General features: G+C 34.2%; 1 protein-coding gene and 2 pseudogenes across 3 annotated transcripts; all 3 read left to right on the top strand.

Annotated features, from left to right (window-relative positions):
* Positions 1-1,342: 1,342 nt before the first annotated feature.
* On the top strand, positions 1,343-11,922 carry LOC143554209 (cytochrome P450 Tp4149-like). Its single transcript, XM_077044030.1, has 4 exons — positions 1,343-1,801; position 3,343; positions 4,719-5,167; positions 10,965-11,922. Exons 1-4 carry the CDS (start codon positions 1,343-1,345, stop codon positions 11,571-11,573), a joined length of 1,518 nt encoding a protein of 505 aa, XP_076900145.1. The 3' UTR covers positions 11,574-11,922.
* Positions 11,923-22,195: 10,273 nt separating this feature from the next.
* LOC143554187 (cytochrome P450 Tp4149-like) lies at positions 22,196-24,833 on the top strand (annotated as a pseudogene). Its single transcript, XR_013138950.1, has 2 exons — positions 22,196-23,160; positions 24,097-24,833. The product of XR_013138950.1 is annotated as a cytochrome P450 Tp4149-like (transcript).
* An 11,958-nt stretch (positions 24,834-36,791) lies between these two features.
* LOC143554207 (cytochrome P450 Tp4149-like) lies at positions 36,792-46,138 on the top strand (annotated as a pseudogene). Its single transcript, XR_013138960.1, has 2 exons — positions 36,792-37,702; positions 45,337-46,138. The product of XR_013138960.1 is annotated as a cytochrome P450 Tp4149-like (transcript).
* Positions 46,139-51,631: the final 5,493 nt, after the last annotated feature.

The following is a 51,631-nucleotide window of genomic DNA, read 5'->3' as shown; positions in this document are numbered from 1 at the left end:
TTTCCATATGGAGTTTTTATATAGAATGATAAAATAATGTGTTTTAATTCACATAGTGATTTGTTGTTGTAATAAGCAGCAAAGAGCAAGCAATTCTTGTTCTAGTATGCAGTGTTGAATGAAACGGTTATGGAATTTAGAATAAGAAACTCTAATTGGAAGTCGGGGAAGATGAAGTGTTGTAGGTGGGTATTATATAACTCATATTAATATTTTGTAATGATACCAAAGAGTAGCCTAGTTCACGTGGTAGTGTTTGTCTTTGTTGAACCGGAGGTCTTGGGTTTGAATCCCAGCCTTCATATTATTTCTAAAATGAATTAAAGGCTTAGGGGTAAAAAGGTAATTTCAATATTTTTAATGGGTCAAAGGATGGTCAGCTAACCGGGGGGGGGGGGGGGGGGGTGGACTTAGCCACCTATAAACTATGAGAGCTCAATGCATGAGATTTCAGAATTGGACCCGCAATGGTCTCCTGACCATAAAACACAGGGAGGCAATCATAATTTTTACTCCATGTATTTAAACTTTGACCTACTTTATAAAGAAATTATGATATAGTACGTGTAATACATATGTGTTTAAAAATGCAACAAACAAATTAAATTAAATAATATACATAATAAAATACCTTATGTCTTCATAAGATATAAATAATGATAAATAAAATTTTATAATTCATAAATATCTAAAAACCTCATTTAACACAATATTTAAAGTTATATTTGTAACTTTGTTAGCAATTAAATATATTAAATAGGTAGATTATAATTAAATAGCTTATAATTAGGTGTAAATTATAATTTTGGAAATTGTTTAGGTGGAATCCTATGTGGATAGCTTAGTTAAAAGTCATGTGAAAACCATGTTTTGTTTTAGTCCATCCGTCCATCTTTAAGTGTTATGGTTTGTAAACACAAAGTTCATTTTAGATTAAATGATTACCTTTTTTTCTTACCAAATAATAATGCACTTGGAAATAGGGTCCACAATATTGTTTATTGATGTTAGTTATGTGTGTTTAAGGATCAACTTAAAAATTGGCTAATAAATTTTAAAAATAAACATTTGTAATGAGAAACAAAAAAAATATAAATTCTTTTAATGAAACAAAGGTAATATAATAGTTAGATTAACAAATAAGATTCCTTTCAAAGCCTAGTGCATGTGCAATAAAGTATGTGCATCAGCTCGCACTATTCAAAAGCAAATAATTTTATAGTCTCGCTAACCAACTCAATTATCAAGCATAGAATCTTATAATGTTAGTCCACCACTATATATATTGCGCATGAGTCATTAGTGCACAACAAGTAAACAAATTTGCTAGCTAGTAAAAATCATGGAAATCTTTTCATCCTCAAAAACTCTTCTCGTTTCTTTGTTTTCATGCATCATTTTACTGATTTTTATTTGTGGCAAATGGATTTCGTTTGATTCCAAGAATAGGAAAATCATACCACCATCACCGCGAAAACTTCCAATAATTGGAAACTTCCACCAACTAGGCTCAATCCCAAATCGCAAACTCCAGATACTATCCCAAAAATATGGTCCCCTCATGCTACTTCACCTTGGTAGCATCCCAACACTTGTAGTATCCTCTGCTGAAGCAGCCCAAGAGATCTTAACTACCCATGATCTCTCATTTGGTAGTCGACCGAGCTTAATTATTCCCAACATACTACTCTATGGCTCTAAAGATGTAGCATTTTCTCCTTATGGGGAATACTGGAGGCAGTTGAAGAGTGTCATGGTGCTCAAGCTTCTAAATAATACACGAGTTAAGTCGTACCAACAAGTGATAGATGATAGATGATAATGGTCAAGAGAATAATTGGTTCGATGTCCTGCTCCTCTTCTATTCATCCCATATATAATAATTACAATAATCTCCTAAATATAGCTAGTGTATCAATATTAAAAGATAATTACAAGGAAATTATTGACCAAATATAATATAAATATAATAGGTCTATTACTCCCCCGCAGTTGAAGCTGGAGGAGTTCGGATGCTGAGACTGGAGCGGAAATCTTCAAAGAGTGTACGCGGTAAACCCTTGGTGAAAATGTCAGCAATCTGATACGAAGTGGGGACATGTACTTGACCCTTCTGAACTTGTTCGCGAACAAAGTGAATATCGAGCTCAACGTGTTTGGTTCGTTGATGTTGAACAGGTTCCCGGATAAGTAGACGGCGCTAACATTATCATAATAAACCAATGTAGCTTGGGAAAGAGGACGATTTAGTTCCAAAAGAAGATTGCGTAGCCAACATATTTCAGCAACCACGTTCGCAACCCCGCGATATTCGGCTTCGGCACTGGAGCGAGATATAGTTGGTTGCCGTTTTGAAGACCAAGAGATCAAATTATTATCATAATAGACACAATAGCCAGAGGTGGAACGACGAGTGTCTGGGCAACCGGCCCAATCAGCATCAGTGTAGGCTAGAAGGGACGGATTTATCATTTTTCCCAATGTTAAGCCATATTCCACCGTCCCCGCTACATACCGAAGAATGCGTTTAAGTGCATCTCAATGAGTAGTCATAGGTGCATGCATATGCATGCAAATCTGCTGAACTGCATAACTAATGTCCGGTCTAGTGAATGTGAGATACTGAAGCGCCCCAGCCATGCTACGGTATAAGGTTGGGTCAGTAAACGGCGTACCACTTGAGGCACTTAATTTTCCGTTCGTGTCGACCTGGGTAGTCGCAGGTTTGCAGGAATCCATTCCGGCCTTTTAATAATGTCTCGAGCATAGGTAGCCTGAGATAAGAACATGTTATCACCTATACGTTTAACTGAAATACCTAGAAAGAAGCTCAACGACCCTAAGTCTTTCATGGCGAATTCGGTGGCAAGGTAGGACATGAGATGTTGACGAAGAGCATCAGATGAAGTTGTGAGTAGGATGTCGTCAACATATAGTAGGAGGTATGCCGAGTCATTGCCCTTATTTAAAATAAATAGAGAAGTATCACACCGACTTTGTCGAAAACCCAACCGTAAAACATAATCAGTAAACCGTTGATACCAAGCACGCGGCGCTTGTTTTAGCCCATATAAGGATTTTTTTAAGTAAACAAACATGATTTGGGTAATCCTTGTGCCGAAACCCCATCGGTTGATACATGTAAACGGTTTCGTTTAATTTCCCATGCAAAAAGGCATTCGTAACATCCAATTGATGAACCGGCCAAGACCGTGATAAGGCAATTGATAACACCGTACGAATCGTTGCCGGTTTGACAACTGGGCTAAAAGTCTCCCCACAATCAATGCCAACCTGTTGAGAGCGACCGTCACAAACTAACCGAGCCTTATATCACTCGAGGGTGCCATCCGAATTAAACTTATGCTTGAAAAGCCACATGCTACGTATAATATTCATCTGAGGATGGCGTGGGACAAGTTCCCAAGTCTCATTTTTAATAAGAGCATTAAACTCGTCGGTCATGGCGTTATGCCATTCTGGGATGGACAAAGCAAAGGCAGGATTTTTTGGGATAGGAACGATGGTACTAGCATTAAGGTTGAAAATTTTCTTGGGTTTGACAATGCCGTCCATTCCACGTGTACGCATGGAGCGGGTTGGTGGCGGAGGTGGGGTTGGATCTGGTTGTTGATGTAGTGAGTTGACTAGTTTGAATGTTGGTTAATGTATTAGAAGTAATTGGAGATGTTGGTTGGTAGGCCGAAGTGGTTGGGGATTGAGTTGAATGTGAGTGAGGGGTAGGAGAATGGTTTGGGGTGGATGACGTCGTAGATAAATGAGGGGTGTGAGGTTGGGATGTTGTGGATTGGGGCGTATAGGGTGATGGTGTGGGAGAGGGTTTGTGGGATGATTTAGGATTTGGGTCAATTTGGGCCCATAGGTGAGGGTGAGGAGTTGAGAGGAACTCGTAGTTTGGTGTAGGTTGAGGTGGGTTGGCATACGGAAATATTGTCTCGTCAAAGACGACATGGCGGGAGATCATTATTTGGTTAGTTTTGAGGTCTAAACATTTGTAACCTCGATGTTGTGTTGGGTATCCAAGAAAGATGCAAGGTGAAGAGCGGTACAAAGGAAAAAAAGAAGCAGCCACCGATTTAGGAACAAACCAAGAGAATGAGTAAAAAAATAACCTAACCCAAACGAAAATTCATCAGTCAAAATCTGACATGAAAGATAGAATAATTATTTTGAAAACAACCAAGAAAAAAACAATCTCAAAATCGCATCTTTGTATCATTAGAAAAGAATAGCAGAAGCTCAAACAAATTCTAAATTTTGTGACGAAAGTCAAAATGTGATGTCATCAAGCAAAAATATAGCATCATCAAAAAAATATGTGTCGGCAGTAAACATGGCTATATCCACCGCCATACAATAAATCTGATGACAAAAGTAAGGATTGAAAATAGGTAGCGGAAGGTGATGGTGTCGAGGATAATAAAGCTTTATTCAAAGGATAATAGAAGAAAAAAAATGAAACGAAATTGAAAACGAAGGTGGGACAGGGCGGCGGCGATGGCGGCGCGCCGCCCTGTCTAGGTTTTGAACGTTTGTTGTGGAGCAACGGAGAAGGTACCCAAAATCTAAGGCTCTGATACCATGTAAGAGGGTAAAAGATTCATTGATTTCCATTCAATATAGGGTTACAATATATAGAGATAAACCGGCCCGTGGGCTCAGTACTAAACCCTAATACTATATTGTCCAATAACAAGTGAGAGAACACGAGATAGGTCATATGATTTCACTGCTTGGAGAAAGTATACGTCGCGGGACACTTGTTGATATGGACTCGCTGTTTGTTTCACTAACAAATAACATAATTGGCATGGTTGCTCTCGTAAGAAAATTTGACGGAGCAAAGCACCCAGATCTAATAAAAAGGTTCGTGGATATGTTATCTGTCTTTAGTATTGGAAATTATGTTCCATGGTTATCATGGGTAGATCGAATCTCTGGGTCAGTTGGAAGAGCAGAAAAATTAGCTGAAGAATTTGATGAGTTTCTTGAAGGGGTTATTGAAGAACATGTGAACATGAAAAAAGAGAATGGTGCTAAAAGTGAGGAAGCTGCAGAAGACTTTTTTGACATTTTACTAGCTCTGCAAAAAGATAACACAACCGGCCTTATTCTTCACAGAAATACCATTAAAGCTCTCATATTGGTATGATTTCTTCATCTTTCGTATATTATAAGTATAACATTTTGAAATGAAATCACAATTGGTGAGAATACTGGACCAACCTAAGGGCATCCCCAAACAAAAACTACAAAAATAAATAAATAACATATCATAAATAATTACTAACATTTCAATTTATCATAAAATTACAAATACCATTTTTTTTTTGCCATACTTCAATTCAAGGTGCAAATTATGACAAAAAAATGCCACTCCCATATTATCAATTTGTAACAAGATGGATGTTTAGCATTCTCATAAAGTAGCTTTGGATTTTGAAGTGCTAAACCAATGCTTAAAGTATATCAGTAACACTATCACGTGGGTGACTCGTTTTTTGTAGAGTGCACATGTAAAAAAAGAGATTTAGTTTAATTATTTATGTTATTAAATTTACATTATAAATGCACATAATAAAATATACTTATATTATGTAGAGATTCTTGTCATACATAAATTTGTAATTATTTGTTTAACTTATTAATTTAACAAAATGATATAACATTTTGTGTTAGCCATCTGCATATTGAATTTATTAATCTGGCAAAAATTTTCATGCGAATCTTTTAACAAATAAATTTCGATTCATATTAAGAGGTACAAGAAGTAAAGGTGAATGTTTAATAATGCCAGAACTACTATTGTTCCGCCTCTTATCAGTCTCCATCTAATCAACCTATTCAATATCATACTAGATTTGGATTTAGAAGCAGACATAATAGGGTTTTGAAATGAAAGTTTATATGTAGGTGCTAATGTCAATGTTAAATAAAAATGGAGAAACTAAAGGTTTAATTTTTTAATTTGGAGTTAAATGACACGTGACAATTTGAGGGATTAGAAAGTTGCCACATAGTATTAAACTAGTGTTATGCCCACGCGTTGCGGTGTGGCGTAATATCGTGCCAAATAGCATCAATGCTACATCACTGCCAATTACCACTAACACTGGAGAAAACCTCATATATAAAAGAAATGAAAGGAAAAAAAATAAAACCATGAAAAAAGTAGACGTAAAAATGTTGAACCACGTATACACGAAAGGTAAACAAAGAAAACAGTAACCAAGTCGATCTAGGACCCGCGCATTGTTATAGGGCAATTAAATGGGAAAAAAATAACCATAAAAACATTGAACCATACACGCGAGTTGCGAAGTTTTAATTACAAAATTATACGAACATGTAAAGCGAAAAAATTTGTAAAAGATAAAAAAAGTATAGGGAACAAAATTTGAAAAATAGTAAAAAGTGTTGGGGGTTAAATTGTAAAAGTATTAAGGTTAAGAGTAAAAAAAAAATAAAGATAAAAAGAAAAGTGGAAACATAAAAAAAAATATGCATCTAAACTTAATGTACAAAATAAAAGGCTTAATGTACAACTAATGATAGACAAGAACATATGACATTAGATGGTTTTTGTTTATTAGTAAAGTAAAATTTTCTTTTTTCTTCGCGCACAACCACTTACAATCAATATTAAAGATTTACAAAGGATTAATAGTATTTCTTCAAATTTACCCTTAAGCAACATCATGTCCCGTCTTCTCCACTTACAACTACATTTTTAAAAACTTGTTCACACTTACATAATTTAAATGATAGATTGATAATGCTCTAGAATATCCCTTTTTATTAGTTAATTAAACAATTGGATAATTTCCTCACGAAATTCATCCATTGGATCAAACTAAAGTATAATTCTTTTTCTTTGTTTAATTGAATTATATTTTTATTCCTGAGCTTTGATAATGCTCACTAGGGTATAGCCCGTGTTACATACAGGTGGAAAAATATATCAACAAATCATATAAATGTAGACAGCATATTCAACCAACACAAATATGTTCCAAGCAAGATGATATTTTTCGGCTGGCAAAAGTAATAATCTAATTATTAATCTTATAATAGGTTATAAGAGATAAATAGGAAACTTTAAAAAATTTAACCAGCAAATTACCAAGATTATTGTGCAAATCTCGCAAATATTATAAAAATATGTTGCTATCAAAAACTCTTCATCAAGAGCTGACAACAACTTCAATGGAATTGGTCTGCGAATGTTCAAATCATTACCATTTAGCAATCCAAACATACTACAAATGACAAATATTGCTATTAAATAAAAGTAACATATTCAAAAAACTAATGAAAATATATATCAAGAAAAAACATACAGTAATTGTTAACATCATTACTTTATTTAAAATTAATTTCATTATATAGTTCTTTTTTTTCAATTGTATACAGTAATCTTGATATTTATGCGTAATTAAAAATTATTCAAATTTAAATTAAATGATAATTGCATAATTTGAAATTAAAAGTACAACTCTAATACAATTAATATGTTATAAACAAAATTGATTCATATATATGTTAAAAACAATTATAAAAGTTTAAATAAACGTACATATCTACCTATACTATGAGTTGGACAACAAAACATTGTCACTTATTATAATTTACATATATAATAAGCAAGTAAAACATAAAAGTAACATTTATAAATTTATCTAACAAAACAACGTAATTGGTATATATTCATTCATTCTTACGTTTATATATACATTATTGGTTATAAACTTGGTATTAAACTCTTTTCTGTTTGATTAATTTTTTGCTATCATATGGAGCTAATATTCATATATATATTTATCAAATAATTGTATTTGTAATACAAAGAAAGTGTTATGGTCAAAGACGTCATAACTAATAAATTAATTAGTGGTCAACATATATCACAAACACTTAAATTCAAACTATTTACATATATAAAAAGTATAAATTGTATTGAAGTTGGCAAAATATAATATCATTAATTATGATTATATCATTTTGGTCAAATGATAGTTAGTTATCACAATATTTGAAATCATTCTAAAAATACATAAATTTTTGTAACAATATTATTAGTGTAATTAAAATAAATTTGAGATTAAATAATTAAATTTGACTTCCATAATCACTCGGGTCTTTTGGAAAGCGTTAGTAATTTAATTGACTTCTAAATTAAGTAATTTAATTTGACTTCCACAATTAAGTAAATGGAAATCAAATTATAAATTAATTAATTACCTTAAATATCTTTAAACAAAAATCAAATGTCACAAATTGAATTAAAGGTAATTAATTTGCAATGATTTACGTGAACTAAAATGTTGGTTATTACATTTTTAATTTAATAATGGTTACCATATCAAGAAACTAACCAAATAAAAATTAATACTTAATAAACGATTATATTAATAAAATACATTTAATATTAATCAGAAATAATATATAGCTAATATAAAATTGTAAAACACCAAAGGAACTTAACTTAATACAAGAAACTTTTGAAGATAGTTTTAAATAAATTTGACCAATAATGAAAATCATAGAAATGTGAAAATACGTGAAAATCATGAAAACTTTATTATTGTATTTATGTAATTAAAATCATGGAAATACATTGAATATATAAAAATAATGTAAATGCTTATTTGCAATAAATTATTATATTGCAAATCTTGTAATTAAAATCATGGAAATTTTATAACTTATTTATTGGGTTTTCCATATATAACGTAATTGGTTATATATAGAAAGTATAATGTATCTTACAATATAATAACAGAATAATATTTTAAGTCAAAGATATTGAAATATAAAAAATGGTAAGGTGTAAATGTTATTATTTCTTTCAAAATAAGATATAACAACTAATTAGAAAATGTAATAAATTAATAATAACAAAATTACTAAAACTATAATAATTATTGTAAATTATAGAGATTATCATTAATAAATAGATAAATATAAGATACAAATAAATTTTTCTTTAATACATCGGTTCTGATTAAAATATATTAAATGGACAAAACCAACAACTATATATGATTGATTATATAAAAATCAAATAAATTACATGAATTGTGAAAAATACATAAATACACGAATAATAACAAAAATATGCATTAATATTAAACAAAAAATAAGATATCTTATAAAAGAATCTTCAACCCATGGAATTAGCTATATCAAGTTGGGAACATAACCTGAAATGAGAAATTAAATATTAATATTTGTTTTACAAATAATAAATTTTAACCATGGTAATGTTACATGTTATGAAATGTTTGACTAGTAATTCATAAAATTCAACTTTAATTTAAATTTGGAAGTTTATAAATTTTAAATTACATCGTTTTAGAAATAATAAATTTTAGTGATGGTAATTTTAGACATTATGAATGTTGTTTAATCAGCCATTTAAAAAGTTCAACTTAAAATTAAATTCAACTTTAATGTTTAACTAGACAATTTAAAAATGTTTGACCAGCTTAAACGTTTGACCAGCAATTAAAAATAAAAAAATCAACTTTAATTTAAATTTGGAAATATAAACTTTTTAAATCAAATCGTTTTAGAAAATAATAAATTGTACTGATGGTAAGTTTAGACCGTTATGGATTATTGACCAACCATTTACAAATTTCAACTTTAACTTAAATTTGGAATTTAAAATTCAAAATTGTAATCATTTTAGAAATAAAAATAATTAGTCATGGTAATGCTACATGTTATGGAATGTTAAACCACTGATTTACAAAATGTTCTAATTGATAATATGAATATTTGAATCGTGTTACTGAAAAGACGAAATATGGAAAATCTCCATCGTATCTTCGATTTTGATATAGAACTTAAAGAGATTATAATAAAATCATATAATATTAATATAAATACAAACAAAAACGGAAAACAAAAACAATTGTAATTGAAATAAGGAATAATATGATAATCGGACATTAGAGTAGCAAATAAAACTTTACCGAAAAACCATAATAACATAAAAATATCAATTCAATATTGGATTTGGATATACAACCTAAAGAGATTATTACAAAATCATATAACAATTAAAATAAATATAAAACCTTATCGGAAAACTTTACGGGAAAAAGATATAACCTTGCCGGAAAATCATATAACATTGTTGGCCATTAGAGTATAATATATAACCTTACCGGGAAAACGATTAATCCCGATCTACATTACCGGAATATAGAAGATGGTGGAGTTAGTAAGCCGAGAGAGAGAGAGAGAGAGAGAGAGATTAAAATGATTAGGCTTGGAAAATCTTAAGGTTTAAATATAGTGTAGAGATGATTTGGCAATAATAGGAAATGTGACGTGGCAGCATAATAGACAATATGATAATGAAAACTTGGTGAGTTGGATGCATTGATGAATAGGCTAGTAGAAGAACACGTGGAGCATTGGTTTTGCTTTAATAAATTAGTAAGATTGGTAATTATAGAGGTAGGGTAATCGATAACACAAAGGGCATTTTAATTCATCAAATAAACGGGCTATAAATAGCCATACACATCACAACATTGTTGTGGAAATAATAAACATTAAAAAGAAAAAAAACGAAACTTAATCCTAAAGAATCGGTACTAGAGATGACCATTCTCCAACCCAAGTGCAGTATAACTTGCACATCCAAGGAATCCGGTCACCACAATACTTCTGCTGTTCTGTTCTATATCTGCATGACCTGTAACCGACTTGACCCATACTCGACCTGAACCGAATTAACTCAACATAAATCCAAAGGACATGCCGTAATAATACATTTAAATATGCAATAAGTTTAAAAATCACTTATTATTCAAGCATCGATTTCTAAATTATAGAAGAAACATGAGATTTATAACCACACGTAATATAATCTTGAAACTTCATATCGTTTTTGTGTAGTTTTATATGATAAAGATTGCGCTTTGTAGTATGCGTTTGTAGCTGGAACTGATACTATCCAAACAAGTCTACAGTGGGTAATGAGTGAGCTAATAAAAAATCCAATAGTAATGGAAAAGCTCCAACAAGAAGTAACGGAAATAGCACGTGGAAGACCAACGATTTGCGAGGAGGATTTGGAAAAAATGCCTTATCTGAAGGCTGTCCTAAAAGAGTCGATGCGACTGCACACTCCAGCCCCACTTCTTATTCCTCATAAAGCAATGCAAGATGTTAAAGTAATGGGGTATGACATTGCAGCCGGTACACAAGTGCTTATCAATGCTTGGGCAATAGCAAGAGATCCTGCCTCGTGGGAAGAACCAAATGAGTTTAGGCCCGAGAGGTTCTTGGTAAATCCCATTAACTACCAAGGGTCGCACTTTGGATGGCTTCCGTTCGGTGGTGGCCGAAGATCATGCCCTGGCGTTCAATTTAGTGTATGTCTTATGGAGCTTGCATTAGCAAATATCGTTTACAAGTTTGATATGTCGTTGCCAAATGGTATAAAAAATGAGGATTTGGACATGAGTGACGCATGTGGTATTGCAATGCATAGGAACTCCCCTCTATTGGTTTGGGTGACTCATCGGTCCTAGTGCGTGGTTTCTCTTACCATGTAAGCTTCCGTAATCTTGAACTTGCGAATTGTGATATGTTATCGACGCTTGGATCATATATTATGACTTTCATTTTATCCTTCGATCTTTTTGTCGCAACAAAAAATTTTATTATTACGACGATGCCAATGCTTATGTCAGTTGAAGTAGCACTTCTGGCATTATTTTGAAGGAAAAAAATTGAACAAAAACACATTTATGGCCGGGGAATATAGGTTATTGTTTGAATATAGTGTTGTAGTCATACATAAAGTTAATTGAACATGGTCATGTTTAGTATATAGGGGCAGCGTTGGTGGTCTAATAAGTATTAACAAATTACAATAAAGTTGATCAATGGTACGCAATGTATTTTTCTATATTATGTGTTGCAGAATATATTACAAGGCAGCCATGTTACATATAAGAGAGTAATAAAAAAGGAAAGGACACAAAGGTGAAACTACAAAATCAATACAATCTCCTACCAAATAATAAGGGGTTAAAAAAATCTAAATCCTAATACGCATCCGAAAATCCGAATTCGAATCCGAATTATCAGAAAATTTGGATATCCGAATCTTGGATAGTCGAAATTTGGGATTCGGATTTGAATTCGAATAGTGGTTTATTTCGTTTTTCCGAATTATCTAATATATATTTTTAATTATTAAATAATAAATACTATTTATAAATTATGGTTAATTTTAGGATATTTTGGATAATTTTTCGGATATTTCGCATAACTTTCGGAATTACGGCTAATTTTCGGATATCAGAAATATTTTTACAAAAATTATTCTTTAAAACTTTCTATAAGTAGTTTTTTTTTTCAAAATTCGGATATTTGTTTGCATATCCAAATCGAAATGTTTATATATCTGAAGTTCCGATATCCAAACTCTGGATATCCGGTTTTAAACACCCCTACCAAATATTCAACCTTCGAAATGTAGAATGACAGCTTGTGACACCTATGCCCCCCTTAAGCAAAAACGGGCGCAATAACTTGGAGCTTGGACCATAGAGTGTCAAATAGAGAAGAATACAAACTTTTGGTCAATCTATATCTATCAGCTAAGATGTAGGGGAAACATGTTTGATAGAGAGTCCATGCTAAAACCATATGTATGAATAAATGAAGTGTAGATTAATCTCGACGTGTGTCGTACGCTGGAAAAAAACTGAATTGACGGATAAGTGTCTGACACCAACGACGTTATCACACCAAAGAGTAGATGGCATGTGATTAGCATTAGAATTGATGCCACACATCTGTATATGTGAAGTTTAAATTTATCATGATGATTACTATGGGAATTTATGGTAATAAACAGGTATTGCCACCTGCATTTTCTATTGTTGAAAATGAGTCATGGGTTGGAGTTGATTTCTTTCTCATGCTAAAAAACATGTGGTGAGAGTTGTTGGAATTGGGTTCACTTTTTATTATTAAAATAAAAGAATATAATGAAAATCTTAATGCATATTGGAAAATTATAGTATCATATCGTATACACAAGACGAATAAATATGATTAAATATAGCTTACTTGGATGTAGATTGATTCAAAACGTTTTCTTCATGTTTGTTCTTGACTACAACATTAAACAAACTAAATCCGTTGGTGTTGGTTGAATATTTGTCTTCAACAAGGGTCCTTAAAACAGACTTCGCGACTCTTTTTAGATGAATGCGTCTGCCTCCTAGGGTAAAACAATAGGAACTTGAGGTGTACTTTCTTAGATTGATCTTGCACCCAAGAAAGTATTGGGCTTGATGGAGTTCTTGAGTTTGATAAGCACTGTCATGGCTATTTGCCAAGAGATATTCATTTCCTCCACATCATCAGAATGGATTTGATCCAACTCAGCAACTACAACTGGTTGAACCAGATCTCTAGCGAGAAAAACATTATAGCAGTTCATGAAACCTGCCATTAAAGCAATGTTTTCTTGAGTCTCCTTTGAAATAGCATGAACTTGAGTGGGAGACTGACTGGAGGTCCCAACAGTTGACTGAGACTTAGTTGCTAGAGCAGGTTGTTGAATGAACACATGAGTAGGCTGTGGTGGTGGCTGAGTAAACTGACCTTGAGAGGACCTAAACATTGAAAAGTTGTTCTGAGCCTGCTGTGGCTGAGCATATTGACCTTGAGATGATTTGAACAAGGAAAAGTTGTTTTGTAATATCAGAGAATTATTAGAAGCAACACTGTAGCCAACTGCATTATAGAAGTTAGCATGGTTTATAATACGTTGCTTATCATCCATGTCACAGGACTTAATGATAGCCATCACCTCTGACAAAGTTAATCTGGCTAGATCATTTGCCTTTTTGATCACTGCAACATTCATGTCCCAACTTTGTGGCAATGAGTTGACCAACTTGTTATTTGTTTAATTAGAAATCAGATTGATATTTGCAGATCTCATTTAAGTGACCAACGTAACAAATCTTTGAAGCTGTGTTTCCAAAGACTCTCCTAGAACATGATTGAACATATTAAAATTTTGCCACAACAGATCCTGTCGACTCCTTCTCATATCCTCGTTTCCCTCATACACCTCAATAAGGGCTTCCCATAACGCTTTAGCAGACTATAGTTCTCTGAATCCTTGAGCAATTTCAGGTGAAAGTGCCATTGTTAGAGCAGCAAGAGCCTTCTCATCCTCTTCAATCTTTTTAAAATCCGCGTTGCAATACATTTCGACGGGCTTTACAACTACTTCATCACTATTTTCTCTCTGATAAGTGATAGGTTGAGGACCCCTACCAATGCTTCTCCAAATCTTTGCATCATTCATCTTCACATACCTCTAGAACCTGAACTTCCACTTAGCAAACCCCACGTGAGACAGTAGACGGGGTACACGAGTAGCAGTTCCGATGATGGAATCCAACTCTTGATGCAAAGCAGCATTTTATGAGGTGTTACTTAATTGGTCCATTCTAAACTAAAGTCCAAATAAACAGTCCAATAGTTCAATTATAAACTATAAGTCCAATTATTTAAGGCCCAAAGTAACTAGGCCCAAACTCAAACTAAGTCCCGAAAACCCAAGAGCAGAGAACCTAACAGTTGGACCCAAGAACCCTTAAGTTGAGCCAAAAACCCTGTATTTGACCGAGAACACTTGAGCAGAGAACACAGAAGCCGGGAACACACCAAAAAACCCGAGAACCCTGTATCTTGGCCGGAAACGAATAATAATTGCTGAGAACAATTGAGTATGGCCGAGATCAAACAAATTATGCCAAGAACCCTTGTTTACTGCCCGAGAACAATGAATAGTTGCCGAGAAACACCGAGTTTTTCCTGAGAACGATCATGTGATGCCGAGAACAATAGAAAATTGACATGGTAAACAAATCAAATCCTAAGAATTCAGGGATTTGAATTTAAACCAAAGATCAAGTGAATTTTATCCCAAAAATAGCTCCAACTACCCGATGAACAAGATGAATACACGAATCTTGATTTCCAGAAAGTTTTCAAATAGCATCAATCAAGAACACGATCTTGAATCAAGTGATATCACCAACACCGAGCCTAGAATAAGTCTATAGGCTTTGATACCAATTGTAAGTCCCAAGGCAGGGTCTTTAAGTGTGGTATCACTTAAACCCGTTGTTAGGCGGAAACTAACAACAAATTGACTGAAGGCAAAGATGAACAAAAGCAAATCAACACACAAATGATTTAACACGCTATATTAAACGTCGGATGCTTAAGCCCCCTCCCCCCAACAAATAACAATAAGATATGAATGACAAACTATCTCTCTCACCGTTCTATAATGATCGACCCCCACAAAAGACCTAGTTACAAGGTACGTATAATGTACCAAACACCCTAAGCCCAAACCCGTACAAAAAACCACCGAAATCTCTTGATTTCGGTATTATAAGTTAGCCCAAAACCAAGCGCGGCCAGATAAAGTATAAACCATTAAGTGTAGCCCAATAGTTTTCATTGTGTATATTCAAACTTCAAATCCATAAGAATAAAATGTTCAGCATAAAAAACAAATAAAAAAGCAAATTTAAAAGGTCTTCATTCATCTTTTAGATATACATCAGGAACCGTCGGCTAATCAGCATAAGAGTTTAAAGAATCCATATTTTCCGAATTTTCTACAAAAAAAAAATAAAAAAAATAGAGAGTTTAACGAACTCTGCTTCATCTTACCAACAATATAGTGATTTCCATTTGCACTGATGCTAAAATGTATGAATACTAAATGAAGCAAAAATTGTCAAAACAGTTCATATGGCTTTTATTTTTGTACATGACCATCAAAATACAAAGTATTGATTGCTGCACATGTAAGATTATATACTAGGTTAGTGTCTATGCTTCAGACGGATAGAAAATATAATAAAAATTAAAAAAACTATTATATGTAATACGTAAATTCAATTCTTTCATATAATAATTTTTATTTATGACTTTTTTAGTTTTTAATATATTATGAACTACAATTTTTTGGGTTGAAAACCAAATCTTAGTGTTTGATTTATTTAAAATAAAACATTCATACCGATATTGTTATATTAAATATTGTGTATATAAAAATGATATTTATAACAAAATGTTGTCATAGATTTAAAAACTAAATTTACAAAGACTAAGGTTTTGTTGTAAAAGAAAAATAAATAAATATAAACTATATTTTAAAATAAAAAGAGAAACGACAAACAATCTTAAATGGTTGCCTTAAAGAGATATGAGAAGACAATGTGATATTGTGAATTATATAAATGTTAACAATTAAATATAATTTTGGTTTTATACTTGAAGAGAAATCACATTTATATATGTTAAATCAAGAAATCAAACACAATTACCAATTTAGTGGAGTTAATAAGCATATTTGGTTTGAAACTTGAAACATATGGTCTTAGGTTCGAAACACGTATCAGACATTAGTGAGTGTATATTAAAGGTTTTTGCTTAAACATTTTAAAAATCAACGAGAACAAAGTATTAGTGAGTGTATATTAAAGGTTTTTGCTTAAACATTTTAAAAATCAACGAGAACAAAGTATAGCCAAAAACATATTTTTATAAGCAAGTTTTAAGTTTAATACTGCAACTTTTTTATTTTGACACATTAGATATAAGAAAATGAATCCGTTTATAAGAAAATGTGTCAAAATTACCTTTAAAGCATAAATATTAGTAGAAATGTGATTCATTGTTTGCTCAAGCTGGCATCATTCACTTAAATTTTATATGTTCATTTGTTTGCGTATATTATCTTGTATTTTCATCTGAATTACCTACAGTATGCATAAAATCATAATAAACACATTTCAAATTAATTATTGCTAAAAGATATAAGGATTAACATGGTTTAATATCCCCTAAGTGTATTTTTATGCTTACCAATTTACGTTTCAGAAAATTAGAATACTACTGAAATATACTGATAATAAAGTTTTTTAATCATAATAAAGTAAACAAAAATGTTGATGGATCAACTCAGATGACCCATGTCAAACCAAGCCCGTTGACTATATACCAAACACAAATCACCAAAATGGCCAATTTAACTTGTCGGTTGGACAGCACAGATCATTATGATATACTATTATACTGATAAAAAAGTTTTTATAATCATAATCAACGCATTACCAATTTTTAAAAAATGGACAAAACTGTTTGTGGATCAACCTTAACAACCCAATTCAAATTAAACTTGTTCACTTTTTACCAAACCCATATCACCAAAATATGGTCATTTTAACTTATTGGTTGGACAAAATAGTTTTGTTTTCTGTTACAAAAATATCATTTGAATTTACTTTTTTTTTTAGTTTAGATATTGTTTCAATCAACAAAAATTCCACATGGCACACGCTAATGTGTCGGTGCAATGGATTCTGACATGATGTAACAGATTCCATATCACAAAAGAGTGGATCTGTTGTGGTGTTGGAAATACGTCGCACCAACATTTAAACTTTGGCACACCAATTTATGACATGGTGCAACAGATTTCCATCTTGCGCAAAAGACTGGATCGAGTATGTCTGATAGAAATATGTTGCGTCAAGTGACACTTATCAAACAATGATTAATTGAAAATTTTAAAAAGTCAAGACTATTTTGTCAAACTAATTGGTTAAGATGGTCATTTTGGGATTTTCCCTTTTGCTAAACCTAAAGCTAAGCCAACATAATATAAACCACTGTTGCAGACAAACAAAAAGCGAGTAATATGAATCCATATTATAAATACTTACATGGACCTTATCAAACAAATGTAATGTTCCGACCCATTTATGTTGAACAATGCCTCCACTTTTGTTTCCAATAACTTTAATGGTTTCAAGATCTTATAGTGCAAACTTCAGATCAATTTCCTTAGTTTCTGGAAGCTGTCAATTATCGAAGCTAAAATACGATTTTAAAAATATTATAAATTAAAAGAATAATATTGCTTTCCGTACGAATGCCATGTTAGATGTGTTAGTAAGAGTCAGATCTGATTGGGTTGGTTTGCAAGAAACTTTTGTGCATATTGAACAAATGGTTAGTGCATTAATATAATTTAAAATACCAAGTTACTTTAATAGTAGTCAAGTATATTTAAATTAAATAAGTGTGGAGGTTGTAAACTTTTAATCAGTACCGACACACATTAGGCAACTATCAATTCGTTCGACTCATTTGACCTATCTGAAGTATATTTCCTTTATAGCTAAACTTCTTATTTTGACTAAGCTGACCAATTGTGCATTTGTGCTCACCAAGTCACCATTTACCATAAAACCCTTGAAAACAATTTGACCTATGAACAATTGCAATGGCATGAAATTAACTACTTTAATCCAATCAGACCAATACAAATTCTAGAGATGCTGGCAATCAAACACAATCAAAATGATTTTTGAAGATCAACCCTTCAACCAATGAATTTGGTTTGAAATCTCGTCAGATGCGACGAGTTTGAGAAGGACATATTGAAAATATGAAATAAAGTGCTTTTGTTGATTTTTCTATCTGAGGAGTTTGAGGACATAGTGAAGATATATGAAATGAAATGGAAACATTTGTTGATTTTATCCCCTAAAAAATGGACATTTTGAGAAATTTTTCAAAATATAAATTAAATCTCTCTTGAGGGTCATGTTATCCTACAAAATGGAACAAAAATGAGAAGAGTGCGAATGATTTGTAGCTACAAAAAAACCCCTAGAAAAATAACAAAAAAATTCATAACTCAAGATTTAATAAAAAACGAAAAAAGTAATAACACAAAAATGCTTCCTCATTCTTCCTCGTTTTCAAAAAAAAAAAATTGTTGAGGAAAAAAATGTATTGTGTTTTTTTATTTATCATTGTGTTTTTGGTTATTTTCGTCATTGATTGTATATTTTTCCCTTAACATTCTGTTTTTTTTCTTTATATATTATGTTATATTACTCAACTTTGTATTTTGTTATATTCGGCATTGTGTTACGTTTTGCAATCTGTTGTGTTTTTTTATTTATCATTGTGTTTTTTGTTTATTTTTCATCATTGTGTGTTTTTTCAAGGCATTGTGTCTTTTTGGCGTTATTTTTTTTATTTATTTTTGTGTGGAACGAGAATGACAGGGGAACCATTTTAGGTTTATTTTTATTTTTTCGTTACTTATTTATATTTTAAATTATGATTTTTTTATTATCTTTTTTGAATTTATTTTTAGAGGCTTTTTTGTGACAAATTCTTATCACGCTTCTCATTTTTGTGTCTATTTATATTTAATCTTTCCCCCTCTCCTAAATCTCCAAATGATCTCTCTTGTTTTCTTCTAATTATTTTTTGTCCCGAACCATAACTGTAACAGTAAATAATAAAACGTTAATATTTAATAGAGTGTTTTCATCGATGAAAATAAACTCACGACTATGATCCCAATGATAACAACAAAAAAACTCATAACGTGTGTCATGGACAAAGACAAATGAAATGAATAACAAATCTAGATAATTCATAGTCTCAATAATACAATGATGTAATGCGTGCTTCGTAACGTGTATCATAGACACCGACGCATTGGATGAAATTATAAAATTTAGATAATCTGATGGATGAAGACGGATGCGAATCTGCAATGTTGATAATACAATCTAAACAATTCATTGTTTGTATAATGAAAACCATGAAGATGTAAATCATATAAAAGAAATATTCGACGGATATATGTACAAAGGGAGAAGTTCATATATATACTTATAAAAATCGAAATCAATCACGTACAGTGTTCATGATGGAGATTTTGGAAACTACTCACATATTTGTTTGACATTATATACATGTGTGTATAATAAACTAGAAAAAGAAATGCAAAATTGAATGTTAAATCATGAAACTAGGCACATGAAACTAGACACATGAACATCAGATGAATTATAATTTAACCTTATTTAAGTAAAGTTTTAAATGTTGATGCACAGCTAAGAGATGGAGAAAAATAGCACAATATAAAATATAATGTCTATTAGATCAATTTATTATATTTAATTGTTAGTGAAAAATAATCAAAGTATTAGATCTATCAGATCAATTTATATTTAATTGTTAGTGAAAAACAATCAAAGAATTATTTGCATTTAGATTTAAACAGTAAACAAATTTTTGTGGAATATAATATTCAACAACTGTTTCATCAAATATCTGAGATCAAGCCAGCCGCCTTGTTTGAAAATAGATTCAAGAACAATAAATAACTTTTAATTGATTAATTTAAGAATATGGTATGAGTTAGTGATCAATGATAAAGACTTCAAAAACTTTGGGTCGAATGAGTTTTAAAGGGTCTGGGAAGTTTTGAGGTTAAGTTTCAAAAACAATAAAAAAAATTCATCGTTAAAAAAATTTAAGAATATGACACATCATCATTTGGTGTTATGGTCGATGAATAAACGCTAATAAGATTATTTCACTATAAACATACTTGCTTTCTCTCTTGACAAATACTAGTTGTTGAAGCATGCATATTTCGCTCAACCTATTCCGCATCTTCAATGAATCAATTCTTCCCTTTTGATCTAGTGTTGATCGTGACACACTTGTTGCCTATTTAGTATTTACAATTAGGTTAAATAATGGTGATGTTAATTAAACAATTAAGTTTTAAACTTTTAATTTGTGAGCAGAGATTGACACATTCCAATAACATACGATGACATTATCAATAAAAAAATTATATGATTGGTTGACAATGGTTAATTTTCATAGTTTTTAAAAGATGGAATCTTTCAAGTTGTTTAGTTTAAAAATACTAGATGCATATTGTTCAAGGTAATATTTTATGCCTTATATGATAATGACTTAGACTAAGCGTTATGGGCCCACACCATTTTTAACTAACACCCAAACTATTACAATCTTTCAAGGCTGGGCTGTTATAAGACTATCTTTTATGGTGGGAGGCTTCGAAGCCCAGCCACAATGCCATATCAGTTCACGTAAGCGCCTTCGAAGTACTAACAAATAATGTTTCGTTATGGTTTAATGCTTTAAAGACACCCATTTATCTCTCTCTCTCTCTCTATATATACACACACACACATATATGTATGTATGTGTGAGAGTGGGGCCCACCTCCACCCCCAAAGGCGCCGGCCGTTCAAACGATGAGCACCCCCGGCGCCCCACCACCAAGGGCGCCCCTTGATGGTGTTCTTTGCCCAAGGGCGCCTGCCATCAACCTCAACCACGCCCCATAGCGAGGGGTCTAATGGGATCAGTCCTTGAGGCTACCTAGTGAAGTAATGAGCAAAGGAGCTGAAGATGGTGAGATTAGGCATGTCACTTTTACTCGAAACCTGATCCGAGAAAACCCATATCATATTCGACTAACCCGATCAGAAAAACCTAGAATTGAGAAAAAGCTAGCACGAACCCGAACCAAAGTAATTCGGGTTGAATCTTGGGTCTGATTTATGGGTTTCGGGTTAACTCAAAAAACGTTCAGTTTTAAAATCAAATAAATTTTTAGGTATAATAGACTAAGTTTTAGCCACTATAGTTAACAAAATATGTCCCTAATAAACTGTTGTCATTCCACATATTACGAATCGATTGTTTATTGCTAATTTATGTTTTTCGTTTATGACTTAGCAACCGTAATCGAACAACCAAATCACGTATGGTTGAAGACGATTATGGTTGTAGTTTGTTTTACTATTATTTTGAATTGTTTATTATATTATGTTGGTTTATTTTTTGGTTATTTACGTTATCAAGAAAGAAGAATACGTTGTTTTAATTTTAGCATTGTAGTTTTTATTTTTGTCTTTTCTTTTTTAAGAGACTCGAAACCCGATTATAACCCAACTTAAAAAAAAACGAACCCAAAAACCCATGAGAGATTTGGATTGGGTTTCAGGTCAAGATATAAAACTTTGAGACCTGAATAACCCGACCCCAAAAAACACAATAGATTGGACAATAGTTAATCCAACCAATTAGACACATCATTCATATATTTATAAAAAAAACAAAATGATTATAAACTTGGTTAGCTAAAGCTCCGTTACTATTTATTGCCTTACTGCTTATGTGATAATAACGTAACAATACTTTTGGTTAACTAACTCCCTTCGTATAAAGAGCCATTGCTATATATCCACATGCTTCCATGAGCCATTGGGTATAAAAAAATCCACAAACTTAGAGATAGTAAAAGCATAGAAATGTTTTCATCCTTACAAACTCTCATCCTTCTGTTTTCATGCATCACTTTAGTGATTTGCATTTCTATCAAATGGTTTTTCTCTGATTCCACAAACAAGAAAAACATACCACCATCACCACGAAAGCTGCCCATAATCGGAAACTTCCACCAATTGGGGTCAAACCCTAATCAGAACCTCCAAATACTATCCCAAAAATACGGTCCACTCATGCTCCTCCACCTTGGTAGCATCCCCACACTTGTAGCATCCTCTGCTGAAGCAGCTAAAGAGATCATGAAAACCCATGATCTCTCATTTTGTAGTCGACCAAGCTTAGCTATGCCCAACATAATGCTCTATGACTCAAAGAGCATATCATTCGCTCCTTATGGGGAATACTGGAGGCAGTTGAAGAGCCTTGTGGTGCTCAAGCTTCTAAGTACCACGCGAGTAAAGTCGTACCAAAAAGTGAGAGAAACCGAGATTGGTCACATGATTCAGGAGCTTGGAGAAAGTTATTGGGACTACCGTTGATATGGGGTCGATATTTTCTTCACTAACAAACAACATAATTAGCAGGGTTGCCCTCGGAAGGAAACTTGATGGGCCAAAGTACAAAAAGTTATTGTGTGCATTTGTGGAGACGTTTAGTGTCTTTAATATTGGTAGTTATATTCCATGGTTATCATGGGTAGATAAAGTCATTGGTTCAGTAGGAAAAGCAGAGAAAATAGCTAAAGAATTTGATGTGTTTCTTGAAAGAATTATTGAAGAACATTTAAACAAGAAAAAGGGGAAGGATGCTATAAGCAACGAAGAAGAAGACTTCGTTGACATTTTACTAGATCTGCAAAAGGATGACACATCTGGCTTTACCCTTCAAAGAGATTCCATTAAAGCACTCATCATGGTATAATTTCTCATTTATCCATCTTTCTTTGATATTAAGAGCAATAACTGAAACTAAAATAAATAAATGATGATCCTGGTGCGTCTGAACTCGATTCGCTGGTCTTACAAATTACAATGGATCTATAGTACGTTGTCGGACAGGTTGTTAGTCCGGATCCTAGCAAATAATATCTTAGAATATATAGTGTATATATCCTCTAATACTTTCCAGATGCCTAAATAATTAAACAAGTACACCTAGTTATTGTAAAATTACAATCACTTTGCCGGATCAGCAACGCAAAGGTAATCTCGTACACCAAAGAGATCTCCTGCATCAAGGTGATGTGTTGCGCCGAGGTCATCCGCGGCACTAAAGTAAGATGCTAGAGTAAAGTCTGGTGCAACACATTATAATCTGTTGTCCCAGATTGAAAGAAATCTGATGCTCTAAACTACACACGCCGCGATCTAGTTCAATGGTAATTTTCAAAGGTCAAAGGTTATTTTATTAATTTTCTTGGTGATTATGTCTTTTCTATTTCATACAACAATCTTCTGAATATTGTATTATTTATTTCATCCTATAGATAGTAGCGAATTTGTGTATTTTTCTTATAAAGACAAAATACACTGAAAACGAAAACCAAAAACATATGGGGATTCTTCTTCTGATCACAAGCACATGCCCATTCATAATTCATTTACCAGGCACGTGCACATTCATTTACCAGACATAATTTATTCGGGATAAAATGTGATATTTTTGTTATTAAAGCATTTATTTTGTAAAGTAAAAAAAGAAGCAATTGCAATCCTAGGATCGGTTTTGCCATTTAAAAAGGGGTGGCAACACAGCTTGTTGTGCGCCTCTCTATTGTAATTGGATCATTTTATCTAATATAACAATATAGTACATTATACATCTTGAAACTTCTTTTTGTGTTCCTTGTAGGAGGCGTTCGCAGCTGGAACTGAGACTACGCAAACAAGTCTAGAGTGGACAATGAGTGAGCTAATAAGAAACCCAAGAGTAATGAAAAAGCTCCAACGTGAAGTAACGGAAGTAGGACAAGGAAGATCCATGATTTCCGAGGAGGACATGGAAAAAATTCCCTATCTCAAAGCTGTCATAAAAGAGGCATTGCGATTGCATGCTCCATTCTCACTTCTTCCTCCCCGAAAATCAATGCAAGATGTAAAACTAATGGGCTATGATATTGCAGCTGGCACACAAGTGATTATCAATGCTTGGGCGATAGGAAGAGATCCTTCCTTGTGGGAAGAACCAAATGAGTTCCGGCCTGAGAGGTTCTTGAACAATTCTCTTAACTATCAAGGATTGCAGTTTGAATGGATTCCATTCGGTGCTGGCCGGAGAACATGCCCCGGTATTCAATTTAGTGTACCTATTATGGAGCTTGCATTAGCAAATGTTGTTTATAAGTTTGATATGGCGTTGCCAAATGGAATGAAGAATGAGGATTTGGACATGTCTGAAGCATTTGGTATCACAATCCATAGGGAGTCAAGTCTCCAAGTTTCGGCGAGCCCTCAATTTTAATGGTTTCTCTTACAATACAAACTTCTATAATTTGTAAGGTAACTTATGTGTCTTTAAGACATGAAGCAGAAGTTACATCCTCCCACTACCCCCACTATCTTGTTTTCTTTAATGTGTGTGTTTAAAATAAATTGGAGCTAGTATTTTCTTCATAAAATGTAAAAATGTAATATTTCAACTTTCAGCATTGTGATTCGAAGTTATTTAAAGTGTCATTTAGCAATCTTTTTAACTTTCTTCGACTAACATCATCCTAGCTTGTTTCTACTAACTTCATTGTTCCAAACTTTTCTTAAAAACCATAACTCTTTTTCACAAACTCATACAAACCAATACATCATCACCATATCAAATTCCAAACTTTTCTTAAAAACCATAACTCTTTTTCACAACAACAAACATTCACAGACCTATTAAAAACATGTTAAATATGTACATATATGTATATGTACATATAGTATGTGTGTGTATAAAATATGTGGGGCCCACTATGACATTCGTCAATTTCGGGTCTTGTTTTTATTCACTTTTGTATTGTTTTATGTTGGAGACCGACCCTTTTGTAAACCTAAACTCATGATATATAAAATATTGGATTTTTATGTTACCAAATCATTCCCATTTGTTAAATTTGAAAAACCCCTTTTACGGATTCGAAAACGCCCTTAAAACGAGCAAAATACATCAAAAACGAACTTTCGGACGCATAACGAACCACACTAGATGAGCTGGGCCAACCCCCTCCCCCCGGGCACGCCGTGCGTCTAGGGCATGGGAGGAGGTCGCGCGGCACCTCCTGATGTTTGCACATTATTTTCAAGTTTTTGTTGCTTTATGTCTTGTCTTGATCCATTTTTCATGCAAACTCTTGTAGATTACACCCATATTTGACCCTTATCCCTACCCTATATATACACCACCATCTCCTTTATTTTATACTTGCTCATACTCCAAAAACTCTCAAATATCAAAGATTCAAGGTTGTTTATTTATGTATTCTTGAAGGTTTGATTTTTAAAAGTCAAACTGAGTTTAATTTTTCATTCTAATTAGATTATATAGTCTTATTAATACTTGTTTATGGTGGCACAACATATATATAATACACACCCCTTGTTGTTACCTTTGGTAGTTGCTTCTCCGACTTCGGTTTGTTAAGCTTCGGACTTCATAAGGCAAGGCTTCATGTAGGATTTTCGTGGTCCTTGATATATATACACTTATATAACTTGTTTGCACATATTAATCTTGTTTAACTTATGCTCTTTTTAGTTTGTTTGTCATATTTATAAAGTTCCATGGTGTGGGTTTGTAGAGACTAACCTCGGTTTAACCGTAAATAGTCCAAACAGTAAACCGAACTTGTTACTAGCACTTTTGTTAAATACTTGATTAAACATGTTTAATGTTAGATTTAAGTTTTTAAAATCATTTCACAAGTTCTTTAATATATGGGCATGTGGAAACCATCAAGGAACATATTGTGAGATGGAAACCGAACCAAACCGAACTTTTGTTTAAAGACTTTGTTGTTAACTTTTTGGTTGTAAAACTTAAGTATCTTCATTTGTACATTATTATATAAGTTCTTGGTTATTTGGACATGTGGAAACTATCAAGGAACGTATTGTGAGATGGAAACCGAACCAGCCTGATTTTTACTCACTTAAGACACACAAATGTGTTTTTAGCTATCAAGACTTGTATATTCTTTAAAAATAGTTTACAAACTGATTTTAATTATTTTCTTAAGTACTTGGAAATGTTGGATCCAACTTGATCTCATAACATAGTTTGGACCGACACAACCGAACACTCACTTAACGTGCGTTGTTAGTTCTAAAATAATAGAACTACATACTTGGTTAAATCTTACTTGATTTTTATGAGTTATTTCATAACATTTAATATTTTGGAAAGTTGACTTTGGGTTTAACTAATTATCAAGACCCGAACCAACAACCCGAACATTCGTTAAAGACCCATTTTAGTATCTTTATTCCGAAGGAACTTGCATTCTTGCATTTTCGCCTACATTATTACTTAACATAGGTTAAGTAAATATAAATGTTAGATACTTTAACCCGGTTTCAAGCAAACTTACATTTTAAAGGGGTATTATTATAAACTCTTAAATAGTTACATTTTAAACCTTGAACTTTAAATTGTTTACTTTTTCGCTGCATGTATTTTATTTAAAGACTTTCAAGACAAACTATACATTCCCGGGTGAGATTCTAGGAGATTAGTCGAGCCTCGACATCATCGAATCTTCAATAATGATGAAATGGAGCATGTATTTGGTCTCGGTACGAACTGGAAATGTGGAATCGCCTTCTCTAACCTCTGGAAATCGCCTTGCTTGATTAAAAACGAGTTAGGGTCGTCAATGGTGAAAATAACAATAAAACTCTAACTATCCCATCTGCACTCCCCATCACGATACGCGATGGGGTCTTCACTGGTCCATCGCGTATTACGATAGACCATAAAGTCAACATCTCATTAACATCCCATCGCGATACGCGATGGGTCCTCAAGCAACCCCATCGCGTATTGCGATGGGCCTTTTCACCAGCAAACTTCATGAATACTTCTCGTTTTGTGTGCTGGACATCCCGGGTCTTCAATACATGCATCAGCAAGTCTAAATTATGTACTTTAACGCCCGTGACCTGAAATACAATAATGCACGTTTGAAGTATCGAAGTTCCTACAATAAACAATTAAAACTAAGAAAAATTCATAACGTATATCATGGACAATAAAGACAAATGAAATGAAAATAAATCTATATAGTTTATAGTATCATTTCCATAATGATGTAGCGCGTGGTTCGTAATGCGTATCATGGACAACGACGCATTGGATGAAATTATAAAATCTAGGTAATTCGTATTCTGATGGATGAAGACAGATGCGAATCTGCAATGTTGATAATACAATCTAAACAATTCATTGTTTGTATAATGAAACCATGAAGACGTAAATCATATAAAAGAAATATTTGACGGATACATGTACTAAAACCATCTTCAACAGGAGATTCTTATGTGTTTTTAGAATAGAGAGAATGTGAGGTGGAAGAGAGAGGTGGTGAGATGGAGGAGAGAGGTTACGACATAATTCTTGGTGAAAAATCTCTTAGAGCATCCACAATAAGAGATTCTTGAGGTGTTTCTGAGGAAAAAGAGATTATGTGGATGAGTAATGGTATGATGTGGAGGAAAGAGAGTGAGGTAAGATTCTTGGTGAAGAATGCACTAAGGCTATGTGTAATAAATGGTTACAAAATAGGGCGTTTTGTGTCATGTGGTGTCCAGTTAGCAAATGATGAGTTTTATTTTAAGGGTGTAATGGTATTTGTAACATCCTACTTTTGGTTATAATAATAAAATAAATTTCTTTATTTTATAGTGGGTCGTTATCGGTTTAGATAAATAGAATACGAGTTTGGCTAGTGTTGGGTAAATGAATATGGGTTATGGACTTGGGTTAGGAAAGAAAGAAGGAAAGACCATGGGCTTAAGCCCATGATCCATAAATATATAAACCCTTAATCTCCATTTAATCCTCATTCGCACATATTCCATACACCACCCAAAACATGCACTTAAGCTTTCTCTCTAGTTCTCTCCTTCTCTAGCCGAAACCAAGAAAGAATCCGAGCACCGACCCGAGGTAATGATAGTTTAATATTGTATGAGCTTAACCGTTAGATATAGTCACGAAACGACGAGCCGACACCGTAAAACCGTTTAAGTCACGAGATCCAGGTGGAATCGGGTGTAAACCGAACCTATGATGAGCTTAGGGGTCACCCTAGCTCAGATCTGGATCGAACGGGACAAAAAACGGTGAAAAACGAGTTAAAACTCGTTTTTTCCGACGTGTTCGCGGTTTTTCAGCGGCTTTCCCGGTGGTGGCGCCGGAAAAGTTAATACGAGGTAGAGAATTTCAGGGAATGTTCTGACATTCCCTGACCTAACCCTAGTTCGTTATGGGAACTTAACGAATTGAAGGGTGATTCGTTAGTTAATTCGCATAAGGGAGCTTGACGAACTAGCTTTAGTTCGTCTCTGATTTGATTCGTTATGGGAAAGGGGTAACGAATTACCTTTGATTCGTTATGACCAGTTCGTATAAGGATCAGTTCGTTAAGGTCCAATTCGCTATATGGACCAGTTCGTGAAAGGGTCCAATTCGTCATCAGGACCAGTTCGTTATAATGCTTGATTCGTTCAAAGCCAGATTCGTTATAATAGTTAATTCGCTATGAACTCCCATTCGTTAAGGACTGAATAACGAATTAGAAGTTTAATAAATGACAGAACAGTCCCTGGACTTAGAAAAGAATGATTTAATTACAAAGAAACCCTTGAACTTTTTAAGTTAGCAAATTTAATAATGATACGAACTCTAAGTTAGCTCGACCCCAGCCAGGGGCTCTGCCCCTTGGACCCTGCTAGGGGCTGCCGCCCCTAGACCCCGCTGCCAGGGGCGCTGCCCCCGGACCCCCGTTCGTTGAGGGTAATAATTAAGACTAGAAAGACGATATGAGTAGTGATAGTTAATTGATACGTGTAATTGTTATACAGTTAGTCGTGCACAACTCAAGAAAGGAATTACCATAAACGGTGAACGTAACCGTATTCAGGTGAGTTTCTAGTCCCATTCCTTGTTATGTTTTCGGGGCTGTGTGCATACTCGATGTGATTAGTTAATACACTTATCCTAAGTGATAAGTGTATGCCATATATGTATTATGTGAAATGTATGAATGGTTTCTTGCCAGTACATGAACGATCTTCGGAATTGCATGTACTGCCAGGAAATGGTTGATGTTATATGTTTGTTGTAAGATGAAGAATGAATGATGTATGTATGTGCGAAACTTACGATTATGTATATAGAAAGTATGTTAAGGAGGTAGGGAAGAAAGAGTACCGGACCCTAATAAAATCTGAGGATGGAAGGTGACCGGACCCTAATAATATCCGAGGATGGAGGTTAGCGGACCCTAATAATATCCGAGGATGGAGGGTACCGGACCCTAATAATATCTGAGGATGAAGGGTGACCGGACCCTAATAATATCCGAGGATGGAGGGTACAGGACCCTAATAATATCCGAGGTATGTAGGGCGAATACTCTTTATAACGTAAGGCTAGTTATGAATGTATATGAAAGAACGAGGGACATGTTAAGTATGTAATGCGTACCTACGGGCACGTATATGTGTATGTAAAGTAAGTTATGTGATTAACTAGAACTTATTCAGCGTAGCTGACTTTTAGTATGCACGCAGGCAAATAGGTTGAGGCAGCTCGCGTGATTGAAAACACATGGCATGGAATCAAAGATACTGGCATCTCGAAGAAATGTTGTGATGTTTTAAAGACTATGTTTTGTTTAAATGACTATGAATGTTTTATAAGACAAGATTTGGAGGTTATGTAAGATACTATGGTTGAAGTTTTATATTACACGTAAAGTTTTAATTAACTCTGATTTGTAAAACTGTGTTTATGAGTAAATCCAACACCAAAGTAGGGCTATCGGTAACGAGGCCTTACAGTATTGTAGCCCTATACACACACACACATATATATCACACAAACACAATATAATAATATAATAATGATAATGACACAACACACTGGAGAGAAATAGTTCGCCCCCCCCCCCCCCCCCCCCCTTATCGCCCCAAGTCGTCGATTTTCGCCCAAAATTTTCACCTAGTACATATGGCCTAAGAATGCATATGTGAGGTGAGTGAGATGAGAGAGAATAAAGGAGAGATGGATTTTTTGTGAGGCCATTTGGCATCCAAAAACACTTTCTATTGAAGATGGTTTTAGAACTTTGTTTGTGAGTGAAGAGGAATGAGAAAGAAGGAAAGAGATTGCACTTTTGATGGGTCTAAATACCATGAACGCATACAAAAACATCATTAAAAATTTTGCTATTGGTGATGTTATAAGGCTATATATAGTGGAGGGTTATAAAATGAGGCGTTTTGCACCGTGTGACGTCCAGTCAGCAAAAGATAGGTTTTTGTTTTTGGGGTATAATGGTGTTGTAGACCTATATATATATATATATATATATATATATATATATATATATATATATATATATATATCCTTCTCTCACAAACACAATATATTAATAACAAAACAACACAAGCCGGCGACAAAAGGTTTGCTCCCACCCCCTATCGCCCCACATTTCCCCGTGGAAGCGGCGTGCTCGCCCACATCACTCAAAAATCGCCCCAACATTACGCCCACTACGGGTGACCTAAAGGGAGAAGTTTACAGATGCACGTTTTTTGTTGTTGCAGACTTGCAGATGCACCCAAATTAGGAATTTGCACAAGGTGTATAGTAGTAGGAAATTTGCACAAGGTGTATAGTAGTAGGAAGGCGAATTGTTGTGTGGTTGATTGTTTAGAGCTTACATCATATGAAAACCAAATACTTGCACCTCTAGGTAACTGAATCCATTATATGTATTAACTCATTTCATTAAATATTACTCCGTATTTAAAACAAGTTGCATTTGCAGGACATAGTGTCTCATTTTCTATAAGTATTGAACCTCAGGGTCGTAAATTTGTTTCGATAGCTAGGTCCTATCGTTCTTTTGTACAAATCGTGATAATGATATATTCTATTTATTTTTGTTTGTAAATGCTTAATATTTTATTTACATAAATGGATTGATTTCTATATTTTGCCTTATGGATCTTTGCTGGCCAAGCCCTTCCGCTCATGTCCCACTTCAGATGTGGATTACTAGGATTCACATATGAGGGTTTCCTAGGGTAATGCCGCTAAACAAACCAATCGATGGAACCAAAGAAAATGCATGATGGAGATGGGAAGACTATTCAGGTATCTACTTTGTTCGACATATTTGACAGCGTTACTCCATCATATAATTTACTTATCGTTGTTTTCTTCTTCTTGCGTTGACTATTGCCATCATGACCCTTTCGTGAGTCTACAACCCGCACGCCGCAACGCACGGGTACGAAAACTTGTTTTAATTATAAACCAAACAACACCCCTCACCATTAATTGTAAACAACCATAAATTATCTCCCCTCTCTCCTAACTCATTATCGAAAAATGAAAAAACGTGATAAGTAGCAATAAAAAAAATCATATTTCTTCACTAAAAAACCGCATTTACCAATGAGCTAAAAGTTTAAGTTGTGGTAGATACATGTATACGTTTATGTATATCATGCTACATATATATAATTTAGGGTTATTATAACATGTCAGATATTACACGATAAGACATGATAATCTATAGTACTAAACATGAACACGCACGATAATTAATCGTGTCATTAATATTTTCAAACACGAACGTGAACCTATTTGATAACAGGATAACCTGTTAAGACCTGTTAAGAGGTCTGTTTAAAGACACACTCTACCTATATACTAATAAACAAAAATAATAATGATGATATGTCATAACCACATTCAATCTTAACTTTAATTTTCTTCGAGCTCTACTTTTCTTAATGCATGCTATTCACGGGTCATGAGTTTAATTGGTATGATCCATTAGTTATAACTCATATGCAAAAGAAATGTATTATTTAAATGTAATTTAAATCACATTAATTTTTACTAACTTGTTACATCTAATTTTACTATTAGATATAGAAAGTTTAACCATAATTTATTTAAAAAACATATAAACTATTGAATATCTATAATAAGTTTAAAATTAGACAGTGAATTATTAAATTAGTTACATAATGATTTACAAATTATTATCGTATAATAGTTAGTGATCTATGTTTATAATAGATATTTAGTTATGTGTGTACTTCAAATTTCGTCAAATAAATACCTAATTTATAAACTTACAATTTGTGAAACTTTATTTAACTTACATTCGTATTGACCATATAAAACAACTTTAATATGTTTAGTTAATCGCCAATATTATTTTTTTGTTATCTAAAAACATTATTTCAATCTTAGGAAAATGTAAGATTTAAACATTTGAAGTGTGTGTGATAATATAATAATAATCTATAAATTTAAAAGAATTTCTCTAAATTACGTGTGATTAAATACCTAAATTTCGGTCATTTGACAAATCTCGTGTAATACACGGGTTCAAAAGCTAGTTTAATAATACATGTTTAATGAAACAACTTTTGAAACAAACATAAAAGTCTTACTTAATACATAATCCATAACATATTTAAAACAAAAAAAAACCCATAGAAGTCTAGAAGCAAATCATAGCATCCATTAAAAATATAACGTCGGGTTCTAACATATATGAAAGAAACGCCGTATGTAAGCATGACTTTAAGAATGCATATCTATTTATTTTTTTAAAACTAAAAAACCTACACATGTTAACAGCTCTTTAAACATGTTAGAACACGAATTTAAAATAAGGCGACATGTTTAAGACACAAAACATGTTAAGCTCAAACCCAAACTGTTAAAGCATGTGTCGTGTCGTGTTAACAATTTCATGCCATGAATTGATAGCCCTAATATAACTCGACGGGCTACGTATATGTAGCTTGTGAAAGCTACTACACAACTACATACTTGTTTGACGATGTGTGTATAATAACCAAGAAAACGAAATGCAAAATTAAATGTTTTCATCAATATGAAACTAGACACATGAATTGAACATCAAATGAATAATAATTTAACCTTATTTATGAAAAATTTTTAATGTTGATGCACAGCCAATAGATGGGAAAAAATAGCACAATATAAAAATCTAATGTCTATAAAAGATAATGTCAATTTGGTAAAACTCAAGCGATGATAAACTCAAACGTTACCGGTCCTGGATGTTGAGGCAGTAAGTCGACGCAAATTCGGTCGATTTCGGTTAAGTGCGTTATGATACCGGAACTAAACCAAAAATGAAACAAAATACATATAAAATTTGAGGTGGATCAATTTTGTGGTGTCAGTTGGAAACACTCAGGCGTTGGGAAGATCCAAGCATTGCCGATCCCGAAAGTTGAGGTGGCGAGTCTACGCAAGGCGGCCATAAGGTCTGTGGCCGGTTGGTCGACGGGCCACAGGCCCGTCTATAAATTATATGCATATTTATTAAAACAATATGTATATTTAGTTTTTAAACTCAATTGCATAACCATTAGTTTGGTCTGGTGGCAAAGGGGTCTTACTCCCAACCCAAAGGATGTGGGTTTTAACTCTCATTTGAGGCATATATAATCATATTTTTATACAAAAGTTTTTTACACAGCCTAATTATAACCAAATAAACTCACATAAAATCAAATTGATAAAAACAACAAAATACTTCTTTTATTTAAGACCCAAAAAAAATTTCATCACATAAAATACTTCGGCCTAATTTTTTTTTCTTTCTCGGAGCCGGCCCCGAGTCTACGCAAATTTGGCTTATTTTCATCACATTGGTTACGCTACCCAACTCAAAACATAATGCAGTGAGTCTGTACGAATTTGTTCGGTTTATGTTATATTTGTCATGTTACCGGAAATAAAACAAGAAAAAGAAAAAAAATAATCTACGGTTAATACGGTGCCACCAAATGACTCAATCGACACTTAGCGGCACCAAAGTTTGTAGTGGTATTATATAATAATTGTTGGTAAAAAAACAATCAAATAATTGTTTGCATTTAGATCTGAACAGTAAACATTTTTCTGTGAATACAATATTCAAACAATTGTTTTCATTAAATATCTAAGATGGAGCCAGCCGCCTTGTTTAAAGTAGATTAAAAAAAAAATAATCTTTGATTAATTAATTTAGAACTTTATATGAGTTGGTGATCAATTGACAAAGACCGTAAACATTTTGGGTCGAGAGTTTTAAAGAGCTTGAGAGGTTTTGGGTTCATATTTATACAATAAAATAAATTCGCCGCTAAAATAATTTAAGAAGCTGGCACATGATCATTTGGTGCTACGATCGAATCAATGAATAAATGCCAATAAGATTATTTCACTATAAACATACTTGCTTTCTCTCTTGACAAATATCAGTTGTTGAAGCATGCACATTTATTTCACTATAAACATACTTGCTTTCTCTCTTGACAAATACCAGTTGTTGAAGTATGCGCATTTCCCTCAACCGATTCCGCATCTTCAACGCTTAATCCCATTTGATTTTAATGTGAATTGTGACACTTGTTGCCTACCTACAATTAGGTTAATAATAGTGATCTTAATTAAACAATTAAGTTTTAAACTTTTAATTTGAGGGCGGAGATTGACACATACGATGATAAATTACGTTTATTAATGAAATTTTTTTTATAATTGGTTAATAAATGGTTAATATTCATAGTTTTTTAAAAGATGGAATCTTTCTAGCTGTTTAGTTTAAAAATACTAGATGCAAATTGTTAAAGGTAATATTTTATGCCTTAGATGATTATTAGTTTATCATTACAATAGGTGTCAAGTGGAAGTGTAGTGATGTATGTAGCTGAGGCATCCTAATAGACCGGTAGACTTGAACCTTGTTTCTACATAACCCGATCAACTCGATCGGGCACTCGCCATCTACTTTCCTTGTTCAACTCTTTGGCAACTAAGGGTGCAAATGAGCCGAGCTGCTCGCGAGTTACTCGAGATCGACCCCTTAAAAAGCTCTTTGAGCCTAGCTTAATCGAGCCCGAGCCCGAGCTCGAGCCTAAAATTATGCTTGTTTAATAAACGAGCCCGAGCCCGAGCTTCACTTATCGAGCTCGAGCGGCTCGCAAGCCTAAATGAGCCTGCCGTTTATATAATTTTTTAAAATATATATGTAACAATTATTAATAAATACATATAATGTTATGAAAAAATAAATAAAAATAACTAAATAATATGTATATACACAAAGTTATAATAGAAAAAAATATATATAATAATTATAATTATATAAAAATAATTGATAAAAAGTAAGCGACCCGAGCCCAAGCTTCAAAATCCATTCACGATCCGAGCTCGAGCTTTGAAAGTAGAGCTCAAAACGATCCGAGCTCGAGCTCAGTGTAAGTTAAACGAGCCGAGATCGAGCCTAGTCGAGCTCGGGATCGGCTCGACTCGTTTGCACCCTATTGGCAACATGAAGAACCAAAAGCTCTGCCTTCCGTCTCTATCTATCCAATGGATGGAAGGGTAAAGTCCTTTGGTGAAAAAAACCTAAGCCTTAACCAAAAAAAACTTTTACTCGAATCCTGATCCAAAAAAACTCGTACTCGAATCTGAACTAACTTGAACTGAAACCCAAAACCGATAAAAAAAAACTAGCCTGAACCCGAGCCAAAGTAATTCGGGTTAGATCTTGGGTCTGATGGTTTCGGTTCAGCCCAGGAAACCCAAAAAACTTTTAGCTTTACGTACAAGCAAATATATTTTTAGGTATAATAGACTAAGCCTTAACCACTAATGTTAATAAAATATGGCCCTAATAAACTGTTGTCATTCTACCTATTATGGATCGACTGTTTATTGTTAACTTATGTTTTTCGTTTATGACTTAGCAACCGTAATCGAACAAACAAATCATTTCCGATTGAATACGATTATGGTTGTAGTTTGTTTTACTCTTATTTTGAATTGTTTATTAGGTTATGTTGGTTTATTATTTGGTTATTTATGTTATCAACAAAGAAGAATACGTTGTTTTAATATTAGCATTATAGTTTTAATTTTTATCTTTTCTTTTCTATGATACTCGAAAACCGATGAACCTAACTCAAAAAAATCGGAACCCGAAAAGCTCGTGAGAGATTTGGATTGGATTTCGGGTCAAAATTTAAAACTTTGAAACCCGAAAAAGCCAACCCGAAAACACCCATACGTGGACCATAGTTAATCCAACCAGTCAAACTAATCAATTCATATATTTATAAAAAACAAAATGATTAGTTAAAGCTCCGCTACTATACATTGTCACACTGCTTATGTGATAGTGACGTAATGATACTTTTGGTTAACTAACTCCCTTTGTAATACCGGGTGATAACCCGTTGCTATATATTCACATGATTCCATGAGACATTGGGTACAAAAAAATTTCTACAAACTTAGAGAGAGTAAAAGCATGGAAATGTTTTTATCCTTACAAACTCACATCCTTTTGTTTTCATGCATCACTTTAGTGATTTGCATTTCTATCAAATGGTTTTTCTCTGATTCCACAAATAGGAAAAACATACCACCATCACCACGAAAGCTTCCCATAATCGGAAACTTCCACCAATTGGGGTCAAACCCTAACCAGAACCTCCAAATATTATCCCAAAAATACGGTCCACTCATGTTCCTTCACCTTGGTAGCATCCCTACACTTGTAGCATCTTGTGCCGAATCAGCCAAAGAGATCATGAAAACCCATGATCTCTCATTTTGTAGTCGACCAAGCTTAGTTATGCCCAACATACTGCTCTATGACTCCAAGAGCATAGCATTTGCTGCTTATGTGGAATACTGGAGGCAGTTGAAGAGCCTTGTGGTGCTCAAGCTTCTAAGTACCACACGAGTTAAGTCATACCAAAAAGTGAGAGAAACCGAGATTGGTCACATGATTCAGGTGCTTGAAGAAAGTTATGGGACTACCGTTGATATGGGGTCGATATTTTCTTCGCTAACAAACAACATAATTAGCAGGGTTGCCCTCGGAAGGAAACTTGATGGACCAAAGTACAAAAAATTATTGTGTGTATTTGTGGAGACGTTTAGTGTCTTTAATATTGGTAGTTATATTCCATGGTTATCATGGGTAGATAAAGTCATTGGTTCAGTAGGAAAAGCAGAGAAAATAGCTAAAGAATTTGATGTGTTTCTTGAAAGAATTATTGAGGAACATTTAAACAAAAAAAAGGGGAAGGATGCTATAAGCAACGAAGAAGAAGACTTCGTTGACATTTTACTAGATCTGCAAAAGGATGACACATCTGGCTTTACCCTTTAAAGAGATTCCATCAAAGCTCTAATCTTGGTATGATTTCTCGTTTCTCCATCTTTCTTTGATATGCAGTGTTATCATCGATAACTAAAACCATTTTCTTTTTGTAAAAAAAACAAAAAACGTACGGAAAGTAAGAAAAACATCATGGTTCTGGTGTACCTAGTATTGTACTAGGCATCTTTATTATCAATTTATTTTAGGGAAAATTACCGATCTTACCCATTGACCAACACCTTTTACCAAAATAAACATTGAAAAAATAAGTTTGCAAATTAATTAAACCAATAGCAAGCCTCCGCATGGTCAATTCTCTCCATGTCAGCGAGAAAAAAAAATGATTTTATCATCAAAAAGTAATATATATATATATATATATATTGGAGATTTCAATTAAGATTCACTTTGAGTTTTAAGAACTCGAAAGAACTCAGTGTAACGATTTTTTTTCGAATTTTTTTTACACATGCGTAATATATGTAAGTTACATACACGTAAAAAAAATTACATAATTTTTTACGCACCGAGTCGACTTTTTACATATGTGTAATGGACGTAAAAATTAATGTAACCACTTACATATTTATTTTCTCTCCTACTTTGACTTTTTTGTCAGATTTAATCTCAACCACATATTCCAATCCATTTAATTAAATGTGTGGCCTATAATTGAGTTCTTAAGTTCTTAAAACTAAACATGGTTCTCAAAATATCCCTCCCATATATATATATGATTTGGTTCATTTCAAAAGTATTCTTAGGGTGAGAAGTGCGAGAAAATATTTTAACCAATTAAAAGTTTCTATTTAATTTTGAATTATTTAATTCCAGAAGTATATTAATAAAAGGTTTAAGAGCTCCTTTTTGTAATTCATACTATTTAATGTTAAGTTACAAATGACTATAATTTAATCTTTAATTTTTAATTTGATTTAATCTTAAAAAATACATAAATCAAAACCACCATACTCATACTATTAAAAAAATTAAATTAACCATCATAAAAACAAATACTTACACAAATCATAACATTAACCTACACATGGAATTAACGTGTTAAACGTGAAAATCAAGTAAATTAATTACAAGTAGAGTAATTATGTAATTACATAATAGAGTAGTTATCATAGAGTACTTACATAATTACTCTACTTGATTCTCACGTTTAGCACGTTAATTTCATTATATATGTATTATTTTATACATTATCTCCGAGTCAACGAGATAATATGACTTTTTCTCGCTGGTTCATTAAAAAAGGAATTCTCTTCCAATTATAAAGAATTCAAAATTAATTGTTTTTCATTTATAAAAAAAGCAAAAATGATTAAACAAAAACTAGAAATAAAATTTCAATTATCGGCCATTTAAAAAAAAATCAAAAATTATTTCGTTTTCTTTAACAAAAATATAAATCGATTAAAAAAAATTCAAATTATAATATTAAGAAATTTCAGTTATGATTAACTAAGTTAATTAGGACCTTCTTCACAAACAAATAAATAGCATTTTAAAAAAAGAAGTTTTAAAACCGTTTTAGAATTGAAAACATGATTAAAAGTTTTAAAATTTAAAATTTTTAATTACATTCTAGCACGAGAATAGATATTTTTCAAAAAAAAATAATAATTTATTTCAAATAAAAACTTAATACATTTTTATTATTGAATAATGTAAATAATACACTCTATAAATGGAAAAATCATATAAAAAATTTAACCGTTTGGTAAACATAAAGTATATTTTAGAAAAAAAAACAATTTAAAAAGTAATTCTCGTCCTAGCAAGAAAGTTTGTGGCACATCAGCGAGAAATTGTGAAGAATTCTCGCTCAAACGAGAATTTAAAAAAATATATATAAGAAAACTCAATGCTTATTTTTGTAAAAAGGGACATATCCTTTATTTTCCCTTTATTTTATTAATGACGGTGATCCTATCATCCTAGTGCTACTTTCAAGATGCTTAAATAATTAAACAAGTACACCTAATTCTTAAATAATCAAATACAGATGTGTAAATTACTAAACATGTAGTCATGTACAGCTGGTTATTATAAAACTAGTTTGAGGCCCGTATATTACACGGGTAATTGTTGAAAATTTTTTCTTTTTAGCAATTAAGTGAAATACAGACAATAAATTGATCATATATTGTTAATACTGTTACAATTAAATTAAAATTACATAAATTACATAACTAAGATTACACAAATATGTTATAAATAGGTAAAAACTACGTTTTACACTACATTTGCGATATAATATGTAAAATATCATAGCTTTTAATCAATTAATATTATGTTATTTGAAAACATTTGCTCATGTTATCCAAAAAACATGATTATCTCAAAAACCATATATGATGATATAATCATTCCTAGATTATTTGCAATTTGAAATTTATTGATCATGATAAATTTTTGTCATTAATATTCTGTGTATAGCATATTTTTAATTGCCTTTATAATTTACAATTAAAAACTGTATAATCAAGCAACATAAAAACTAAAATTTAGATATAACAAAATGATTTGTTTATTTCATATGAACGTAATTGTCATGAAAATGACAAATACATACTAACATTTAAACCATGTTCAAATAATAGTGATTATTCTAAGTTAGAAGAATATTAGAAGATTAAAAGTTACATAAAGTGAAGGTGGTGATTCTTATTTATAATCGTTAAAAGTAAAGCTGTCACTTTTACCAGTAACCTAAAACCCAGCCCATGAAAACCCGTACCTGAACCCAAACTAACCGGACCTGAGAAACTCGAACACAAGAATATACTAACCCCAACTTGAACCGAAGTAATTCGGGTTGGTTCTTGGATCCAAATTCTATGTTTCAAGTCAACCCGGAAACTTTAGTTTTTAAATCATATGTATTTTTAGGTATTAAAGGCTAAGCTACTGACGTTATCATGATTTAGCCCAAATCGATTGTTCTCATTCCAAATATTATGAATCGAATGTTTATTGTTTATTATTTTGGATATAAACTATAATAAACAATTTAATTAACACTTCAAAATTCACTAATAATCTATTGTCAATTCATATGGAGAATACTTATTACAGTATATGTAGTAATAGATTAAGTTTGAATAAACCTATAATTTTAATGTCATATATTGAAAGAACTTAAAAAATAAGAACCATATATGAAAATTTGTTGAAAAAAAGTGAGGAGGGTTGTGGGATTGACAAATGACAAAAATGGTAGGCTTTTATTAGAATAGATAGATAATTACATTTCATTAACCAAATTAACCATTAACAACAAGGTGTTCGATGAAATGCTCGGTGTAAGTATTTCTATGAGCTTCGGTTCAAAAAGCTTTTGAACCGTCGGGTAGCTCTTGTTTCTGTTTTTTTTTTCCTTCTCGTTTTGAGGTGGAGACATTGTCTAAGTGTCTCGGTTGAAGTTGTTCTCAATTCGGTGGTTTTTTTTTTGGCCATGTCTAATGGTTTTTGGCCTTGCCCCTTTAAGGGGTTCCATTGTTGCCCCGATGGTGTTGTTGGGTCTAAGGGGATCCGAAGGCTTATGCCTCATATTAAAAGTCACCATTTTGGTTCGGATGATAGAAAAGATACTTTGAAGCGTGCTATTGCTGAAGACCCTTATCTTTTTACCTTTGTTTGCGAAGCCCTTAGGTTGTCTGAACAATGGTTGTGTTGGGAGTGCATGCGTCTTCGTTCCTTCCGTTGGGCGTGTCACCATGAAGATCGGGTTATTCGGTTTATGCCAAGGGAAGGGGATGAGGAGGGTTTTATTGTGGGAGTCCCTAGACCGTGTGTCACAACGGGGGCTTCCTCGTCTGGAGAGGCATGTGTGGATGTAGCTCTCCTTGACCGGGTTTTTTCTCTTCCTATTAAAACTGTTAAGAGCATCCCTTTTAGTTGTCTCATGGCGTTTGCCCAAGCCTTGACCACAGCTTTGGACAACGTGGTGGCTATGCCTGATTCGGTTGATGCGTGGATTCGTTTGCTACTTTTACCTCGGTGTACGCTGCGTGTGTTTACGCCAGTCAGCCGCCAGGATAAGAGGTCGGGCAACAGGAAAACCGGTCAATGCCTCATTATACAGCGGGCGCTAGCCCAATGGGGTGATCGTGAGGGGTTTGGCACTCTCATTCAGTCTTTGTTTGTTCAACCTGCGATGGAGGGCCCAAACGGTTTTAAAAAAGGGTCTGATAAAAAAAGCGAGGATAGGGGTTCTAACGTCAAGCAATGTTTACGTAAGGTTGTCGATGGTCATTTTACCGTTGCAGTTAAGGTTCTATGTTCTTCTGGGGTCACACCACTTAATAAGAAAACTTTGAAGGCTCTCGAGGATAAACACCCGTGTATGCCCCCCCTACCATGCCCGCTTTCTTACCAGCAGAGCCTCCCCTTGTAGCAGAGACTGACAGTGTACTGGTGTGCATCAAATATTTCCCTAAAGGGACGTAGTGTGGGAGAGATGGTTTGAGGGCTCAACACCTTGTGGACGCCCTTTGTGGGGAAGGGTCTGTGATTGCGGCTAGTCTGCTTAGGGCGACTGCAGCTATGGTTAACTTATGTTTGAGGGGTGGGTGCCCTAGGAGTTTGGCGGGGTTCGTTGCATCTGCTCCCCTTACGCCTCTTCTCAAGCCCGATAATGGTATTAGACCTATTGCAGTGGGTTCAATCTGGAGGAGAGTAGTCTCCAAGGTGGCTATGAAGGGGGTGGGGAAGGATATGGCCAAATACCTTGGCGACTTTCAGTTTGGGGTAGGGGTTCCAAACGGGGCTGAGGCAGTTCTTCATAGTGCAAATAGATTTGTAAATGCGCACCACCGAGACGGGTCGTTGGCTATGCTTACCGTCGATTTTTTGAATGCCTTTAACCTTGTGGATAGAACTGCTCTTTTAAATGAGGTAAGGAAAATGTGTCCATCCATCTCTGCTTGGGTTGATTTTTTATACGGGCAACCAGCTAGGCTTTATGTGGGAAATGATAATATTTGGTCTTCCACAGGGGTTCAGCAAGGGGATCCCTTAGGGCCTCTCCTGTTTTCCCTTGTTTTACACCCCCTTGTCCACCGGATCAGAGATCGCTGTAAGCTTCTTTTTCACGCCTGGTACCTGGATGATGGGACCCTTATTGGAGACGCTACTCAGGTTGCCAAGGCTTTAGACATCATCAGAGTGGAGGGCCCCTATTTGGGCCTCCTTCTCAACATAAAAAAAACTGAAGTTTTTTGGCCTACATGTGATGGGGCGAAGACTCAAGAGGGTTTATTTTCGCGGGAGATTGGTATGCCGGTGCATGGTGTGAAACTTTTGGGTGGTGCTGTCAGTAGAAACGAGGAGTTTATTAGTGGCTTGGCCCTCAAAAGAGCAAAACGTGCGGTTGAGCTGATGGAATGCCTCAAAGACCTTTGTGACCCTCAAAGTGAACTCCTCTTGCTTCGTTCGTGTATGGGGGTCGCTAAACTACTGTTTGGGCTTAGGACGTGTCAGCCTTCCTATGTCGGAGGAGCCGTCTCTGTTTTTGACACGGGTCTTCGGAAAGCGATCGAGGACATTGTTGTTTGTGGTGGTGCCTTTTTTGGGGACCTCCAATGGAGGTTAGCTTCCCTCCCAACCCGTTTTGGGGGTCTTGGGATTTGCTCGGCCGAGGATGCCTCTTCCTACGCTTTTGTGGCTTCAAGGGCCCAATCTTGGGTTCTTCAAGACCACATCCTACGGGAGTGTGGGGGTGGGTTGTTTGACTCTGATTATAGGGGTGCGTTGGATACCCTGCATAATTCTCTTCCTGATCTTGATCTTGGCGGTTTCGACTTTAAAGACACCGCCCCTCCTAAAGCCCAGAAAATTTTGGCGAATGCCTTATATGGTGAAATCGTCAAGACAGTTGAAGAGAAGTTCGCTTTGTCCCCGCGACAGCGAGCCGTGTTTGAGTGTTTACGTGCCCCTCACGCTCAGGATTTCCTGTCAGTTGTTCCCATTGAAGGTTTAGGGCAATGTATGTCGCCAGTGGAATATCGGGCCATCCTCAAATACCGGTTGATGGTACCCCTTTTCCCGGTGGATGACCCGTGTCCCGTATGCCGAAAGGCTTGTTTGGATTCTTTTGGGGAGCATGCAGTCCATTGCAAAGAATTACCAGGCTTTAAATATCGACATGATCTAGTTCGAGATGTGCTTTACGACGTCCTTAAGCGGGCCGGGATCTCGGCAAAAAAGGAAGCCCCGGTGAACTTCTTAACCGACCCTTTAGATGGGAGATCAACCCTACGACCCGCTGACATTCTTGTTTTTGGATGGGAAAAAGGGAAGCACGAGTGCGTTGATTTGACAGGTGTGTCCCCCCTCGTTGGGCTACGGGACCATGGGTTTGTGGTGGGTCATGCGATAAACAAGGCAGAGGCGGGTAAAGTAGCTAAGCACGAGAAAGCTTGCCTTGAGAATCAGCACGTGTTCATACCGTTTGCTTTTGACACCTTTGGTGCTCTCGGCCCTGACGCGGTCCAGTTCCTTAAGCGGGTTCAGCAGGTGGTCAGCAGTAACTCCGCCCATGCTAAAGGGAACGTTGTGTTTAGTAGGGTAGGGTTTGCTATTCAGAAGGGGGTAGCGGCGCGGCTTGTTGCCCGTCTATCTGCCGTTAGTCTGTAATTGTCCCGGTGTAAACGTCAATAATATTAATAAAAAACTAATATGAATTCAGATTTTTCTTTAAATTACCAGTTAATTCAGCAAATCATAGCAAAACATGTGTGTACACTCCCTTAATTTGTCGGATCTGTCCCGCAAAGGTAATCACATCAAAGAGATATGTCACACCAACGTTATCTCCTGTATCAAGGTGATATGTTCACCAAGGTCTTCTCCTTCACTAAAGTGAGGTGCTAGACTAAATTATAATGATGCTGTAAATTACCACGTCTTGTTCTAGTTCAATAGTAATTTTTCAAAAGTTGTTTTCTTTAATAATTTTCTTGGTGATCACGCCTTTTTTCTAATTCATGTAACAATCTTTTGAATGGTATTAATTACTTCATCCTATAGACTAGCGAATTTGTATATTTTTCTTAAGGACCAAATACACTATGAAAACAAAAATAAAAAACGTATCGGCATTCTTCTTCTAGGTTTCTAATGTAGATTTACATTTAAAAAAAAAGTAAACAGAATGTCCATGGTTCAAGAAAACAAAAGAAAACAAGAATAAAATACTTTCTACCTTTCTCTACTCTAACAAAAGAAAACTAATGATGGGTTTATATAGCACCCACAATTATAATCCTACTCAAACTATGAACATAAACATACTAGACTTCAAATTTATTTAATAATAAATAAAATATAATTATGGCACCAAGTTATTCAACTTGGTCTCTGAACTTTGGATCTCCACCAAACCGCCCCTTGAGATCTTCCATACCACCCTTATACTTTTCGTATTATTCATTCGGGTCCTTCAAGTTGGTATTGCACCAAGTTTTACACATGCCCAATCATTTACCAGGCATAATTTAATAGGGATAAAATGTGATATTTCATTATTTTGTTATTGAATCATTTGTTTTGTAAAGGAAAAAAGATATATTAGATTTAAGCTTTCAAGTTGAAGTTTCAAAATATGCATTCAAGAAGCAATTGTAATCTTGAAACTTCGTACTGTGTTCCTTTTGTAGGAGGCGTTCGCAGCTGGAACTGAGACTACGCAAACAAGTCTAGAGTGGATAATGAGTGAGCTAATAAGAAACCCAAGAGTAATGAAAAAGCTCCAACATGAAGTAACAGTAATAGGACAAGGAAGATCCATGATTTCCGAGGAGGAATTGGAAAAAATTCCCTATCTCAAAGCTGTCATAAAAGAGGCATTGCGATTGCGTGCTCCATTCCCACTTCTTCTTCCCCGAAAATCAATGCAAGATGTAAAACTAATGGGGTATGATATCGCAGCAGGCACACAAGTGATTATCAATGCTTGGGCGATAGGAAGAGATCCTTCCTTGTGGGAAGAACCAAATGAGTTCAGGCCTGAGAGGTTCTTGAACAATTCTCTTAACTGTCAAGGGTTGCAGTTTGAATGGATTCCATTCGGTGCTGGCCGTAGAACATGCCCTGGTATTCAATTTAGTGTACCTATTATGGAGCTCGCATTAGCAAACGTCGTTTATAAGTTTGATATGGCGTTGCCAAATGGAATAAAAAATGAGGATTTGGACATGACCAAAGCATTTGGTATCACAATCCATAGGAAGTCAAGTCTCCTAGTTTCGGCAAGCCCTCGATTTTAATGGTTTCTCTTACAATACAAACTTCTATAATTTGTAAGTAACTTGTGTGCCTTTAGACATGGAGAAGAAGTTACATCCTCCCACTACCCCCACTATCTTGTTTTCTTTAATGTCTTTTTTTGGAATAAATTGGAGCTGGTATTTCCTTCATAAAATGTAGAAAAGTAATCTTTCAACTTTCAGCATTGTGATTCGAAGTTATTTAAAGTGTCATTTAGCAATCTTTTCATCTTTCTCCTACTAACATCATCCTAGCTTGTTTCTACTGACTTCATTGTCCGTACAATAGCCAAGAAGCGGTATAAAACCTGGCCACTACATTGCCACCTTGTGTATGCATAACAATATGCCATGTCCATCCATCGCAACTTTATATTTTCTAGGCAGATCACAAGTAGAAGCAGTGGCGGCCCAACAATTTTGAATGCCTAAAACGAAATAAAAAACAGAGGCTTTTTTTCATTGTTTTTATTCGGTTAATAGTTCTGAAGTGATTCAATTTATCCGACCTATTAGCTAAAAAAACAACTCAAACCAATCTATATATGTCCAACAATAATATATTAAATTTAAACATGAGTTATGTTTAATACATTTTATACAAAAATTTCTTAGGTCATGATTGAAAAAAAAAAGAGAGAAGAAAGAAGAAGACCCCTTTTTATTACAAGTGCGAGACTAAAGACAAAAAAATATTATAAAAATGAAATGCATAAACAGGTCATTAAAAAATAAATCTTCATGAAAAGTGTTTTTGAGTATGCTTAGACCCAAGACAAATCATGAATCATAACATGATAGATCCAACAAGGTTCTACGATTGAAGGCTTGGGGCATTAAGAAAATTGGACCTTTATTTTTGGCCTAAAGGGACATGTTGTCACACCCCGATCAAAGGCAAAACATGCCGGGGTGCAACGTGAGTGGACAAATACACAAGACACTATTTAAAGTGAACTTAATCAACTCATTTATTTTATAAATCAATAATCAACACATCTCGTTCACACAAACAAAATTGAATACAAGTAACAATTATATTATTTGTTTTACTAATACCCTAATAGTCTTGGTAAAGTTTTCATCAAGTCCTCGAGTCAACAAAAGTCAAACATGTAACATTTCATAAAATAAAGTTTGTCAACACAAAGGTTGGTGAGCAATTCATAAGTTTGAGCATATAAGTATATAGTAATAAAGAGCCACAAAACTTGTATACAAAACAATAAATAAAAGCTATAAATTTAGATAAAATAGTTATCGCTAACAAGTTAGCGACACACAACTATAAGGGGTTGCCAAATAGTTTAGGATTTTATAGACAGTTGCTAAACACATTAGCACCACCTAGCTACAAGGGGTTGCCGAGTAGTCTAGGATTTAATAGTTATCGTTAATTGCATTACGTTAACGACACCTTGCCATAAGGGGTTTGCCAAATGGTATAGTATTTATAGTTCCACCATCCAAAAGCGATAAACACATAAGCATATAAGTATGTAAGCATAGAACACCAAATCGAGCAATTATTCAAGTAAGGTATACAATCACGTTTGTGGGTTTAAGATTCAAGTAAATAAAGCATTTAGTTTGATAGGTATGAAATGTCACCCCAAAACGAAAGATGGAAAAAGGGGTATGAAAGTACTCACCTCGATTGACGAATCGGGAAATAATAAACGATCGACATATAAAAAGCTTGTGAACGAAACGAACGAATCCGACTTAAAAGCTAATTGAAAATGAATAAATAAAATATATTAATGAACTTGAAACCATAATGAAACTATATTGGAAACATCGAATGAGACGGTTCGGTTGTTAATCGGGTTACCGGTTAGTTTGCTAATGATTAGGGACTCGTACATAATTAATAATTAGAATAAAAATAATATTATTTTATTGGGGCTTTTAAATAACTAAACCAATATTAAATAGAAACAGGACGGGTTTTAAATCAAGAGTTCAGTTTCATAAAATGAATTGATAATAAAGTTTATAATAATATTATTAATGATAAAAGATAGAAATAATAATAACGATTTTAAAGTAGGTTTTATATATATATATATATATATAGATATATAAGATAATGAGGTTAATATTAATAACAATAATTATTCTAATAATACTAATATAGAATAATAATTATAACAATAATTATTATTAATAATACAATTATTAATAGTTATAGAATAGAAATCTTTGTATTAATTATAATGTTGTTGATAAAAATGATAATAATAATAATAATAATAATAATAATAATATTGATAGTAATAACGATACCATACTCGATGTCAGTTCGATTTTTAAACGAGTTCACAAAAAAAACTATAATAATATTGTTGCTAGTAATTAATGATAAAGTATGATTTTAATAGATAATAACAATATGATCCTTAATAATATTAATAACAACTTTAATATTTATAAAAATAATGATAATAATAACAATATGTGTAATAATAATAATAATAATAATAAAATCTAGATAATAAATATAATGTTAATATTAACTTAAATAACTTGATAACAACAACAAACCAAAGTTGGTCACATAAGGAAATCGAACCCATGACCTCGAATTAAAACACACGCACCAACTAACCGCTCTAAAAGACCATAGTTAGAATTTAGGAAGCATTAGTCTTAACCCTTACACTTAGCATCATCATTTCCAAAACAAATTAAAACCCAGATTCGATTAGTTCGATTAATTACCAGTTAAACTGAAAGTCACAAACAAGTTCAATACCTGAACTCGCAGCCGGAGATGAGGAACACAAGGGCTCGCCGGAGCCGATTCCGGCCGCCGGAGGCGCGCCGGAAAAACGGTACAGAGAGAGAGAGACGAGGCGGAGAGAAAGAGAGGGAGAGAGAGAGAGAGATGAGGCGGAGAGAGAGAGCGCCAGAGAGAGAGAGAGAGAGAGGCCGAGAGAGATAGAGATGTCGAGGAGAGAGAGTGAGCCAGAGAGGGTGAACCAGACGGCGACACACCGGTGGCCGGTTTGTTCCGGTCACTGGAAAAACGTGTAGAGAGGAGAGGGAGCTTCGGCGGTGGTGGGGTGGCTGAGATGGTGGTGGTGGTCGGCAGGGGTGGCGGCCAAGATGATGGTGATGCGATGGGAGGTGGTAGCCGGAGGTGGTGTTGGCTGGTGGTGGCCGGAGCTGGTGGCCGGATGTGAGCTCGCCGAAAAACGGCTGGGAGAAGGGGTGACGGCTAGGAATGTTAATATGTTAGGGTTAGGGTTTGTTTGTATATATAGGTGGGTATAAAAGTTACCCATTTGGCCCCTCAAGTTTGATATTTGGTTTATAATGATTTAAAACTTATATAACTTTAAAGAATTTCACTTTAGTCCCTAACGTTTACTTAACCGAGCTTATAAATTATAAATAACTGTATTTGACAAACCCCACACACGCTAGAGTTATAATATCAATAATTTGATAAAATGCCGGTTCGGGTTTACAAGTTTAACCACAACTACGAAGGATAATTTATTAAATAAAACGCGAAAAAAATCGACATGTTACAGATTACAAAATGAATATAAAACAAGACTCAAATTTGACGAATGTCACACATGTCCTCCTAATTACCGAAGATATGCAATTGCAAAATGAAAAATGGAAAAAATAAGCGTCTGCAGGGAATCAAACACGGGTTTATACATTACCAGCTAAGTAGCCTTACCAATAGACTACCCCAAAGATATGCGAATGAAAGCATAGAACAAGTAATATATATGATAAATATATAATTTTTCTAAAATGAAGGCCCAAAATATTTAGGGGTCTAAAGCCTTAGCTTTACTTCTTTAGCTTGCTGGGTCGGCCCTGAGTAGAAGGAGAAGCACAAAACTCTAGGGAAAAAGGTAATGCTAACATGCGCTACGTACCGGATGCTTACAAAGTCGAGTTATGTTGTATGGGCTTTGAAGATGTGGGTGAACATGAAAGCAAGAGGAGTGTGATTAGTACGTATTGCGTAATGAGGATGTCAAAGAACGACACGGTAGTATGAAATTGGTCATTATTTATGAAGTAGTTTTGGAGGAAGTGATGCTTATGCTAGATAGTGGAAGAGGATTCAACAAAGGAAGCGTGGAGACGTTTTGATCGATGCATACAAGTACTGAATGAGTGAAAAGGAGAAGTTTCAAACATTGATAAGTAACTTCGACGTGAACTTTAGAATGAGAACGAATCGATTGATGAGTTCACCATGAGGCTAAACACGATTGTGACTAATTTGTTGCAACTTGGATAAAACGTCCGTGAGATTACAATGGTGAAGAACTTTGTTCGAGCAGTCTTAATTTATGATACTTGTGCATATTGTAACATCTTGGATTATCTACAGAGTATGTCAATCGTTAAAGTTTTAGCATCGTCGGCTCACATGCCACAGAGAACCACGGGGCGGCCCCAAGTCCGGCCATGTAACATCATGAGACTTTAATGCCGCCAAAAGTTGCCTAGACAAACAGCTGCTTATTACTTATTAGCCGACAGTTTGCTGGGAATCAACAAGGGCAGCGGACGGACGGCCATCTTTCGCCGTTAACCCCGATATAATCAACCGCGTTTTGCCACGTGATGGAGAATGATTCATCAAAGAGTAACACGTGTCAATGACTCATCAGGCCCGACTCCAAGAAAGCAAAAAAAATTTTGGACCGAAGGCGAAATTTTTTTTGGCCTTAATTAAAAAGGAGTATTTTGTTGGTTTAAACAATTAAATTTTTATATAGGTTTACTTGGTTATAATTTGGGTTGTGTAAAAAATTTTTGTATAAAAATAGGATTAAACATGTCTCAAATGAGACTTGAATCTATAACATTTGGTTGAGAGTAATACCCCTTTGCCACTAGACAAAGCTAGTTGTCATGTAATTAAATTTAAACATTAAATATACATATTGTTTTTAATAAAAATAAATATAATTTTAAAAAAAATTTCGGGCCTAACGGGTGTCGGGTCTGTGGCTGTCGACCACCCCGCCACCCCTATGGGCCGGCCCTGTGACTCATTGCCCAACAGACCACTGCTAGTACCGCCGACTGACACATTTTGATGTGTCTCGGGTGACGAGGGGGCGTAGGACGGAAACAGACCGCCGCCATTCTACCGATCGTACCATGGGGGTTATATATATATAATATATATATAGGGGCGCCAATGGGCTTTAAACCACAACGGGACATTATTGGTTGGGGCTTCGATGCCTCCGGTGCTTACGTGGCGGTGGCGTAGCACTGTGAAGGGGTTTCGATGCCGACACCATAGAGGATGGTCTAAGAGCATTCACATCCCATCCCTTAAAATTATGTGTGGAGAGTTTGCAAATTATAGGGTGGGGTTGTGAGTGTAAATTATAGGGTGGAGAGAGAAATGTAGTGATTTTTTGTAAATTTTGGGAAACATTTGGGGAATATTGTGTGCCTCTATTTATTTTTTAATATTTGTTGGATTGTTTGTGAGTATAGGAGAGAGAAAACTGTAATAATAAAGATATAAAAAATATTATTTAATTGAACATGAGATAGAAATGTAGTGTTTTTTAGAGTAATTATAGAGATAGGGATAAAGAATGGGATGAAAATGCTCTAAGGATGCTCATTAGGGACATCAAGTCCCGAAGTTTTCCTCATAGCTCGTGTAGACGCTCAAGAGCCT

Source organism: Bidens hawaiensis, unplaced genomic scaffold, assembly GCF_021521415.1.
Source record: "Bidens hawaiensis isolate Kalapana, Puna unplaced genomic scaffold, B.hawaiensis_p1.1 tig00017565_1, whole genome shotgun sequence".
Classification (NCBI taxonomy): domain Eukaryota; kingdom Viridiplantae; phylum Streptophyta; class Magnoliopsida; order Asterales; family Asteraceae; genus Bidens; species Bidens hawaiensis.
The sequence above is the reverse complement of the archived record's forward strand: the minus strand, read 5'-3'. Positions and strand labels throughout refer to the sequence as shown.

Coding starts and splice junctions, on each gene's coding strand:
- LOC143554209 (XM_077044030.1), top strand. CDS start 1,343: ATGGAAATCTTTTCATCCTCAAAAACTCTTCTCGTTTCTTTGTTTTCA. Junction 5,168..10,964: donor CCATTAAAGCTCTCATATTG/GTATGATTTCTT, acceptor TGCGCTTTGTAG/TATGCGTTTGTAGCTGGAAC.